The 72,089-nt window shown below is 37.6% G+C and overlaps 3 protein-coding genes and 1 long non-coding RNA gene across 9 annotated transcripts; all 4 read right to left on the bottom strand.

Annotated features, from left to right (window-relative positions):
- Positions 1-29,354: 29,354 nt before the first annotated feature.
- LOC109218496 lies at positions 29,355-45,042 on the bottom strand. 6 transcript variants are annotated; one of them, XR_002066774.1, is made up of 4 exons: positions 44,958-45,042; positions 43,428-43,548; positions 37,992-38,242; positions 29,355-29,722 (listed from the first exon to the last, which is right to left on the bottom strand). It is a non-coding gene; the product is annotated as an uncharacterized LOC109218496 (long non-coding RNA). The 6 variants fall into 6 exon arrangements; XR_002066771.1 differs by lacking the exon at positions 29,355-29,722 and adding an exon at positions 32,002-32,323; XR_002066773.1 differs by lacking the exons at positions 29,355-29,722; positions 44,958-45,042 and adding exons at positions 32,002-32,323; positions 44,814-44,895.
- Positions 45,043-46,935: 1,893 nt separating this feature from the next.
- LOC109218495 lies at positions 46,936-47,670 on the bottom strand. Its single transcript, XM_019382860.1, has 2 exons — positions 47,467-47,670; positions 46,936-47,322 (listed from the first exon to the last, which is right to left on the bottom strand). The coding sequence occupies exons 1-2, from the start codon at positions 47,668-47,670 to the stop codon at positions 46,936-46,938; spliced, it is 591 nt and encodes a 196-aa protein (XP_019238405.1).
- On the bottom strand, positions 47,671-48,450 carry LOC109218494. The gene is made up of 2 exons (XM_019382859.1): positions 48,201-48,450; positions 47,671-47,915 (listed from the first exon to the last, which is right to left on the bottom strand). The coding sequence occupies exons 1-2, from the start codon at positions 48,448-48,450 to the stop codon at positions 47,671-47,673; spliced, it is 495 nt and encodes a 164-aa protein (XP_019238404.1).
- Positions 48,451-50,648: 2,198 nt separating this feature from the next.
- On the bottom strand, positions 50,649-51,269 carry LOC109218493. The gene has a single exon (XM_019382858.1). The coding sequence runs from the start codon at positions 51,267-51,269 to the stop codon at positions 50,649-50,651; it is 621 nt and encodes a 206-aa protein (XP_019238403.1).
- Positions 51,270-72,089: the final 20,820 nt, after the last annotated feature.

The following is a 72,089-nucleotide window of genomic DNA, read 5'->3' as shown; positions in this document are numbered from 1 at the left end:
TTAGGTGAATCATTCTCTTTATTTACATTTAATGCCATTTATTGTTATTTATTACTTACTCTCATCACATCAACTATAGCCATATTTATATCATTTTGCATTTAATCTATTGCGACGTGGTCCCACATTATCCTATAAATTGATTTTATATCTAGGGATATTATCTTTAATTATGATTAATCGCTTATCCTTTTATTTTATTAGTTTAACAAAGAGCTTCATGTTTTTTTGTCAAACAATTTAGCGCCGTCTTTGAGGATTTTCTAGTTAAAATTTTAGTTTCTTCTAGATCTAAAAAAACGCAAAAAGCTCCACACTTGTGTACACAAATCTAACATGGCAGGCAATAGAGAAGAAAAAAGGAAAGCAATAGCCGACCTCACCACCAACCTCCTTCACACCATCAATGAAGTCAATGAAATGGAGGGTGAAGACATAACACCAGATACCTCTCCCAGGCGAAATAGCTCGCCCTCTCCTCACGACAGCATCACAGCCTCACATGGTAAAGGGGCCTCTACGTCCACAACGGAAGAGGCACCACCGGTAGTGAAAAAGCTACTCGAGGCGTGGTTGACAAACACGTTGACCAGCATTCTCGACAGCCCGCTCAAAGGTCGAACCGAGAAGATGCAAGAATTACCATTGTGTCAGTGCCAGACGAGCAACACGCCCCCCTCCCCCCCCCTCCCCGTAACAGGTATTGCTCACAATGTTAGTGATGCAGGTAACGGCACCCTCATAGCCATTCTGAGGAAAATGGAGGAGATGGAGAACGAGAACAAAATGCTCCGCGACCAAATGAAGAAGCATCAAGAAAGCGTAGACGGGCGCCTCAAAACTCCAACCAAAAAGGGATGCCGGTCGATTTGTTGACCAGCCATATAACGACGAAGCTGCACCACACGCAATACCCAAAAGGCCAAAACCTTCAAAATGCCGTCGTACCTGAAAATATACGACGGCACAACGGACCCCAAAGATCATGTGACTCATTACGTCACCGCAGTAAAAAGGCAACGACCTCGCAAAAGAGCAAGTATCATACATCTTGTTGAAGAAGTTCAGTGAAACCCTCACCGGGGGCACATTGACTTGGTATTTGCAGCTGCCCGCACGCTCGATTGAAACATTCGAAGAGATGTATGACAAATTCGTAACAGCCCATGCCAGAGCAAAAAAGGCAGAGGCAAGAGTAAATGACACATTTGCCATCAAACAATGACGTGGAGAGGGACTTAGGGATTTCCTTACTCGATTTAACCGAGTAAGGATGACCTTACCAAATGTATCGGAAGGTTGGCCATGGCAGCCTTCCAAAATGGGCTGAACAGGAGTGGTTCGAGGGCGACCAGAAAACTACTGAGCTGCCTCATGAAATATCCCTCGACCACTTGGAATGAAATTCACAATGCCTACTGTGCCAAAGTTCGAGCTTACGAAGATGATCTAAATGGGCTGACCCAACACCTAACCTCGGTACAAGCCGAGTCTATAAAGGACCGGAGGAACGACAACAGGAGAGATCTAGCAAGACCTTGACCTAATCGGGAAAGACATCAGCCTTACGTCAGAGGCACCCTCATGCCGCCTCCCCGCCACGACGAAGGTCCATCTAGGCTGTGAACAGGAACTCACCGAAATGAAAGAGGTATGCCCCCTTATTATCTGCTCACAATTTCTATGTTTCCCCCTCAGAAATAGTCTACGCGCTGGAGAAACTCAGCCCAAAAGTGAAGTGGCCGCAGAAGTTGAGGTCCGATATGAGCACAGAAAGTCAAATGCCCTCTGCGAATTCCACCAGGAGCGGGGTCACAAAACTGAGGACTGTATCTCCCTAAGAGAAGAGGTCGTAAATATGCTTCACCAAGGGCACTTTAAGGAATTGATGAGTGACCGAGGGAGAACCAACTTCACCTGAGGACGCGAACAGCACCAGGGACCACCCAAACCACCCTCCCCAACTCGAACCATTCAAATGATCATCGTAGGGGCGACGACACCTCAATTAACAGCGTGAAGTTCACCACCACCCACAAACTCAAACGGTCGATCACTAATGAACGGTACGACGAACTCGAAGAAAGTATCATCTTCGATAAGTCGGATACCCACGATTTGGTTTTTCCTACTTGGACGCCCTTGTTATTACTTTGTGCATCTTAGATACTGATGTAAAACGTATTATGGTAGATAACGGGAGCGTCGCGTGCGTCATCCACCCTCGAGTTCTCACACAAATGAAGCTCGAGGATAGGATAGTGTCACACTGCATCACACTAAAATGTTTTAACAATGCAGTTGAGTGAATGTCCGGAGAAATCACGCTGCCCGTCCTAGCCGGCACGTCACTTTGGAGACCACGTTCCCCATCATGGACCAATATACGGTGTACAACACTATCATAGGTCGACCATAGATACACACCATGAAAGCCATCCCCTCCAGCTTATATTAAGTCATCAAATTTCCCACCTCCTGGGGGGTATTCAAAATCCGAGGAGAACAACATACTGCACGGGAATGCAACCGCATTGCCCAAGACTGCACACACACCCAATAATTGAAGGGTAAAGCTAAAGAAGCATAGCAATCAACAGGGTCGAGGTCGAGCGAGGACGAGAAATATGTGATCAAAGATCCCGAAGTCGTGGAAGCTACAGGATCTATCGTAGAAGACCTCAACCCCGTCCAACTCAATGTAACGACCACAACAAGAAAGCTTTCATCGGCCACAAACTCCAAGAACCAGGTAAATTCCATCAATTCTTAATGTAGACCTGTTTGCTTTTTCCATGCAGACATGCCAGGTATCCCAAAGGAGATATATAGCAACACATAAGTTGAACGTCGACCCATTCCACCCCCCCCCCCCCCGGTGAGAAAAATCATGCAGAAATTCAATGCTGCCATAAATGATGCAGTTCGCGAAGAGATAGAGAAGTCGTTGGAAAATGGCTCCATCAGGGAGTCAAAATATCATCAATGGTCGCCAACGTGGTCATGGTGAAAGAGAAGAACGGGAAGTGGCAGATGTGCGTGGACTTCACAGACCTAAACAAAGCTTGCCCAAAAGTTTCATTCCCACTTCCTCATATCGACCAACTCATTGATGCAACGGTTGGGCACGAGCTACTCAGCTTCCTAGACGTGTACTCGGGCTATAATCAGATCCTCATGGAGGAGGAAGACCAGGATAAAACCACCTTCATCACTCACCAAGGAACGTACTGCTACAGAGTGATGCCTTTCGGGCTAAAAAATTGGGGACGATGTACCAGAGGTTGGTGACAAAAATGTTCAAAGACCAGCTCGGTAAAACCATGAAAGCCTACATCGATGGCTTGTTGGTCAAATCGAAAAGGAAGGAGGACCACATCGACCACTTAAAAGAGGCCTTCGACATACTCAGACAATATGGTATAAAATTAAACCCCGAGAATGTGCCTTCGGAGTAACCTCGGGAAAGTTCCTCGGCTTCTTAGTATCACAACAAGGCATCGAGGTCAACCACAACCAAATCAAAGCTATAGAAGGAATACCGGAGAACCTGACTAGTATAAAACAAGTACAAAAGCTGATCGGTCACATAGCCACCCTGTCAAGTTCATCTCACGATCCTCCGATAGATTCCATAAATTCTTTGGCGCACTCAAGAAGGATAACTTACTCCAATGGAACTCTGAGTGCGTCGAAGCCTTGGAGGAATTAAAGGCTTACTTATCTTCTCCTCCACTACTCTCCAAGGCGGAACCTAGCGAGAGTCTCCTCATCTATTTGGCCGTGTCTGACGTGGCCATGAGCGTAGTCCTAGTCCGAGAAAACAAATGTACGCAATCTCCCATTTATTATATCAGTAAAACTCTGGTTAGTGCCAAGACAAGGTATGCACACCTCGAGAAGCTGGCCCTGGTTTTGGTTGTAGCTTCACGAAAGCTTAGATCTTATTTCTAGTGCCATCCCATCTCGGTAATAACGACCTTTCCCTAAGGAGTATTCTGCACAAGCCCGAGCTGTCAGGCAGATTGGCCAAATGGGCCACAAAATTAAGCGAGCATAATATAACCTATCAGTCGCGAACGACGATAAAGTCGCAAGTGCTCACTGACTTCGGCACAAATAATGCCTAAAGTCGAAAAGAAAACCACCCATACTTCCCCTAAAATACACGATCAATGGGTGTTGTATTCAGATGGTGCCTCTAACACGTCGGGATCGAGACTGGGACTCGTGCCCGAGGTCCCAACCGACGAAGTAATTCGCTAGTCTATAAGATGCCTAGACATGACTAACAACGAGGCCGAGTACAATGCCGTGATTGCAGGTTTAAAGCTAGCACTCAAGTACGGAGCAAAGCAAGTCATCCTACGGTGCGACTCTCAGCTCGTCGTCAATCAAGTCACAAGGACTTTCCAAATCAAGGAACAAAGATTGCAAAAAAACTAGGCCGAGATCTACAAGCTATTACCCGAGTTCGATGAATGCCAACTCGACCAAATCCCTCGAGCACAAAATATCGAAGCAAACGGCCTTGCCAAACTGGCAGCGACCACCAAAAGCCTAACCAGAGAAGGAAACGTGGTCACTATCCTCCACTCGTCGATCGATCAAATCGAGGTACGAACCATAAACTTAACTTAGGACTTGCGCAACGTATTATCACATATTTGTGTCATTTGACTATTTGGAGGTCACACATGCTAGGTGACGTTCGTGTGGGCGTGCACGATTGGAGATTGTGACTTGGCCCGTCCCGTAGCAACTATAAAGTTGAACAACCTGTTGTAGCTATATGCTCCTTATGTGTTTCAGAAAGATTTACTATAAATCATGCTAGATACCAGGTCTAGGCTTTATGCCAGTAATGTTTGGACCCTTAGAGGTCGTTTCTTGCTGTCCTCTCATTGTTTTAGTTGATATCCTGTACTCAGTCATGTTCATGCATTCTTACATCATAGCTCAGTCTCTGTTATTCTATTTGATGCATCATGTCATTGTTGTTTGGGTTGATTACTGTGATTTCTGAGAGCCCGAGAGATAGAAGAGATTTATGACTGAGTGAGGTCGAGGGCCTGATTGGTGAGGACATTTAGTGGATCGGGTTGCACGCCGCAGCATGTTTTATTGATTCTTCCATGATTGGCATTGATATAGCGCTTGGGCTGAAGGAGCCCCTCCAGAGTCTATACACACCAGTGAGCGCAGGTACCTACTGAGGCGAGTGCCGAGTGCTGAGCGATTGTGAGGCATGAGTGATTGTGAGGCATGAGTGATTGTGAAGTTGGAGTGATTGGGAGGACAAGGTAATGTTTGCTTGAGGGACGGTATATGATTTCATTATTTATGCTCGTAGTTGCTTTGGGTCCTTGTTTGAGAACTGCTGAAAGATATTTTTTAATTGATTGAACTTGAACTTGATTTAAACAGGCCGATTTGACTTAAACTCTGGTTGTAAAGCATGTCGCACCTTACTGAATTTTGTGATATGAACTATACTTGCACCTAGATCGTCAATACTTCTTAGTCTTTATTTACTTCCGTTGCTTACTGAGTTGGTGTGCTCACGTTACTCCCTGCACCTTGTGTGCAGATCCAGGCATTTCTAGCCATGACAGCGGCTGTTGATAGTCCTATAGCTGATCATCGGAGATAGCGAGGTACTGCCCGGTGTTTGCAACCTTGCTTTCTTCTTCTTTATCTTTCTTATAGTTGTATTTTGGATTTTCCAGACTAAGTTAGTCTTGTTATTGTCGGACCAGTTTTAGTAGTTACTCGTCACTCAATGACACCCCGATGTTTGGGGCTTTTCTTTCCGCATTTCTATTTTTGAGTTCAACTCTTGTTTCTTTTATGAAATTCTGTTATACAAAAAGTCTTTTGAAATATCTTTGAATGAATTATTTTAGTATTGTGAAAGTCGGCTGGCCTAGTACCATCGATATGCGCCATCACGACGGGTTTGAGTTTAGGGTCGTGACACTTATGGACATTCTTAGCAGGTTTCTTGTGCGATCTCTTCTTCGTTTTAAATGTGTTTCAAAATTCTGGAAGGTGTTAGTTTCTGATCCTTACTTTAAGATAAATCATCTCATTCATGCCAAGAATGACCCAAATTCCTAAAATTTCTTAATTGCAAAAGGGGCTTTCGTAACTCATAAGGATGATATGTTTAAGTCTATTGTTATTCTTTATCGTCGCTTCAAGTGGTTGACGATGAACAAAAACTTGATTGCCCATCAAGCTGCAAGCCAGTAATTTGCAAGTTGTTTTGTTGTTGTGATGGGTTCGTTCTTCTCACAGTTAGTGATAACTTGTTGAACACGTTTTGCTGTGGAACCCCTCCATAAGAGAATCCGTAGTACTTCCCCATCCAGAATCTTCAATAAAGAATTGTATATGCGGATTGGGATATGACGCAGCTAGTGATGACTATAAGATCCTTAATATTGACCTAAATGGGAGTGGTTCTTGCAAAATATCCAGTGAAATTCTCGCGCTAAAAAGTGGTTCCCGGAGAAACAATGGTAAATATCCTATTGCATTCGCCGTGTGAATGGTTTACTGGATTGTGGTATGGATTCTTTGGCATTTATACATGGAGAATTTCACTGGCTTGGTTTGTCACTATACTATACGATCGTCTCATTTAATATTTCAAATGAAGTGTACGGAGAAATACCGTTGCTAGAGCGAATGTACAATATATTCAAACAAAATATTCTACATATAATAGGTTTGTGCCAACTTTAAGTTGTGGGTAATGAAAGACTATGGCTTCAAGAAATTTTGGACTCAATTGCTTACGATACAAGATACTAATTTTGTTTATTCAGCCAAACAGATATATTTGTCTGTGGATGGTGAAATGCTGCTACGCTTCAAATATTTGAAATGTTCAGGTTCTATATATAGGACATCTAGAGGACCATTTGTATTATGGTCTCAATGTTCTGCTATCTTTCAACAAGGAATCGTTTATACAGAGAATTGATCTCTCCAGAATTGCTTATTTAGTATTTGCGTTTGTATGATTGAGATGCTTTTTTCTTTTTCCAAGGATCATATAACAAACTCTTGTTCTGATAACTTTATTTATTGCTTGCTAATTTTTGGTTCCTAAATGTATTCACCAAAACTATCAGGTTAGTTGTTTCATGTTCTCAAAGAAGCGACATGAGCCATATTATTGAAAAAAAATGACTGAAGATCTTTTATCGCTTGTAAACAATCCTATATAGTAATTGATATGAGTAATGCACTATTTATTCTTAAGTTGTAGTTCAGTGAAATGATTCCTTGCTTGCTTGATTATAATGATCTAATTTAATTAATTCACAATTACCCTAAAGACTATGGTATTAATGAATCTTGAAATGCATTGTTAATTATAAAAGATTCGTGGATTCAAAATGTCCAACCGAAATATAGGTTTGCGGATGGTGAAATGTTTTTCTGGTGCTATCATATTCAATGGTGTGGGAATGCATTTAAGACATCTAGTGGACCATTTTCATTATGTCCTCAAGGCGGTTCTTAGAATGGAATCGCTTTTACAGAAAGCTTCTCCAAAATCACTTACTTATTAGTTAATTATGTATGATCCATGCACTTGTTTCAGTTATCATGTTACAACCTCGTATTCCTATTAGTTTATTATTGCTTACTAGTTTTTAATTTTCAACCCTGTTTTTTTGTGAGAAAAATAGGAGAGTCTCCTAATCATATTACTTCTTTACTGTGAGGAACAGAAGATAGGGGAGGTTTCTCAGCTTGTTTGAATGTGAGAAACTGAAAAGAGTGCATTAATGCTTCTAATATCATCAGGGATCAAATTTGTTCCTCCAATGTTCCCTAGTATAGTAATTGAAAAAATAATTCGAATGTATTTTATGGATTAAGTTGCTATATCTCTAATATCATTATTCCTTGTGCTCTTTTTGAGCCTTCTCAATCTCAAATTAAGCTGATAAAGTCATCTCTCTCATTGACCCCAAAACTGCTCTCTCCATCGGAGCAAACGACGACTGAAGTTGAGAAAGGACCAGCCCAATCTCTGCTTGTAGAGGTTGGGCATCAGCTTGTAGAGCAGGGGCCGATGGTTGTAGAGCGGAGGAACCAACAGTCTACAGAGAGGAGGAACCAGCCGCCTGCAGGGAGGAGGAACCAGCCTATAGAGCGGAATCATCAACCTGATCAAGGGGAGAGGACTCTTTTGCCAAAAACCTTTTCCAATCGCCATCATCTTCATTGGGTAAAACAACATCCCTAAATGAGGCTTCTAAATCAGATTCAACCTCTAGCACTTTTACACATTGCCGCAACTCATGTACATAGACCATTGGCACTACAACAAATGTGATATTTAGCTACAAAACTTTTAGCCAAGACACAAAAATCGTGTCACTTTTCGTGCCATTGTTTAATAGCATTAGCCACGAATTTTATATAATTGGTGACATATTATTTTGTCACTAATGATGTATCCAATTTGTGACAAATCATAATTTGTCTTAAAATTGGTAAAACTTTGGACACGAAAAAATTTCGTCACAAAAAATGCGTTATTACAATAGTGACAAAATAAAATTTGTAGTTAAACATGGTAAACTTTAGCTACAAAAGTTTCTAGTTTATTATGACATTAGTTTTGTCACTAATAGTCCAGACAATTAGTGACAATTATTTAATTGTCTCTGTTTAACCTACAATTTAGTCACAACAAAATTTTTGTCACGAAAAATATGATTTTTAAATGGCTACGACTTGAATTTTGTAGTTGAATAGTACAATTATTGGCGATAAAAAAGATTCATAGTAAAAAACTAAAAGATATAATTTTGCTCATATATATACAAAAAGTTACTTTAGGACTAATTAACCTTATGACTGAAGCACCCATCTTGAAAAATGATCAAGTTCGAGAAACTTGAATCCCATTTTATAAAGTTCTATTATGAAGTCCATATGACCTACAAATGAAAGAACTCAAATTAAAACCACACTCATTTTGATTCAATTGCCATATCTTCTTTAGAAAATATAAAACATAAAACCATGCTGCTACAAAATTTCATATTGTTTAGGTAGGAACATTCTATATATGGACTTATATCTATAACATAATCCGAGCATATGGAGTCCAACATAAAATAAAGGAAATGCCTAAAAACATCACGATACTCTAAATAAAAAAAAAAGTTACAAATTAAGTTGTCAAAACCATCAAGTGTCTCAACAAGCCTATAAATACTTCATCGTATACATGGCTAATAAAAGGCATCTGAGCATAAGGAGTTTACAAGATCCACTGCAACAGTTAGAGCTAATAAGAGTCATATGCCTACTTCAAAGTTGTATTCTAACAAAATAAGATAGAGAACAAGAATTTCAATAATGTTGTCTCATTTGGCAGAGAAGCCTCTTCCATCTCTTTTCTGCAAATGTCACCTTCTTTTTCTTTTTCCCTGGCTTGATAATAAATTATCATGTGGTAGACCATATTATTCACCAAAAAGAATCTCAGAGAAATAAATATCCTTACGTACAACACCACAAATAAGTGATTTAACATAAATGTAGTAATATACTTATCAAAATTTTGCGAAGATTCTTTCTAGCTAGTGATGACTGAATAAGGGTTATATAAAAAAGAAAATGAGTACGAATTATAACTTAGTAAAATATAAGTTTGATAAACACTGATTTATCTACTACGAATAAAAGCATTCTTGCTAGGTATAAGATCAAACATAAAATATGGGACGAGGAGGGAAAAAAATGTGTGGTCTTTATAGACTAATCCCTAAATAGAATGAGGATTCCCACCGAATGACAATGTAAATCCTCAACATGATGAATGATTTGAGGTCTCAAAACTGTAAATCTATTCAGGAAGTGACCATGTGGGCTAACAAACTTTCAAGGAGTTCAAGTAATGGGATCCAGATTAGATTCAGTCCTACAGGCCAATTTTGTAAGTGCCATTGAACGGATAGGGGGTGACTGTTATGGACAAATTGGACATGAAGCAATTGGTTATTTTCAAAGGTAGAGGTCATATTGACTGCAGTAGCTGTGCTCATTAGGATCATCACTGGCTTGAAGACTTTCAAGCAGCTGGAATCATCTAGTTATTTATGCTGCTGTACCCTCAACTGGATATTATACAAATGATGTAATTTCTTCTTAGAGCAAACAAAGTTTTAAAATCCAAGCTTGCAAGAAAGTGTAACACTTGAAAAATTGACTAAAGAAGCAACATGCAGATGCTAACAACACTTATTGTAATAAACTGAATGTGATGCTAGAATTGACGAGAAGAAAGTATTAGTAAAGGATTTTAAAACTATTGCCAGAGTTTTTAGTAATTAAGTTTATGAATGCTATTGATGGTAATATGAGTTCACTACAAGGATTTGTAATAGGTATTATTCCTAAATTGTAGATTCCTCCACATTTTTTTATCTTGATATGTGGCTGGATTTGTAATTTAGGAGCTAATTTAAACCATTTTATCTCTTTGCCATATGTGATTTGAATAAAAAGTGGAAGTTGAGTTATGGTTTATTGTCACAGATTGATAGAAGGTACAGACAATATTATCATCAGATGCAAATAGTGGTCTCATCATTTGATGTGGTAGCTGGAGATGGAGCAGCCAAGCCATACATAGCTCTTGCTCTCCAGACAATTTCCCGTCACTTTCGTTGCTTGCGTGATGCAATCTGCGATCAGATTCGAGTATCACGAAGAAGTCTTGGAGAGAAGAAAGTATTAGTAAAGGATAGCAGTAATTGTTCTTATTCACTTGGTGTATCACAGAGCGCGATTGTTAAAGTTGGTAAGTCTGAACAATCTATGCAAAATATGGACTTAAAATAGCTAAATAAAATATTCACAAACAGCAAAAGGGGAAAGAAAGAGTGCACCTTGCCAGTATTTTTTGGCTTCCCTAAGCATCTAAACTGGTTTGGCAACTGGGACAAAGAAAAGAGAGCACAGATCTATAAAATCAATAATTCATTAATGACCATAAACACCATCTATAAAGCAGATGTGCAGCAGAACAAATTCTTAAAATGAACTGACCTTGGCGTTCTCCAAGTGTCTTATAGCTTCTTCCAGAGAAGAAGAATTCATAAACAATTGTATGTAACAAAGCCCAGCTGCCACATGATCCTTCTTTGTCACCTCATCATTATGCAGTCTAAAAATACACAGGACGGAGACATGGCATTAGTATATACAGAAAATGGAAGCAAATCGACTAGGGCAGCCTATCAGAGAATATGATCAAATCCTGGAGTGAAGCCTGCGGAAAAACAGAAAGATTGAGTTTCTTGAGGTTTACCAAAGCACCTAAACTAAGAAACCAGGTAATAAAGTTAACATTTAAGAGAAAACAAAAGGAGAATCTGCTTTAGAAATTTAATAAAGTTAAAAAACAGAATAGAGAGACCTAGGCGGATATTACCTCAAGACATCTATAAATGGCCTAATTATTTAAAACCTCTCATTCGCCCTATCGCCAACATAATATATTAAAAAAAGATGCATACCCAGCAGGTTACTGACCTTACTATTATGAGGTTACATCAAAAACCAATGTCGTCATCATCATCATCTGTGATATCGACTTCATCGTCATTAGTACTATTGTTACCTTCATTCCCCTCATTCTCTTCATGATCAGTGATATACTCTACCATTGTGTCATCCTCTTCGTCAAAATTTTCTTCGTCATAACCAACTTCATGTTCCTCCAATTCAATTATAGTTGCATCTAGGGTAACCGAATCAACATCATCTCTATGTAGTTGACTCAACATATTATCCGTATCATTGACAATTGAATTACTTTCAACTGAAACATCTTGATATACATCATCATTTGTTTCGCCATTTCCTGTCTCTGAATTTTGCATCGCTGGCACATCATATAAGTGGCTATCTTGAAATTTTAGGACAATTCGCCAATTTTCTCCCAATTTCGGATCATCAATATAAAATACTTGCCTTGCTTGAGTAGCTAGTACAAAAGAATCATGTTCATACCAAAATCTATTAACATTTATGCTCGTAAATTTCTTATCTTTTTGCATCCCTGTCTTCTTGCGAAGATCAAACCACTTGCATTTAAATAGCAGAACTGGATTGCCATTAAGATACTCTAACTCAATCATGTAAGTTTTAATACCATAAAAATCAATCACCTCCTTTTCGTGATAGCCTTTAACAACTAGACCGCAGTTTTGACTTTTACGTAGTTCATCGCGTCTTTAAATATGGTACCTAACATCATTTACAGTACACCCATTATATGTTCTTCCACGCACATCAGGTCCTCTTGCCAAAGAATATAACTGATTGATAGACACTGACTTTTTCTTATTATATAATTGCATAATCTACAATGAAAAAATTATTACTTTTAATTAGTAAAGAGGAAAAAAAATTAGAATTTAAACACATTAAGATGATTCTTATCTTAAAAAGTTACTTACTTTTCTTTTGAACCATAAAGGAAATTGTTCTCTATGTTTCTCTTCTATATTTGCAACAACTTGCTTCATCAACTCTTCTTTATGCTCCCTGTATTCGAAATAAATTACTTATAAATTATCTAAAAGAGAAAATTAACAATAGAGAGAAAAATAACATACCGAAGAAAAGGTTCTACTTCTTCGCAATTATTCAAGACATACCACCGAGCCATATCAAAATCTTTCTTTGATATGGTATCATAGTTTCCATCTCCAAATGGTCTAACACTCTTTGAGAATATGTCCAGAACAACTTCATCTTTGTTACTAGATCCATCATCATTTCGATCTTCACGATTAAATCTAATTTCGATACCAGTAAGATACATAGAGCAAAATGTCAAACATTTATCAATAAGATAGCCTTCTGCAATAGAACCTTCTGGTCGTGCCTTGTTTCGCACATAACGCTTAAGCTTGCACAAAAATCTTTCAATTTTGTACATCCAACGATATTGTACTGGTCCCCCATACATAGCCTCTCGTGGTAAATGCACAGCCAAATGTACCATAACATCAACGAAAGCGGGTGGAAAGATCATCTCAAGCTTACACAATATTAAAATTATATCCTTTTCTAGTTGTTCTAAGTCATCTTTTCACAAAGTCTTGCAACATAATCGTTGAAAGAAATCACCTAACTCAATCAATGCTGAAGAGACATCTTTATTTACAAATCCACGAATAGCTATAGGCAACAGTCGTTGTAGCAAAACATGATGGTCATGACTTTTGAGTCCAGTTATCTTATCATCATCCTCATTTACATGCCGCGAGATATTTGACGCATAACCATCAGGAAATTTAACTGATTTTAAAAATTTATAGTACTCCTTTTTTTTCACTTTTTGACATATTATAACACGCAGCTGGCATTGTATAACTAGAACCATTATCGTATAACCATAGTTCTTTTCTTATGTTCATATCCTTAAGATCTTGTCTTGCTTTATATGTGTCCTTAGTTTTTCCTTCAATACTCAGTATTGTCCCCAAAATATTCTCGCAAATGTTCTTTTCTATGTGCACGATATCTAAATTGTGTCAACAACTTCAAGCTCTTCCAATATGGCAACTCAAATAAAATACTTCTCCTCACCCAATTCAACTCTTTAGGAAGACGTTTTCTTTTCTTATTATTTGGGTGTTTTCCTGGTCTATAAGTACTAAGAAAATCCAATTGTTGTAAGACATCATCTCCTGAGAGCTCTTTTGGTTTCAATCTTTTTTCTATCTTACCGTCAAATTTTTTGCTTCTTCTCCATGTGTGCTTAGGGTCAAGATACCGGCGATGATCCATGTAACAGATTTTACTTCTTAACTTGTGTGAAGGTGCATCTTTATTGCAAGTAGGACATGCCATGTATCCCTTAGTACTCCATCCAGATAAATTGCCTAATCCATAGGAAATAATATATGCGCACATTAGTTTATATTCCTAAACTATACAAAAATTACTTACAAATAGTATACTAGTAAAACTTATACAAAATCTTCTATTTAACAATTATTTAGACATCTTGGACAGTAAGGAGTTTAAGAACTTACCATAAGCTGGAAAATTATTTATGGTCCATATAACAGCAGCATGCATATTGAAGGACTCCCCTGATGATGCATCAAATGTATCTACACCTTCACTCCATAACTCATTCAATTCATCAACCAAAGGACGCAAATAAACATCAATATCCTTTCCTGGTGCTTGAGGACCAGGAATAAGCAATGACATTAACATAAATGGATCCTTAAAACATTTCCAAGGAAGAAGATTATAAGGAACTAGAATGACAGGCCACATACTATAAGTTGTGCTCATGTTACCAAATGGATTAAAACCATCGGTTGCAAGGCCGAGTCTAATATTCCGAGGTTCTTGGGCAAACCACTGATGATTCTTTTCAAATTCTTTCCACTCTTCAGAATCAGCAGGATGCTTAATACATTTGGCTCATCAAGACGTTTTTCTTTATGCCACCTCATGTCCTCACTTGTTTTTCTTGACATAAATAACCTTTGAAGTCTCGACTTTAATGGAAAATATCGCAAGACTTTATGAGAAATCATTTTATCCTTTCCGTTATTAATTTTCCACCTCGAAGTACCACAATGTGGACACTCTTGTCTATCTTTAAGCTCACCCCAATAAAGCACACAATCATATTTGCAAGCATGGATAGAAATGTATCCTAATCCCAAACCTTGCAGCTGATTTCTAGCATCATAATATGACTTAGGAAGTGTCTCACCATTTGGCAGTGCCTCCTCGTAGTAACTCTAGCAACATATCAAATGACTTATTACTCCAATGATTGTACACTTTCAAGTGTAGCAACTTCACAAGGAATGAAAGCTTTGAGAATTTCTAACATCCCGGGTATAATTCGTGTTCAGCTTCTTCTAACAGTTTGTCAAACTTTTTGGCTTCCTTCTCACGCATATTATCACATATATTATTACCAGTTGTTGTCTCCTCCGAAAAATTGGCAAATGATCTTCCACTGGCATCTTCTAACATAGCGTTAATTCCATCATTGTTGGCATGTTCTTCATCTTCATATTCATCCTCATCTCCATCTTCGTTGTAAATTGCTTCATCTATATCTCTCCTTTGTGATTGTTCCCCGTGGTATATCCATTGCACGTAACTTCCCATAATTCCTTTTATCAACAAGTGGTCATATTATCAACAAGTGGTCATACACTACTTCTTGTGTTTGAAAATCTATATTTAAACAGTCTTGGCATGGACATCGAACTTTAGAATTTCAATCAAAGTTTGACCGAACGAGTTGCATAAAAGATTGAACACCCTCAATATATTTTTTAGAGAACTTCCGTTCATGCATCCAACCTTTATCCATGATCAACTGCACAAACATATCGACAAAGCAAGCTAAGTCAGCCATGCAGTTACAATTGAGTTTTAACTAGTTTTAGCTCCTTCATAGTCAAATAATTGTTAGTCCTTCTCACTTCCTCCGTTAACAAAATCTCTTAATATGATATCGATTTTAAGTACCCATCTATCCACATATAAAAAATCAAACTTCAATTCATTCTTGTGACAAATCAATTCATAAATCAAAACTCAGTATTCGGGTGTTAAGAATTAAATAAAGAGGAGACGGCAGCGACGTAAATAAAAGAGGAGAATTTACCAGAGTGGTCTGATAGCGACGAAGGGAGGACCAAGAGCAACGAGATGCAGTATCAGGCGAGAGCTGCGGCGACAATTCTTTTTCTGAAAAGGACGGACGAGGCGAGATGTTTGAGGGCTTGCGGTGACAATTCCTTGTTTGACAAAAAGAGTGACCAAAAGTTTTTTTATAAAAATAGAAGAAAAATTGTAATCCAAAACCCAAACAGATTGGAACTCCAATTAAAGTTTATGGTATCAAAGTTTGAAAAAGAAAAATTAATCAATTATGCTCAAGCTCATATGCGGAAAAGTGAAAAAAATATATATATGTGAAAACACATATATCCTAATTACAATAATATTAGTTTATTCATTCATACTAAAAGAGAAGTGGAAATTTTGATTTAGATCCGAAACTCTATGTAACTTCCACGCAGTTCTTATGCATGAATGTTATATATAATGTCATAGGATTAGCATTTTCAATTCCAACTAGTCGAAACAAATAATGAAGGTTATTCCGTAACAAGGACAATATAGCACTTAGCTTACTTACTGATAAGAGAAGCAACAGTACTCAAACAAACAAGACTTTCTTTTGTAATATCAATCCTCTGCAGCAGTCCGGGACACTACTATCATTCCCTCAAATGTTGTTCTTCCTTAAATTAGCTGCTAATGAATGATAGTGCGTCCAAGTAGCAGTTTGTTAATGTAGCTTGCTGCAAAAACATTGATGCAAAGTTTCTCAGGATAGTGCAAAAATCCTTTTTTCCTTAACATTTTTGGTGTTCTGTTTCATCTTCTGCTGCTGCTAGTTGTTCTTCTGAGCCGAAGGTTTATTGAATACAGCCTCTCTATCTTTACTAGGTAGGGGTAAGGTCAGTGTACATACTACCCTCCCCAGACCTCACATGTGGGATTATACTGGATATGTTTTTGGGTATGTTGTTGTTGTTGTTCTGCTGCTAGTTGCTCGTGACTGCTTTTTTATGCTTGTAGTTATCTCATGTTCTCTATAAAAACTAATAGATATTACATCTAATGAATATACTAAAATTATATAGTATTTTTGGTAGAATTCTACAAATCAATGGCACCAGGCAGACGTGTCTCTAGACAAACCACAATTACAGGTGCTTCTACTCAAGCAAGCCGATCATCTGATCCATCAAATAGTAATAATTCTACTCCTAATACAGGTAATATGTACGTTTTATTATATTGAGTGGGAGTGTATCTATTAGTTATTGTTTGTTCTCCTTTATTCTGATGCTTATTGCTTATTGTTGTCAGTATACTCCTATTTTTTGTTGTTTATTATTATGGATCTTTTTTTTTGGCTTGTTTTGTGCATTCCATGTGGTTTTCCTATATGCAACAACTATATCCTGCACTTTCTAATTGCACTTTCTAATTCAGACTTTTGGTAGTACTTATTTTACTGAAACCTTTGATGTAAAATTGAAGTAATTTCTTATGGTTGGGTCAATTCCATTCCAATTCGAAGTTATATTGGGGATTTTCATTTCTGTAGAAGTCATTATCTGATAAAATTACATTGCGCCTATTCTTTCTTATTGGTTTTAGTAGATACTAAGGGTAGCCAAGAACTGCACACCTACTGCAAAATTATTCTTGAGTTTATCTTAATAAAACAAATGGATTGTGTTTAAAAGAGGGGATGTAAACAAATTTTCTGATTGCGCCCAATAAGAAGTTGCAATAAATTCTTTCTTTCCTAGACTGAAAAGAGCTATCTTTATATTCCAGCATCTAGGATTCTTTTGTGTTTAAGTTGGAACCCAATATATTAACATTTGGAATATTCATTAATGTTAAACTTGGAACAATAGAGTTTTCATTTGTAGCATAGCAATTAATTACTGTATATATACATAGTTACCATTTCAGAATTTTAGCAAGTATTTTGAATTGACTTTTACTTTTTAAAATCAGATGATTCAACTAGAACCAGGAAAGGTCGTGGAAGGACAATGGGAAAAGGCCTTGAGAAAATGAAGAAGTCTATGAGAAGAAAGATGGTTATAGACATCCCAGTTGGTAAAGGAAGGCCAGTTGAGGCAATTTCATCAGCGAAGCTATCAAATGAATTAGGAATTATTGCTCGCAACTTTCTTTCGCTTCCAAACAAGTGGAAGGAACTCACAAGAGAGGATAAGGATGCAGCATTAATTAGATGCCATGTAAGTATTCTTTTTTTTTTTTTGTGACATATAATTAATGTCACTTAAACCATAAGGTAGATGAAATTACACACCAAGTTTTTTGATCCAAAATATCAACCAACGAAGTAGAGGAGAACTCATGCATCTTGTTAGAACTAGCAAAAATGATGACAGAAACACGAGCATCACAAAGAACACTAATTTCCTTAGATTTTTTCAAGATCCCATTTCTTCTTTTTGAGTAAGTCGCCTGCCTGTTTCTTGAGTTCTCTATTCTTTTGATCTCTATATTTCCTCTCCCCATTTTTTCTTTTCTCTTGTTGTTGCCACGTAAGGATTCTATATTTTGGTAAATTTTATTACATTGTAAATATGTTAGATTTTAATCTTTGCCGGGCAAAGGATATTTTGATTGTTTTGTGATTGTCTTTAAAACTTCTCATTTTGCAGGAGAAGTTTGAAATTAACTTGGACGAGCATTATAACACCAAAGATAGCTGTGAGGATATTCTGAAAAATAGAAGCCGACAATGGCGCTACAAATTAAAAAAGCTATTTGAAAGTGCAAGCTCCGTGGAAGAGGCTCGTAAAATTGAAGTGCCAGAGTTGACCCCGAAAAATTGGAACAGGCTTTATGACTTTTTGGCGAATCCAGAGCATAAGGTAATTTCTATTCATATTTGTCTCGTTGTAATTTTTTCTGGCAACCAACACTTAACTTTTCTGGACAGAAGATTGTCAAGTTTACGTTTACAGTTAATAACTAGGACCTATCCAGCTAGTTTAAAATGGACAGAGACCACCCTTCTAACTAAATTAGACCTCCAAGGCTGTTAAATAACCATCATTGATGCCCTTAGTTCAGAGAAACATCAGCAAACATCATGTATATACCAGTTTTTGCCTCGCAATACATCTATCTCTAGGCCAAAACGAAAAAAGGGTGGTTGTTGCATCTATGGATACTTAACCAGGAAGAAGGAGAGGGCTCAGCAAGTCTGACTCACCAATGGATCCATCAACTTCAGCACTAGAAACAAGCACAAAAAAAAAAAGAAAAAGGAAAACAGAGGTCAAAACTATAACAATAAACCGAAGAATCAGACACATGAAAGACTGAAAATTATGTCAATAGAAACCTAGCAAAATGCACAAACTTGAACCAGAAAGCAAAAAATCCTTCATGATGTATACTGTTAACTCCTTGCTGATTTATCGAAAATTTTCATACAGCAATAGCTACATCAATTCAGAAATTTTAAATCACGTGTACTGAACACATCCAGCGACAATCAAGCAAATTTTAGTCATTCAATTGGGTAGAAATATTGCTTTATTTGTTTTCTCATCATTGTGAATCTTAGAGTAACTTTTATGTTTATCTGCATTTAAATGTATAGATAGTGAATGTTGACTAACTTTTATACTTATATTTATATATTCTTTGTAGAGACGATGCGAGATAAACAAGGTCAATCGAACAAAGCTGAAATCTAATCATTTCATGGGGTCAAGAGCTTTTGTAGCTGCTCATGCTGAAATAGTAAGTTATACTAGTTTTACTTTATTGTAACTTTTCCAATCTCTATGCTTGATAGGCGAAGTGTCACGACCCCAATCCCGATTGTGATGGCGCCCAACACAATGCTAGGCAAGCCCGACTAATTACCAATCACAATCCCTTACTATTTGAGTGTGTTACTAGTTATCTCAATTAGATACCAATTTAATATGTAGAAATCTAGATTAAAAGATTAAATGCGCGGAAACCATAACAATAGAAATCTCTACAAAACAGCCCACTGATCCGGTGTCATGAGTCTGAGCCTCTAATACAAGGTTTCAACAATCTAATACAGAAATATGTCTAACGTGCGGAATAGTAAGTAGAGATAGAGAGAGAAATCGGGTCTGCGAACGCTATGCAGCTACCTCGATAACTCCGATGAAAACTGAACAGCAGAAAACTCGCTCTATGCCTCAGGAATACCTGTACCTGCACACATGGTGCAGGGAGTAATGTGAGTACTCCGACCCAGTGAGTAATAACATTAAATAATGACTGACAGTATGAAATCACGTAAAGTCACTAAGCAGTTCTATATCAAAACAGTAAAACCATTTAAACAATAGTAAATGAGGAAATCAAGTGAAATTCCTTAAACCAGGTAAAATAGGTATAATCAGTATGAATCCGCTCCTCGAGCATTTCAGTTAATTTATTCGTTCTTATCCTCAGTTGTCAACTCATATCCATCTCACAATAACCGAATCAATAATTATATATATACCGCTGCGGCGTGCAGTCCGATCCGTGTATCGCTGTGGCGTACAGCCCGATCCATAATAATAATAATAATCAATTGCGCTCACTGGGGGTGTGCAGACTCTAGAGGGGCTCCTACAGCCCAAGCGCTATATTGCTGCGGCGCGCAGCCCGATCCATATATATATATAGTTGTTGCGGCGTGCAACCCGATCCAATATATGTATTTAATATTGCTGCGGCGTGCAGCCCGATCCATATAAGTAATTTGCTGCGGCGTGCAGCCCGGTCCAATATATGTATTTGCTGCGGCGTGCAACCCGATCCAATATATATAAAATATACATTTGTTGCGGCGCACAACCCGATCCATATCATATAAAATATCCTTACTATTGGGTCCTCAACCCCTCTCAGTCATTTAAAATCATAGCCTCTCGGGCATAATGTACGGTAGGGATCTCAGCCCTCATATTTCTTTCCATTTATGATTAACATTTCAAAAATCTGGTTCGTATCATTTTTAAACAATTAGAAACACGACTGAGGATATAATTTTTAGCAAACAAGTGAGGAAAACCAGTCAAAAATCCCCTAAGGGTTCTACAGGTCGGCACAAACCCCCAAACGTGGAAACTAGCCCAATTCACAATAATAAAATATGTCTCGGTCAAAATGTAGTAAAAATATCATTCGGGATGGACCAAGTCACATTCCCCAATAGCATTGGACCTCACGCTCGTCACACGGCGTGTATCTCAACTCAGTATAGCACTACGTTGTGCAAATACGGGGTTTCAAACCCTCAGGACATCATTTAAAATTATTACTCACCTCGAACCGGCTATTTCTTTAACTCACGGCGACTTTGCCCTTCGAATTGGCCTTCACGTGCGTTGTATCTATCCAAAATCAGAACGAATATGTCATAATAAGTTACGGGAACAAAGCACAGTCAAAACAATCAAAAAATGCCAAAATTCTCGAAATTAGCAAAAACTCGAGCCCCGGGCCCACGTCTCAAAACTCAGATGTTTTTACATCAACGGGCTCCTTATCTCCCCACGAGTCTAACCATACAAAAATAACCAATTCCCATATCGTTTCGACCCTCAAATCCTCAAATCTATCCGAGAGGGTTTCTATGTTTTTCCCGCTAAATTCACGGATTGTGACTCATCACCTGTTTCCTCATTCATTCCGTGCTTCTGAGGCCTTGAAAACCTCGCTTTTACTTGCCTCGACTTGCGTGCGCAGTCCGGGTGTTGCCGGAAGGCTTAAATATGAATTCTGTGTGAAAAATGATGAATTTTGATATTAATATGATTAAAGTTGACTTTGGTCAACATTTTGGGTAAATGGACCCGGACCCGAGATTGAACGGTCCCGGAAGGTCCGTAGAAAAATATGGGACTCGGGCATGTGCCCGGAGTCAAATTCCGAGGTCTAGAACCCGAGTAAAAGAATTTTTCTATGAAATTATTTTTCTGAAATTATTAAGGAAAATGGAAATGAAAATTGATTAAAAGACTATGGTATCGAGCTCGTATTTTTGTTCCGACGCCCGAAACAAGTCTTAAATATGTGTTAAGCACTTTCTGTAAGGTTTGGTCGAAATCGGACGTCATTTGACGTGTTTCGGACCTAAATATCAAAAATTTGAAGTTTATGAAGTTAGAATGAAAAATGAGAAATTTGAGGTTTGATTCATTGATTTTGATTTTATTTTGGCGATTTGATCGCACGGATAAGTTCGTAGGATGTTGTTGAGTTAGTGTGTGTGATTGGTTGGGAGCCCCGAGGGCTCGGGAGTGATTCGGAGGTGGTTCGGGGTGTTTTGAACTTAGTGAAAATTGCAGAAAACTCAGTTCTGGTGTTCTGGTATTTAGTTCTATGTGATCGCATAGGTTGCTTCACGATCGCATAGTGTAGCCTTCCATGTGCCCGCATTTGTTCTTTGCGATCGCATACACACTTCTGCGATCGCATAGGTTTGCCAGCTCCTTCAACGCGAACGCAATTGATACTCCGCGTTCGCACTTCGTTAAAGTCCAAACCTGGACTGCCTATGCTTTTCCTCTATGCGTTCGCATAATGACTTATGCGATCGCAATGCTTTACTCCCCATTACCCTATGAGATCGCAATGCCTTCTCCGCGATCGCATAGGGCATTTTTGCTCAGTTAATTTTAAAAGCTCAAACAGAATAGTTACGGGATTATTCCCATTTTTCATGAAACTTGTCTTCTCCAAGCTCTAGGGGCGATTTTTTGAAGCTCTTCTTCACCAAAGTCTTTGGGTAAGTGATTTCCCACCTAATTCCTTCACTCTTCTTCATTAATTACTGAAATCCTAGACCTAAATCATGAAATCAAAGTAGAAATTAGGGGTTTTGGGTAGAGTTAGGGTTTTGAGAATTTTGGGTGATTCAACCTTAATTTGGGGTCGAATCTTAAAACAAATTGCATATTTGAACTCGTGGGGTTATGGGTGATTGGGTTTTGGTCCGCGCCTCGTGTTTGGACCATGTGGGCCCGGTGTTGAATTTTGGTAATTTTGGAAGAATGCTAGGAAATTCATATCTAGGCTATGGGATGTTGCCATTGAGTTTTTATTGATACTATTGAATTAATTATGCCTAGATATCATTGTTTCGGAGTCGGATTGTAGAGGAAAGGAGGTAATTGAGGATTGATTGCTATTCTTTGGACCGAGGTAAGTGTTTGATCTAACTTTGGCTTGAGGGAATAGGATTAGAGTGTTATTAATTGGTAATTGCTAAATGATCGAGTACGGTGTATAGGCGTGGTGACGAGCATCTATACACCGGTGTCTAGCATGACCGTGGGTCCTTGTTTGTACTTATTCTGATATTTATTTGGGACTCTTCCATGCTAATTGATGAATTCTACATAATGTGAAGAGTATGAGGATTACTTATGAATTGTGAATTCTTTGGAGCGTTGGCTCGAACGATAAAAATACTATTGAGTAAGAAATGAAAGAAATGGAAAGAGATATGATTAATCCCTTGCCGGGATGATTTGAGTATATGGGGATTATCTCCCTTGCCGGGATGTGAAAGTTGTTATTGTTGCTCCCTTGCCGGGATTTAGCTGTTTAATTGTGTTTTCCCTTGCCGGGACATTTCTTATTATTTGCTTATTCCCTCGCCCGTTTGGTTGTGATTGCTGTTTGGGTGAGGAAGAGTGATAATGTACAAAGGGTCATTCCGTGCCATGTTTTGATTATATTTGCACGAAGGGTCATTCCGTGCCATGTGTTGATTATATTTGCACGAAGGGTCATTCCGTGCCATGTTTTGATTATTTATGCACGAAGGGACATTCCGTGCTCTGATTCGACTATAATTACACGAAGGATCATTCCGTGCCATGAAATGAGAGTTATGTGAGGGAAAGCACGAAGGGTGATGCCGTGCATTTTATTTGATTGCTTTTGGTGAGATTGAGAGTAAAAGCACGAAGGTTGATGCCGTGCAACTGTTGATTTTCCTGCTTTTGTTAAATATTGTTATTGCCCTGTTCCTTTCTTAAGTTGTTGAGTTTGTATCCGGATTGTACTCCCCCATAGCATGTTTTCCTCCCTTTTTAACTGTTTAATTTCGGTATTCTTTCCTTTTATTGCGCATATATATATATATATATATATATATATATATATATATATATATATATATATATATATATATATATATATATATATATTGGACTGCTCAGGTTGATTTGGTAGTCCTGTCTAGCCTCGTCACTACTTCGTCGGGGTTAGGCCAGGCACTTACCAGCACATGGGGTCGGTTGTGCTGATGCTACACTTCTGTGCTTTTTGCACAGATCACGGTACCGGAGCAGCTTTTGGACCACAGCAGTAGTATACTGATCGGGAGCTGACTTCAGTCCAGGGACTTACGAGGTAGCCTATCTGGCGTTCGCAGGCCGAAGTCCCTTTCCATATTTTCAGTTTGTTTTCATTGTACCGAGACAGACATTATGTATTTTCTATTCAGACTTGTTTGTAGCGCTCTTTAATGGTTCGTGAGGTAGCGAATCCAGTCTTGGGTAGTGAAATGTTAAACTTCCGCATTTTGGGTTTTCAGTTATTTATGTTTTAACAGGCTTTCGCTTTATTTAAAGATTCGTTATCTTATTATTGTTGTGTTGTTATCCGAATATGTTTAAATGCTTGGATTGCCTAGCTCCGGTAGTAGGCGCCATCACGATTTCCGATGGTGCGAAATCCGGGTCGTGACACGGATTTAATGCCAAAACTTGCAATAGATTCGAGTAATATAACCAAAATTGAGTTAAGAGCACTTACCCCATTGTTCTCTCCAAAAATCTCCCGAAAAATCGCCTTATCCAAGATCCAAATCGTCAAAAATGGAAAATGGGAACGAAGTCCCATTTTCAGAACTTAACATCTCTGCCCAGGCCATTTTTTCGCTTCTGCGGAAAAATTTCCGCTTCCGCGGCAAATTTCCGCTTCTGCGGTTATGACAGCAACCAGCACTTTCTCGACACGGAAATGAGCATAACTCCCTCATACGATGTCCAAATTCGACGATTCTTTTTGTTATACCTCCGAAATTATGATTCAGATCTAATGGTTCAATAAAAACTTAATTTGGAACTCATTTACTTAATATGGTACCTCGTTATGTCCAAAGATACAGCGTTGAAACATCAAATAAGAGCGCGATACAACCCGAAACACACCCGAGGCCCCCGGGACCTCAACCAAAAGCACCAACGCATCTTAAAACATTATTCAAACTTGTTCCAATCCTTAAAACACCTCAAACAACACCAAAACCATCAAATTACATCGAATTCAAGCCTAAGTTCTTCTAAAACTTCCAAAACACGCATTCGATCAAAAATCCAACAAAACCACGTCCGAATGACCTGAAATTTTGCACACATATCCCAAATCACCTAATGAAGCTACAGCAACTCTCGGAATTCCATTCCGACTCCCGGATCAAAATCTCACCTATCAACCGGAAATCACCAAAATACTAACTTCGCCAATTCAAGTCTAATTCTACACCGGACCTCCAAAATCACTCTGATCACACTCCTATGTCACAAATCACTTCCCGGAGCTAACCGAACCATCGGAATTCACATCCAAACCCTCTAACTCATAAGTCAATATCCGGTTGATTTTTCCAACTTAAGCCTTGTTAAAATAGACTAAGTGTCTCATTTCTTATCAAAACCACTCCAAACGCAACCCAATCAACTCGACCACATAAGACACGGATAACGAAGCATGTTGAAATAGAAAATAGGGAAAACGAGGCGATAACTCATGAGACGACGGGTTGGGTCGTCACACGAAGACTGAAATCTGAAGGGACATTTTTAATATTCAAAATGGTGAAAAAAAGAAAAGATCTTGCACATACTTTTAAGTATTGCTATTTTTCATTCATAATTCAAATCAAGTTAGTTTCTTGTTGCTATTGTGCAAGTTTTCTTATTGCAATTGCTGAGTATTCTAGAGCTTGTTTGGCCTATTTATTGCTGTTGAGGCTCTGTTTGTGACTCGTTATTGGATTTCTAGTTTTCTTATATGGCATTTCGTGAATCGGTTAGCTTCTTTTGCTTTGCTGGTATCTGGCTTCGTCTTGTGAGAATCATCTGCCGTGTTGGCTCTGAACTCCATATTTGCACTGGGATCAATCACTTCTTTAACCACCTGTTTCCATGTTAATGTAGTTTATGAGTGTTTTGATAACATAATTTCGCACTTAAAACTAGACATATAACTTGGTTAAATATTAGACATTTCATGCTCTTAAGTAGTAAATTACTAGAACTTGACTGTTAAGATCTTATTATGTTTTGGGGTAAACTGAAACTTGTAAATGATACTGAAATCTTGTTAGATCTCATTTCCTAATTTACAGCCCCAACGTTAGTGCTGATACTCAATAAAACTTACCTTTTCTAAGAAAAAAGAAGTAGAAAACTTGATTCTCAACAGACATTTTTTCCATCAACTATACTTTTATATTTGAAGATTAATATATCTACTGATTTAGTTACTATCTGATCTTTTCTCATACAGAAGGCATATCTTCTATGTAAAGCAGTTATTTTTATTTTATTTATGTTTGAGTTGTTCGAACTCGAAAAGCATTCTGTGTCAGTTCTTCCACTTCCTTTCTATTTGCTTTTTTTTTTTTGCTTGAGTTCTATGATCCCTGCCTACATTAGAAAGTCAGATATTTGGGATGAGAATTGCTAAAATTGGAGAAACTTATCATTTGTATAAAAAAAAGAGAACCTGCTTAATGTGTAGTACTTGAATCTTTGAAACTAACCTTGCCTCATATGTGTAAATATTTTCACAACCAGACACCAATAAGAAGTTTTAATCTGTTTGTATATGTTATACAGTCATCTAGATATCATGCCCTCCAGTTGCCCATGTAAGAAAGTCACACTTCTATTAAAGCCAACAAAGATCTGAATCACTGCTCTTTTTCCTTCTTTGTCTGATTTAAGTTGTCGACAATATAAACTGAACTAGAGAGGCTGTATTTAGGATGTTTGATTGAACTCTTTTTGTATTAAGAATAACTTAGATAGTTAGATGCATGTTTAGGGTCCCAAGGATCAAGGGGAGTCTGTCGTGAAACATTGAAGCCTATTTAGTTATTTCTAAGTTTGAGATGTAATTTATAGTGAACAAAGTCATGGTGAATTGGTAATTGAGAGGTGGGGACGTTTCTGTGCAACTTGTTTCTTTCGTATCTCTTTACTTTTCTTTAAATTTTTGTCAGCATGCTTTAGTTAAACTTTTAATTATCAAATATTAGTATCACATCTAGGACCTTAATAACAAGGAAAACCAGTTCTATGTTTGCGTCATGTATTCTACAACAACTACTAAATAGTATTTTAAGGCTCTTAAAATGTATTGAGCTTTCTGATATAAAACCTTTATTTGTGTCCTTTCTCTGAGTTTATTTTTGTATAAAAGGGCAGTCAGCATATAAAAATTCTGTCTTGTTGTTAGTTGGAAAGCCATAACTACTCTCCATTAGCTGTCTAATGTTGCCTGTCACATCAATTTCTGACTCTGCAATTCTGTCTCACAAAACTCTCAAAAATGGCTGCCTTGACAGGAGTTGGTATAGGTAAAAAGCTTTGGTCCACATACATTCATTATCTTTTGTTGAACATGTAATCTAATCATGTCAATGTGGTTGAGGTTCAATCACCCTGCACATTCGTTACTAAGATGATATTTTAGTAGTATTTCATATTATTTTCATATTGTGTAGGGTGTGAAGGAACATGAAGGAGTAGAGCCAAATAGGATTGAGTTATACAAAAGCACCCATTACTCGAGTGAAAAAGGATGGTCATCTCCAGAGGCTGAGACTAACTACGTAAGTAATATTTTAGTAACATGTCACATGTATTCATTCTATCTTATAATTATTTTAACTGATGTAATATTTTTATGTAGAACAAAATGAGAGATCTGAGAGCTCGGTCTGTTTCTGAAGAGAATCCAATGACTATTGATGAAATTGTTGATAATGTACTTGGTACAAGGTCGGGATATATTAAAGGCCTTGGCTATGGTCCAAAGCCTAGTACAACTACAGCAACAAAAAGAAGGACAGCAGAATTAGAGGATGCTCTTAGGAGGGCAAAAGAGGATGCTGCTACTGCCCAACATGGTTTACAAGAACGTTTGAATGTAGCTGAAACTGAGGTAGCAAATCAGCAAATACAGATACAAACAGTAACTTCTGAGTTGGGTACTTTAAGAGCAAGCCAAGAGGAAATATTAAACCAAATGAAGCGTCATTTTATTGGCTCATCACCATCAAAGTTAGAAGTACTACATCTTTAAATGATAAATTCAATTATAGTTCTTTTAACATCTAAGTTCGAATGTTTTTTAAATGATACAGCGAAGATTGAGCCTCACCAGTTTATCACCTTTGGGTACACTAAACTTCACACTATTTAATTTTTTTCTTATTTTTATTTATTTGCATCACAATTCAATTATTTGTTTTACCAATTAAACTCTACGTCTAATCATAATTTTTTCTCTATCTTTTATACAGGTATATGAAGATAACTATTGGATCAAGAGTAATTGCAAGTGAAGTGTCACTGCATTCCTCCACTTCTCAGTCCTAGTTTAGGAGTAATATTTTCAGTTAGACTTTTATGTTGGACATATTTACTTTAACTATGTTTCTTTTAATTTATGGAGCTTTTATTTCAATATAGTTTTAATATTAGTTTTATGATCAATGGTGAATATTTTTGTTATTACCTTTGGTTGTTTTTATTTTTATGTTATTACCTTGATTGTTTTATTATGTTATTTCAAATTCGTATAACGTCAATCTAAAACAAATACGAATATAAACGTCATCAAACATTTGTTACTAGTGACAAAAAAGTTCACTTTTGTATAGTTTTTAGGAATATCACATTTTCGTCACTAAAAAAATTAAGTTCGTCATAAATTCACTATTTTTAGTGACAAAATAATTCATGTCCCAAAATCATCTTTTTATTGACTACGAATCAATCTTGTATTTTTTGACAATTGTAATTGTCACTAATTAACTTATAGTGACAACTTTGTTTTGTCGATAAAAATATTCTTTTTAGGGACGAGAGGGTAGTTGTAACTACAAAATTATAATTGTCACTAATTATATATTTAGGGACGAAATACTTTTTTGTAGATAAAAGGTAGTCTTTAGTGACAAAATTACGGTTTTTCAACTACGAAACATACGTAGCTTTAGAGACATTTGACGTCGTCACTAATTAAACTAAATTTTTAGAGACGAGGCAGTTTCGTCGACACTAATGCACTTTTTAGTGACGAAATCATACTATTAAGTACAATTTTTTTGTACTTTTTATGACAAATAAATCCGTCATAAATATTACGTATTTGGGTACGAAAAAGAATTTTGTATTTAATATTTCATTATTTGGCGATGAAACACAAAGTTGCCTTTATATGTTATTAATGACGGTGTTTTAGAGACGAAAGATTGACAAAAAAAATTTCGTCACAAAAGATCTTTGGTGATGAAAAGTGAATCATAGGTGACAAAATAATTCATCATTGATAATAAAATTTGTTGTAATGTGGTGATATCGCAACGCGAAATACAAATGTAACCCCAATAGCATTATATGGTTTTATGTGCCCAATAGTAAAATTTGTCACTAATTAATCGCAAAGAACGGATGGTAAAAATCGATAATAAATTGATTTTACTGCAGATTTGAGGTTGTACAGTTCATAAAGAGAATTTTTCCCCGCATCTTCATCAAATGCAGAAAGCCAGGAATCTCCACTTGTATCAAACACTAGTAACTCCAACACATATTTGAAAATAAAATCTACATGCTTCTGGCATTTTTCACGTAACTTTTCAGGTTGTAGCCCCAACGCATGTTCCAAAAGGAATTTTTGTATTGCAAGTTTTACAAATACAAAGCCAAAGATTGGTCTCAACTTCCTTTACCTTGACCCGTCGTACGTTATAACATGCAGGCTAGCCAAAACAAAACAAAAAAAAACGAGTGAAATTCACACAATAAACTAATATATATATATATTGTAGTCCTACTTGAGACTAACCAAGGAAGGGGTCAGCAGTTACTTGTGACAGTGGGACTACAACATCATCTTGCTTTCAGCAAACTAACAAATCTAAGCGTAATTAGAATTAAACATATCAAAAATACCTAAATAATCGATAAAGCGATTATCAATTTTTTTAATATATTACAATTAGTACTACCTTTATCTATCACGGAGATGTTAGATTCTTACGTCCGTGAACGAAATTAGAATTTAGTACTCATAATTTCTCATAGATTTAAATACATACACAACTTTAAATTTAAATCTCTCTCTCTTTCTATATATATATATATATATATATATATATATATATATATATATATATATATATTTTAATCCATGCAGTAGATGTACACATAAATTTTAATCCATTCAAGGATGTCTTCCACGTTAGAGTCAATGTGTAGGATGTCTTCCGCGTTACATGAAGGTAGTATGTTAGCAAGGTTTTAGGGATAATTTCACATAAATACAACTCACACACCTGACTTGCAACATAATAGCCTAGATACCACTTTGCAAATCTATAGCCCAAAAAATAATAGGCTAATTCCTGAAAGACAGCTTTTTGCTCCTCTGCATACAACCAGTTGTTTTCATTCTGTTGATTTTCTTTGATTATTAAGTATTTGATAAAAAAATACAAATCAGCCACAACACAACTCAAAAATCCTGAATAATACATATTATCTGAAGGTAAGAAATTTAAACACTTTTATGTGCAATTGCTGAAGCAATCCAACAGGATAAAAGAAAAATAAAAACTTGGTAAATGAATTGTAGAATCCCTCCAACGCTCATACAACACATTACACGAAAAAGAAAAAGAGAAGGAAGTGTCAAACTTCTGTAGAGGTCTCTTACACACTAACAATGTATATACATCCTTATAAACTGAAAAAATATATAATTATACAATATTATACACAAATATATACATTTATACACAATTATACAATACTGTATAACTTTGTATAAACATGTATAATAGTCTATAAGAGGTGTTTGTATATCCATATACACAACTATACACTAGTATACAGTGTTGATACAAACTGCTACATAATTATGATTTTTATCCAAACCCAATTTCAGATTCGAGACTTCAAGGTCATAATAATAATGACCAGAACTTCAAACTTCAAAATCTTCCAACATTAGTGGTTATTTTTTGGTGCAAATCAAGTTTGAGAGCTATTTATTTTCAGATCTGTGTGTATTTTCATGTTTCTTTCAAAAATCTTCAATATTCTTATGCTTGCCACCATGGACGACGGAGTAGGAGCCCGAGCCTTCTTCGAGCCATTAATGACAGAACTGCGTGGGGGGCGGGGGGGTAGAGGAGGGGGAATAAAGCTGTTATGCTCCTCACAAATTGAAGTTGCTTCAGCTATTTACTAAGATAATCTGCGTAAAAGGGGGAGGCAGATATGTTGCAGATGCTATGTGTTTGTAAGAGAAGCATAATACATTGCTAGTGGCTAATTTTAAGAGAGGATGAGAGATTTATGTGGGTTAGAAAGAAAGAAGTGAGATGCGGTGAGAGAGAGAAGGGAATGAAGAAAGAAGAAAATAATAAAAACCCTAAAACTATATCTTTAATAGTGGGCTAAAGGCTGAAAAGTTTCTTTCAAGTTATGTACAACATGGGCTAAATAGGGTAAGAGCTTCAAATGTGGGCCATTTTTGGTTGGGCTATTAGGCCAAGTGACATGGCCTGTAATTCTTTTTTACTTTACCATAGATATCCCTAAGAGTACACTAACAAGGGAAAAGGGTTACTTATACCCCTTTACTATTGGAAATTAGTTATCACTATCTTCCGTTATACTTTTCGAAGGTATTTGCCTTCTCCATTACCTATTTGGGAAAAAAGCCAGATTTGTCCCTCTACTTTAGTAAAATATCCACGTTTATACCTAGTTCTACTATCGGTCCAAATACGTCCCTACCGTTAAGAAAGTAGATAAAAATATCCACAACCCTAACGGTTGTCCACAGTGGCAAGGGACCACCTCAATAAGAAAAGGGAAAAGGCCAGATTTGTCCCTCTACTTTAGTAAAATATCCACGTTTATAACTAGTTCTACTATCGGTCCAAAAATGCCACATAATTAAATAATCCACATAATTAACTCTAACTCTTTAGTAATTAACCAATCTACCGAAAATCTTCCTTCTCCTCTCTTTTTATTTCTTTAGTAATTTCATATTCTTTTTCTTGCCAGATTTCTCATACTTATTGTGAAACTTGTTTCCATTATCATGGTGAGCAAGGCAATTTATTTCCCTTGTTTTGGTTGGACAAAAAGGAAGATTTTTATTTATCTTTTTAAACAGGAGGAAAATAGCTGCACTCTAGGATGAATTTATTTTACAATTTTCTTTCTTTGTGAAATGAAATTACAAAATGGAAAGTAACTGAACTCCTTGCGTTCCCTTGTTTTCCACCATATTAACGTTCTTTGCTTGCCGCCATGATTAAATGAAGTTTTCCGTCTGTTACATGCTACAGAAATTTTAAACATATGAGAGACTAAATAATTCAGATTCAACTAAGTGTATTATTTTGACTCTTTGGAGTATGAATGTCAGCAAATAATATTGGATCATTTTAAAAAAATATTTAGTTATCTAGCTTGGTAGAGAGGCTACGTGTTCACATCGTCCCCATATATTTGCCAATAAATTCATCCCTGCGTAGCACTCATTTTGTTTACAAAATTGATTTACTAGTACTTCTTTTTTATAACATTAGACTTCGAACAAAGTTTTAATGGTTTGTACCTCTACTTTAGTAAAAAAGGGAAAGGGAATCAGATGGTAGGGAAAAGAAAAAGAGAAAAAGTAGTAAAATAAGAAGAATAGAGAGTTAAAGTTAATTATGTGGCATTTTTGGATCGGTAGTAGAACTAGGTATAAACGTGGATATTTTACTAAAGTAGAGGGACAAATCTGGCCTTTTCCCTTTTTTTATTGAGGTGGTCCCTTGCCACTGTGGACAACCGTTAGGGTTGGGGATATTTTTATCTACTTTCTTAACGGTAGAGACGTATTTGGACCGATAGTAGAACTAAGTATAAACGTGGATATTTTACTAAAGTAGAGGGATAAATCTGGCCTTTTTCCCTACCTATTTTAATATTTTAAACCCCTTAATCTAACGGAAACTCAGACCCAATTTCACTCAAAATTAAACAAAAAAAAAAAAAAAAAAAAAAAAAAAAAAAACTTGCCGCAGGCCGTCATATTCATCATCCCCAAATAGAACTCTAAATCCCAATAAAAAATCAGAGAATTGATTTTTAATTTTCTCAAATGCATAATTGTTGCTCTTGTTCTTCCTCTTTTATTTGTTTTCTCCCGTTCCTCGGCTTGACCGCCCCTTGTTCCTCTCCATATTCTCGTCACCTCCACTGTTCACGTTGTCGAAATGTTGGTCAACCCACATAAATTTTAACTCAGAACCTCCAAATGGGAAGATCCAATTAAATTCTACCTAAAAGTTATCGACCAAAAATGAATTTGTGCAAATTGAAATGCATTCATGAGTCTTCAATTAAGGTAACTGAAAACAGAACAAAAACTGATTTCGACTCTTACCCATTTAGATAATTGAAGATCAATTAGCTCTTGGTAGCTTGTGGCTACCTGCTGCCTGCTGTTAGTTTGAGTTTGGTTTTTGCATCATGGAGTATCACTATTTTTGAGTGATAGAATACAGAGAAAAAGAGAGATAGAGATTTTTTTATTAATTACCAAGTACAACCATTATGTGCAGAGAGAAAAGGGGAAGGCGTGGAATATGGGAAGGAAAAGATCAACCCATTTGGAAAATAGCAAAGGACGAGTGGGGGCATCGGGTCGGGGCTAAACGGGTGGGTTAAATGGGTATATAATTAGGTTGTTTAAGATTGTGTCACGTGTCTATTTAAAGGAGTTCGTCAGTTGTGGACGCAAAAATATTAAAATGAGTAACGGTAGGGATAGATAGTGAAGGAAAGTATAACGGAGGATACTTATACCTAATTTCCGATAGTAAAACGACACATTTGAACCTTTTTATTCTAATGAGAGGGACGATTTTGTCTTCGTACCAAAAATTAAACACAGGTCTTAAAGTCGTGCTGTGGATTCTTGGAATCATGTGGAAATTGAAGACGAAATTGCTAAGTTTCGACTTTATGTTTGACAACAACTTTGGGGAAAATAAAGGATTTTGAGAGAGATTTTTTATGAGGACTGTGTTTCATCGAAAATGTATTAACCTTTTCTTAAAACGAATTAATAAGTAAAATAAGGGGAGAATCCTAGTTAAAGTTAATGACTACTAGATCTGGAGATTCAGTGTGTAAATAAGATCAGACTGCGTCCAACAATATTAAATGTAAGCAAATCTTGCCTAATAATTGTCAATGAATGCAATAAAAGGTGTATAAAGTGAGTGCTTATAATAGCAATAAATGTAATAAGAAGGAATTTAACACACAAATATTAAGTGACTTGGGTGAATCTTCTATCTGACAACAACGTGGGATAATATAAAATAGGGATGAACACGAGACTCTTGGATCTTGTGAACGAAAGGTATATTGAGAACAAAGGAATCAGTGGAAAAGACAAGCTTTGTAAGTTCTTTGTAGTCAACTTTACGAGTGTGCTCTAATCAGAAAATTCCATATCCCAATTGTTCTTTATCTCTTCTTATTTATAGGATTATTTTTAGGAAACCCTAAGAAAAGTACAACTGAAGGAATATTCAAATGGAATATTCCTCCGCTCTGCCCTAAGCTTATACTACCGTTATTTTCACACGTTCTCTACTCGACCTCGGCACTAACTCTCCTAAAGATGATTCCTCGTCACTAAGCTATGGTCGGCTTAAGCTTCGACCACGTCCATTACAGTTGTTAAATCCAATCCAAATTTTGACCAATACAGATTGAGAGTTATTTAGATTTTTGCACTTACGTGGGGAGCAGGGGTATACATGGACCGAGTTGGTTCGGTTCTTATCAAAATCAAACCAAACCAATTATATTGGTTTGGATTGGTTTGGGTTTGTCGGGTGTTTCGATTTTTTGGTTTTTTTTAATTATATGAATATTGTTCCAATCTTGCTTTGTTAAAGTTATAGATAAAGTTTTGATAAGTGAATATATGTTTAGTAAATATTGAAAAAATTGACAAACATGTACAACAATAACAACAACAACCAAGTATAATCCCACTAGTGAGTTCTGGGGAGGGTAGTGTGTACGCAGATCTTACCCCTACCATGGGTAGAGAGGCTGTTTCCAAATAGTCCCTCGGCATCCTTCCCACCAAGAACTCCCTACCTTGCTCTTGGGGTGACTCGAACTCACAACCTCTTGGTTGGAAGTGGGGGTTGCTTACCATCAGAGCGTATGTTTGGTATTGAGTAAAAACATCCGAACTAAACTGACGTATATATTGACAAAATATTTTAAATTCTAATATTTATTTAAATTTGGTATATGTAGGATTGAATGAGTTAGTAGGATAGAACTTTTCGTAAAAATTGCACGGGGCGTTCTAACCTATACCCATTTTTTTAAAATATTTTAACTCGTGCCCACTTTTTAAACAACTTCAGCCCCCTTTCTCCTCCTTCTCCTCCTTCGTTTTCTTCTTCTTCTTCTTTCTTCTGTTGTTGGTGCTGCTAAAGCAACTGTACAATTTTTAAAGTTTCTTATATACAGTTGCATCTTATGCTGAAGTTTTTGAAAAAGCTTATCCAGGACAAAAAAAAGTTCAGCTTATTTAGTGCTGAAGTTTTTATAAATGAAATAAATAACTTCAGCATCTTCAGCTGAAGTTTTTGAAAAAGCTTAATGACAAAACTAATGAATCCAGGACAAAAAAAATTCAGCTTATTTAGTGCAATTACAAACAAAAACATCAGCAAATATAGAACAAAACTTCCGCTACTATGCTTAAGTTCAGCAATTACAAACAAAAACTTCAGCAAATAGAGAACAAAACTTCAGCTACTATGCTTAAGTTCAGCAATTACAAACAAAAACTTCAGCACACTTGGTTCAGTACTTCAGGCCCGTCTACTAGAATGCTGAAGTTTTGCTTGATTGCCATTGTTACTTCAGCCCCGTATGCTGAAGTTAAGCAAAAAAGTGGGTACATTTGTAATTTTTTTGCAAAGCGGGCACAAATTAAAACGTGACCCAAAAAGCGGGTATAAATGCAAATCCCCCGAACTTTTCTCTTACTAAATTAAATAAATCTTCTCATTAATTCTATTTTACTTTCTTTCTTTTTTCATATTTTTTACTATTTTATTTTCTAATTTAAAATCAAATTCTCTAAATTAGCTATTCCTTTTTTGTCACATTTCATAGATCCTGATATATGTAATCAAGTTCTTTTGTGTCTCGTTTTTATAACTAAGAAATCTCATAGACAAATATCGTAAGGTTCAAAACACGATCGATAATAGGCTCAATCCTTTTACCATTTTCATTTAATGCTATATGTTTTTATAGGGAGTTCAATACTATATGACTTAAGCCTAACCCACATATTATACGTTGTTCTCTCACCATTTTTTTTGTCTTCATATTATATGGATATTATGAAAGAAACTCAGGATCTTTTAATATATTTTAGTTTTAAGCCACCAGTTCCGTTGACTCATTAATGATCAACAATTATTTACAGATCACTGCCAATGAACGTGTTATTCAACAGCTTCATTTACATTTGGTAGCTAAATAATACATTCATTGATTGTTGTCTTATCTTAATTGAGACTATAAAATTTAATTGAGAATAGCATGGAGATGGACATGTAGCTCGATTAGAAGACTAGTAAAGCTTTAATTTAGGTCCCCAAATTTTTTTAATAATAGATTTTATGATTTTATTTCAAGTTAGACAATATTAAAGTTTGCGGAAAAAATACAATAAACCTTGGACAAAAGAAAGAAAATCTACTCTTTAACACTAAAAATATTTTAGAACTTTGAATTAAATTACTTAGATCTTCATATTAGCAAATATATTTTTTACAACAAAATCAAAGGTTACATATTGAAAATACATGTCTTATATCAAATTTATTTAAGTTACTTCTTACTAATATAATTAATAATACTACCATGTGAAGTTAAAGGTTTCATCATTTAAGTATGTTATGCTATAAATAACAAGTATGAAAAAATGGCAACCCTATCCTTTTTTTTTTTTTTTTTTTTTTGTATATGTGTATGTATATATACTAATAAAAAGGTATATACTCTCACTCATATACCACCATTCCTAGCTACTACTCTCACTCATAGAAGCAATCATACAACTTGTGACAGTCAACACAAGAACATGCATATGGTTGCTCAACAAAAACCAACAAAGCCATCACCTCTCCTTTCTTCACACTCAACTCCAGCTCCCACAAGAACTTGGGAACAGAGTATTCTACCAGGCAACCACCCTCAGATGACCCATCTCCCAGAAATAAGTCACCACAAGACTCAGTTCCCAGAACACAAAAGAACCTGGGAACAAAACAGCCTGGTGCAAACCACTCCTCCTCAGAATCACAACCTTTATTTCCCATTAAACTCCACACCCCAGAAAAGCAGTTCACAAGTTCCCACAATCCAGTCATCCAGCTATCATAACAGACAAGATCCTAATTGCAGCCCCCACAAGAACCTGCAGATAGGTGTTTGTCACGATATTGACTGGATACCCCTCTTCAGATCCCCTTCTTATTTAATTCTCTTCCCTTGTCAGTTGTCACACCCAACTCTTATGTCCAGTACCCACCAGAAACTGGAAACACTGGCATCCAACTCTTGTCTCACCTATCCATCTTCTAAGGTCCACTCACTCATTTCAATATATCAAAACAACACATCCCAAGGATTTGTCTCCAGAACTAACAAGAACCTGGACACATAGCCATTTTTGTCTAACAAGTTTGTTATTTTTTGCAGGTATAGTTCCAATATTGGGCCAGCTGGTACACTTTAAGTGTGTGGTATTAGCATGCATGTGCTCAATCTACTGGAAGGGTATCCAACTAGCCAATCCACTTATTCTGGTGATTTATCCAATCCACACACACGCAGCAAAATAATTAAAAACAAAGTTCAAAATAATTTTACAAAATATTCAAGAAAAGGGGACGAATTTACCTTAGCCAACCAAGATACTCCTCAATCCAGAAACGAACTCCATCAGCGCCCAATCTGGTCTCAATCTCTACAATTTTTGTCTTAAGGTTCTTCAATCCAAAGTGCTGGTACAAAATTTGAAAATTACTAAGTTCTGATTGCGAGAAATAAGTACTAAGGACGCAGCCTTTGCAAAAACGGTGATCGCCAACATAGTTGCAAGGACCACAACCAGAATCAGGTGGCATATTGTGATCGTCCATGGTGGAATCCTGTAGGAAGAAGAGAAAAATGAGTGCGGAAGATAATCAGAGAAAGAGGAGAAGAAGAAAGAAATTCGAAGACAAGGAAATGAATTCATTACTCCCCGCTCCTTCAGTGGTTTATTAAAGGAATTTTTACATTCCTATACCACATAGGAAACCTTTTTACCCTACATGTTTAAGGTTTGAGTAAATTATACTAAGAGTTTCATCGAGCTGAATTCAAATTGTAGAATTCAAAATTTTCGAATTTCAACAACTCAAAGTTGAAAAAAATCTGCTCTTCGTCATTGCTTCTATCAAATTATCGATCAGATATATCTCTTCTTCATCTTTTCTTCTTTCAATCTAGAAATCCAAAAAAACATCAACATCAACAACAAATCATGTCCAAAATCGCAATCATGCTACAATTTAATGGGGCTTGGGATAATTATGGCAGATTTAAAGATTTTGAAGTTGATGCCATTGTGGTAGATGAGAATGCAAGCTACAGTATCCTGATTTCTACAATTGCAGAACAAGTATCAATTGATACTACAGAAAAAATTGTAGAAATCAAATACATCGTGAAATCAAATAGTAGATTGTAGATAATTTGTAGACAAATTGTAGTTAATTTGTAGATTGTAGATAATTTGTAGATATAATTGTAGATACGTTGTAGATAAATTGTAGATAAACTATTTTATGAATGTAAATATTTTTATTGCTGTTTGTTATGTAATTCTAGGTGAGGGCTTCAACAGATCATATCCATACTGTGATAGATGGTGTGAAGCGGTACATGAATCCTACATTATAACTACTATTAACTACAAAAACTCTACAATTATGTATAAAACCAGTTCTACAATTCAAACAAATTTACCTACGGTTTACCTACAGTGAATGTACAAATTACCTACAGTTTAAGTACCTAATATAAGAATAACTACAATTTACGTACAGTTACAGGGCAAACAGGAAACACATCATCCACAATCATGTCTACATTATATCTACATTTTAGACTACAATTAATCTTGGAATGTTCTACATAAACTACAAACTAACTACAATTACACTACAAACAGTAAATCTAGATGAGGGCTTCAACAGATCATATCCATTACACTAAATCTACAATTACACTGCAATTACACTACAAATACACGACAAACAGTAAATCTAGGTGAGGGCTTCAACATCAGTATTTCTAAGTCGATTGGAGAAGTTGTCGGTAACTTTTCATATTAGTCTCTTTACCAATAAATTTCTCATTTTTGACTTTTCTTGAAGAGGGAATTTTGTTTGGTACCCAAAAAAAAAAAAATACTAAAGTGTATCTGTTTTCATTGTTTTGCTAGTTCTTGGCGTATTAAAATGTTTGTTTCAACTTTTGATTTCTTGTAGACTTTCAGAAAATCATATCACATGCCACAATTGTTGGAGAGGAAATTGGCACGACATTCAAATATAATGAGATTTCGCTTGCTAATGCATCTCAAGGACATCTTTCGTTGATTGATCTTGCAATCGTGGATGAAGAACAAGATAAAATGTGGGGTATGGGTAAAAACGTGGGTGAGGGGGTGAGGGGTAAGGAGAGAGAAACGTGAGATATATGGATACCTTTAATTAAGGAGTAAAAACTGCCCATTAATTAGATAGGGATACCTTTAATTAAGGAGTAAAAACAGCCCATTAATTAGACCCTTAATTAAGTATGGTTAGGATTGGTAATTTGGTTTACTAAGTGTAATTTACTCAAACCTTAAACATGTAGGGTAAAAAGGTTTCCTATGTGGTATAGGCATGTAAAAATTCCTTAATCAGCCTCATGTAACGGTCCAACTAACTAACTCATCTGGGCCTTTTATTTATTATTGCTATTTTTAAACTGCACCGTCCAAACTCCAGTTTTATAAGGCGAGGGCGTGAGGCGGGGAGTTTTACCTCTGATGAGGCGAGGCGTAAGCCTTGAGACATGGGGCGTAAGTCCTACGGATCTTTAAATTTTACTAATTTCAAGAATTTTAAGATAGTATAAATAAAAATTAATTATAAAATTACATTAAAGTCGCAAAATTATAACAAATAATCTATTTAAAATATTTATATTATAATTCAACTAGAAATAATACGAAAAGTTTGGCATATATCATATCTAGATGGCACGTGCCCGTGCCCGCACGAGCAAATGCCCGACAATATTGTTTGTGTTATTTGCACATCTACAAGATCAATGAAAAAGTGCAACACGGAAAAATATGTTAATACCTATATCAAACTTTTGACATCACCCCAAAAAAAGGGAAGCACTACTGTTAAATTATTAAATCTTTACTAACATATCAACACTTAATAAAAAATTTATGCATTAAGAGAGTAACCTTTGCAGATAAAAAGCAATTTCTTTAAAAGTGAAGAAAAAGATAACCCAAGAAACACATATTGTTCGAGTGTTTACACCAACAGAGCAAAGGCCCTGATATATGACAAAGTTCAACCGAGTTGACTAATAATCTACTCCCAGGAAAGGTATTACGGTAGACTTAGAATCTGACAAAAAGAATCAAAGAAATAGTAATAGCTAACTAAAGCATACTGAGTGACAAAACCAATATCCTCTCTAACAATCTTTTGGTTGCAGTGCTGACAGGAAGAGGGAGGTTTGAGAGTCTTTACTAACAACTTCTGTTGCAGCAAAAACTACAGTGGAAGCAACCGGTTTCACCAAAAGGATCCAAATTTTATCCCTTTATGTTTGAAAATTGTTTAAATTTACCATCCACTTTCAATTAAGAGGTTGTGAGTTTGAGTCACCCAAGAGCAAGGTGGGGAGTTCTTGGAGGGAAGGATGCCGAGGGTCTATTGGAAACAGCCTCTCTACCCCTAGGGTAGGTAGGGATGGCAATGGGGCGGTGCGGGTGCGGGGCGGGGCGGTTTTAAACACATGTGGGGCGGTATGGGTTTAAACACATGCGGGTGCGGTGCGGGTGCGGGGCGGGTCGAAATAAAAAAAAAAATAAAAAGTGTGCAGGTGCGGTGCGGGTGCGGGTTTAAAAAATTCATTAAAGAAGGAAACTCAATTTTCTACCATAATGAAGATGAAACCCATACCGATGGAAATTGGGTCTAAGCTAAGTAAACTTCTAACATAATAAATTCGGTATCTCCAAATCAGTAGTAAAATAAAGCGAATAAATAGAAAAATTATGTGGAGAAAGAATGAATAATTCGTTTACTAGTACCCAAAAGGAAGTTACAGTAAGTCTGACACTTCTAAGATTAACAAAATCTGCAACTCTTTGAAATTAATAAAAGTACGAGTAGATATAATAAATGTACAAAAAAAAATCCAGCCAAAAGATTAAAAAATAAATAAACTAACAAAATAAAGGGAAAAAAAGTTAAGCGGGTACGGGGCGGGGCGGGTGGCGCGGGTGTGGATGCGGAGCGGGTGAACGCGGGTGCATTTGCTAAGCGGGGCGGGACGGGGCGGGTTGAAATTTTGCGGGTTAAGAGAAAACCCGCACCGCCCCGCACCACTTGCCATCCCTAAGGGTAGGGGTAAGGTCTGCATACACACTACCCTCCCCAGACCCCACCTGTGGTATACTGGGTTGTTGTTGTTGTTATTCTTCAAAGGCAGCTTCATTAGGGGTCAAGAGAAAATTTGAGAGTTTTTCATAACAGCTGGATAAGATTAGACTCAAAGTGTAATATAGCGAAAAGGCGCACAATTATGGATAGTTCAAGAGCAATCTTGACCATTTTCCCTTCCAATAATGGTTCACAAGTCAAAATAAACATGAGGCCTTCAATTACAGGTATATAGTACACACACGACTGAATTTCACTATAAAGGCTACATTCTTCCTATTCCTGGATAACTGGTCATGTTCAGATTAGGTCGTATGCCTACATCAAGCATGGAAGAAAAAAGTTTAAAAAGGACCCCGAATAAACTGGCACGAACTTCCAGAAAATTACTTACGAGAGAAAAAGGAAAGAAATAAGGAAAGATTAATGCCCAATTCAAAAAAAGTATGGGGAAGACGCAAAGTGAAAATAAACATAAAAAGGGGAGATGAAAATTTTCATATCACAAGATTATGCAAGTGAAATCAACTAAAAAGTATAAAGCATTTTTTCTGGTAAAAGAACATATCTAAGAAACAAGAACATACAGGCATGAAGGCATCAAATTGAGGGGCTTGGAACATTTCCAAGCCAGAAAACTTCCTTATCAATAGAATTTTTATAGGTCTTGCATGATGAAAGCAATGACTTTGCATACTCTGCTTCCGATGGCGCCATTTTCACCTAGCTGGTACTATTTACTCTCTTTTGGGTGTTTGTGTTGTCATTCTTGTGCTCTCTAATGGGCTTTGGAATGATGAACTTCGGATGCATTAATATCAGTAGCAAAGTCATGGAAATGAATTGCACTGTTGTTATTTTGTCTACTAAAAATGGCATTTTGACTGTAAAAAAATTGTCTTCCGTCTTTAACTTTCAAAGTTGCATAAAATGAATTAAGCTCAAAGGAAAAGAAGAAAAATACAACATCTAATAAACAACAAGTATTATCTAAGTCTGCATGAGGACAAAGTCCTTCAGGTCGCCAGTTCGAGCCCCTGCAGGGCCACTGGAGGCATTACAAACCGGCCGCGTCTCCAGGGCCCCGTGGAACTAACCGTGCACCCGCATTGAAACAGCGGGACCCGGTGGGTACAACTAGTCGGGTTCGCAAAGCGATGCCCGGAAACCACGGCTATATGAAAAAAAGTATTATCTAAGTCTTTAAATCTACTATATATATATATATATCAATGAATTCCTATTCTAGGAATGCTAAAGCTAAAGCTTTTCTCTAAGTATAGGCAGCATTATTTCTAATGAGATAAAACTGGTGCAACATACATACTTAATACTACATCAAAAGAATTGAATGAATAGTATAGACCTGATAGAAGCACTAATACAGAGAGAAGTTTGAACGTCGTTTTTTATGTCATTGTAATGAGACGAAAGTAAAAGAAGTAAAAAGGATAGACAATGTATGTCAAGAAAATAAGTAAGATGCTGGTAACAACAAAATCTGTCTAGCACACTTCCATTTATAGCTTGATAAGTACTTTAAAGAGGATTACTTGAATCCTTGAGAAATTAGGTAGAGAAAACTATCAAAAAGGAGGAACCATACCTGTATGTAAGCTAAAGAAGCAGTTTATTCTACCAAGGGATCCTACTAAATTGAAGTATAGCCGGACATATGCCAGTTGCTAATACTTTTCAGCGAGGCTTCAAATGGGACAAGTATGAATCTGCAAAAAATTATTTCTGAACTCAAACATTGTAAAAGTGAAGTCGATACTTTAGTCATGAAAAAGAAAGGGGGAACCTATAAACAACCTGGCTCTAAGCCATACGAAATCGACTTTTAATGCCGTAGCCAGTTATTGTATGCAGCAAAAAGAATTATCTTTAAACAGTGGAAAACTCTGACCTTACATCTGTGTTTGGAAAATTGAGTTGATTTACTCTTCTCCTAGAAACTACAAATGTATGTTCTGACAGTATGAAAGGTATGATTAATTAGTACTTTAATTAGAAGATTTGAGTGACTAAGGTTATTTGCTATTTTTATCAGCACCTCTGTGCCAGCCACAATAACTATGAACCCTTATTTTCCAGATGCGCACACTTCATTTTCATCGGACCACTTAATAACAAATCTGGAAATACTAATCTAATGCGATAAAATCTTATGCACCTTGGTAACTTATTAATTCCTTTATCATCTCTGGTCTGTCTTTTCTTGAAAGAAGATTTTCCATTGAAAAACTTCAAATCTAATGGAAAAGGATGTGGTGAAAATTTGTATTGGTTTACCAGAAATTTTTTTTTACTGCAGTATCCTATATTCTGAATTAGACTGTAATGCTTCATTATTTATTAATTCCATGCTCAATTCCCGAATTTAGAACCCAGCTCAAAATTATAAAACAACAAAAAATATAATCAAAATTACCAGTTCAAAATAAAAGCAAATAGATTTGACTAACAAAATGCATTAGACAAAACTAATTTCTTGCATCAAAAACTTGCCAGAGATTCCACAAAGTGAACCATACTTTTTTTGGTTATGGAGATTAAAATAGAATTATAACAGGGAGCTATTTATCAAAAGAAAATAAATATAAATAATATACATAATCAGCTAAAAATAAATAAAAGAACATATCAAATGAATTAACAATTAGTTTAAATGCAAGACAATGATTATTTCATTGATATAACGGAACATAATGATTTAATTAAAAGACCCTAAAATATCGAAAAACTACATGGCAAAAGAATGAAGAAAAAAGTTAGCTTATTTATGACATTCAGTTCATCTCAAACTGAATGTCATAAAAATGAAAAATTATAAAAATTCACTAACGCATGGTTCATAAGATTGTTGTAATCACGCCCTTTTGTGTTCAAACTATTCATTTTCATAAAGTTCAACGGTGTAGAAAAATCAGAAAATTGCAAAAAAGAAAACCTAGTAAAATGAAATTAGAAGAGAAGAACAAGAAATTACCAGATAATAAGTTAATAACCCAAGGGAGAAAGCAGGGAAGGAATAGAGCAATCAGATTATTACTAATATTACTAATCAAAAGGCTGCGAATGTATCTCTTATATAAGGAGTAATGGAAATTAGAAGAGAAGAACAACAACTTACCAGATAATAACCCAAGCGAGAAAGAATGGAGCAATCAGATTATTACTAATACTACTTATCAGAAGTCTGCGAATGTATGTTTGCCTTTTTACCCTATATCAGATTATTACTAATATTACTTATCAAAAGTGTGCGAATCTATATCTATCTATACTTTATTAAAAGACGAAGGCGCTTAGCGAAATAGTGTTTATCTTTTATATTGGATAAAATAGTAATTTAATTATTTTTTAATATTTAGGAATGGTAATTTAACTCATTCCCTAAAATTTAGGACTTCAAAATCAATTAAAGATTGTGTACCAAATCCTTCCTTATTTAAGCTATGTAATATAACATATTTGGAAAAAAAATTGTACGTTTCGTTAACATGTAAAAATCTTTGGATGGAACACTTTCAATTCCTAAAGTCATATATAGGAGTATTACGAAACGTATCACCACTTTGGAATCATTTTAGCTATAGGAGTACTCTCTCTTTTTTTAAACATAAAACACTAACCGATTATATTTCTATAAATATTTTATGCAAAAGTTTCGTTAAGTATTCTTATATTTTTAGGTTATAGTCCATTATTTTCAATCCTTTTACTTAGGAGTTTTATTAATATACGTTTGGCTAAAGGAAAGGGAGGACGAGGGTGTGAATCGGAAAAAGAAAAAAAACATATACCAAATAATTTCTCTTAGGTAAAAACAAAAATAAATAAATATATATATATATATATAATTATTATTTATTTCTATTACATTACATGGCCAGAAAATAGTAAATGTCGTTCGCCTTTTACCCTTAAAAAGTAACTTTTATAATGGACAAATTTGTAACATCGGTTAGTTTCCTAATATTTAGGACTTTGAAATTAATTAAAATTATGCATATTAAATCTTTCCTTATTAAAATAGGTAGAAAGTACTAATACTTAGGAGTTTAAAATTAATAAATAGTTTACCTTATGTAAATTGTACTAATTGACAATACATTCTTTGTGCAATACATATAAAATCAAGATGACAACAATGGCGACTTCAATTAATTTCTAATTAAAAATTAAAAAATTGAGATATAAAATCACATACATTAAATTAAAATTATTTAGTACAATAATGTCTAACTAAAATTATTTCAATGCATAATAATTAAATATGTATTTTAAGTATTCCTATTTAATCATATAAAGTAATTAATTCATGTTCAATTAAGCACCTAAATTATTATTTAATATCATATTTAATTATAACAAATTATACAAGCCTATTATCTATATTTATGTGTATCTATTTATCTATCTATACTATATTAAAAGCACGATGGCCATTAGCGAAATGTCATTCGTCTTTTCTACCCTTTTAAAATAGAGTTTATATTGTACAAAATAGTCATTTGATTATTTCCGTAATATTTAAGAATAGTCTTTATTAAAATATAAATAGTCTTTATTTTTAATATAAAGATTTCTTTGCATATTAATTATACACAAGATTTTACTTACATAAATCATTCCTTATTTATTAATATAACACAATTCCTTCCATATTGTTTTACCTAATTCTATATCCATCTATCTATCTATACTATACTACTATATTAAAAGCACGAAGTTTCTTAGCTAAATATCATTCGTTTTTTTTACCCTTTTAAAATAAAGTTCACACCAGACAAAATAGTCTTTTATTATTACCTTAATATCTAAGAATAGTCATTTAATAATTTCCTAATAAGAAATCTTTCCTTATTTGAAGTAGATTCTAAAAATTGATCTTTGAATACCACATAAATTCTCGCTTGGACAAAAATCACCCCTCTTTAGCGTGATTCTACTTTATTTTTTTTTGATAAAGTTTAATCATTATTTCCTGGGAAAAAACCAATACATGCACTAATCTTTACAAAGAACCCTCTCTATATAGTTGGATATGCAGCCCTAACCTATATAAACTGCTTCACTAAACAAATCATCTACACATCAAACTCTGTCTAAGGATAGAAATTCAGTGTTTGTAGCTTCTTCTCCAAATTTATCCACTTTGAGCCTCTGCAATGTATGTCTTGGACTATCATTCTCACCAATTCTTCAGCTTTTCTTTTATTCTTCCTGAAAATTCTCCAATTCCTCTCCTGCCATAAGTAGTATACAGCTCCAGCTAGAATCATTCTATATATAGTTGCATCTGATATTCTCCCCGTTGCATATGCACTGGCCCAGCTTATTTCTTCCGACCATATCTTGGCTTTCCTTCCTGTTCCAGCCCAATACATTACTTTCTCCCACACATTGCTTGAGTATTTGCACGTAAAGAACAGATGATCATGGCTTTCATCAGCTGCTTCACATAACACACATTCTGCACTCGTAATATTACCCTATTTCATCAATCTTTCCTTTGTATATAGCCTGTTTTGGATAGCTATGTACATAATGAATAGCCACCTTGGACTACTACAATTGTTGCATATTAATCTCCTCCAAGTGACCTTTGTGAATTCACCCCTCATCTTGTTATATACCTCTCTGATTGAGTATTCCTTCCCAGTCATTACTTCTTCAATATTAATTCTTGCTTCTGTCAGGTATTTTCCAGCTTTTAAAATCTTCTGAGTTGTCCATGCTGCTTGGTTAGCCTTCACATTCCATGTTTTCACTTTCTTTATATAGTAGGTATGCATCCACTTGAACCATAATCTGTCCTTCTTATTGCATAGGTTCCACATCTACTTCAGGATTGCTGCTTTATTCCAAGTAACTATATCTGTTATGTTCAAGCATCCTGCAGTTTTTGGCCAGTAAAGTTGTGTCCATGCGACCAAAGCTTTCTTGCTCCCCTCTGCCTCCCCTGTCCATAGAAACTTTTTGCAAATGCTTTCAATCTTCAGTAGGATCTTTTTTGGCAAAGGAAACACTTGCGACCAGAATGATTGGATAGATAGTAACACACTTTTAATCATTTGTAGTCTCCCTGCATAATATAAAAATCTTGCAGTCCAGCTTTGCACTTTTGCTAAAATTTTGTCCAGAAGGGTTGACATTGGTTAACTGACAATCTTTTAGCGCTAAGTGGTACTCCGAGGTATCTGAAGGATAAAGTAACCAAAGAGAATCCCAAATTAGTCAATATTTGCTGCTACTCATGTCCTGGTATACCTCCAAAGTATATACAACACTTTTCTTGGTTTTCAACTAATCCTGATGAGGAGGAGAACTGTTGAAAGTAGTCATTACATCTATGCTGATTTGAGATCACCTCTACAGAAGACTAGAAGATCATCTGCAAAACTTAGTTGCAGAATATTGAGTTTCTCACATTTCGGATGAAAATTAAAGTCTGGTTTGTGCTGCAAATTCTTCAACAACCTTGTAAAGTATTCCATAGCTAAAACAAATAGGTAAGGGGACATAGGGTCCCCTTGTCTCACCCCACGCTTGGCATCAAAAGAAGTAGTTGGCTTATCATTTATCACTATTGAATAAGTGACTGTAGAAACACAAGCCATTATCTATTTTATAAATTGGTCTGGTATGTTCATTGCTGCCAGTACTTGCTCTAAGAAGACCCACTCCAATGAATCATATGCCTTCTGCATATCTATCTTGATCATACACCTTGGGGATATGCCTTTCCGACCATAACCTTTCACCAATTCATGTCCTAGTAAGATGTTGTCATTTAGGATTCTCCCTGGTACAAAGGCTGCTTGGCTTCCATCCACCAGATAATCCATTACCTTCTGCAATCGACTAGTAATCATCTTAGAAATAATCTTATACAGGACATTACAACATGATATGGGTCTATACTGTTTGATGGACTCTGGGTTTTTGACTTTTGGGATAAGAGTGACAAGGGTGTTGTTGAGTGGTTTATGCATTTTACTGTTTTTGAAGAATTCCAGAACAGCTTCTGTGATCTCATGTCCAATTATCTTCCAAGCCTTCTTGAAGAAATAAGCATTCAATCCATCATCCCCTGGTGCTTTTGAATCATCAATCCCCTTCAAAGCTTCATAGACTTCCTCCCTTGTAAATTGCTTTATTAGTTCCAGCTGGTGCTTCCTTGTAAGTACAGGTCCTCCCTTCATAATAGTGATGTTAATGGCAGGTAGTCTTCTAGTTGATTCCCCCAAAAGCCTCTTATAAAAACCAATAACTTCCTGCTCCACTCCATCTTCATTAGTTATCCAGTTTCCTCCCTCATCTTTTATCATTTTGATTTGATTTTGAGCTGCTCTCCCTTTCATATTTGCAAAGAAGAATGCTGTATTTGAATCACCTAATTTGAGCCATTGTACCCTTGACTTTTGCTTATATATTCCTTCCTCAATCATACTCTATTTTTCCAGTTCTTTTCTAGCTTTCTTCCCTGCTTCAAACATATCCCCGCTCTGATTATTCTGCCTCATTTGAGCTTGCACATTTGCCAGTTCTTCTCTCTTCTGTTGTACCTTCTTTGTTATCCCTGTATATTCCTGCATGTTTAAATTCTTCAGGCCATATTTTACCTTCTTTATATTCTATATTATACCTTCCATCTTACTGCCTTTATATTTCCAACCATTCTGCACTACCTTTTCAAACTCTTCATGTTCAGCTAGACAATTGTAGAATTTGAATGGTCTCCTTCTGCTATCATTTTCCTGCCCCGATTCAATTCTCAAAGGTGAGTGATATAAGAACTGAGAATCTAGAACTTGCACTTGTATTGGTGCCATTTCTAGCATCCATTTGGCATTCACTATCCCTCTATCTATTTTACTATATACATGGTTATTTGTCCATGTAAACCCCCTTCCCACTGTAACTAGTTCTGTCATTTGGCATTCCATCATAAATTCTCTGAAGTCCTTTATTTCATTCATCTATACTTCAGTACCATTCATTCTATCCTCCATATCCTTAATTGCATTGAAATCACCCATGAGAAGCCAAGGTATTGTCATTTGTTCTTCCAGCTCTCTCAAGTTGTTCCACAAATCACTTCTATTAGCTATTGTATGTAGCCCATATACAACTGTAAATGCAAACTGGACAGTGTCATTCCCATTCTTTACTATTCCATGTATGAATTGTTGGTGAACCTTCAGCTGTGAAAATATTATCTTGTTAGGATCCCACATCAACCACATTCTACTTTTACCATTCACTGAGCTATTTGCACACCATTTCCATCCAACAGCTATTTTTGTAATCGTATTTTCAATCAAGTCATCTTTTATTCTGTGCTCTATTATTGCAATCATAGTTACTTTATTCACCTTTATAAACTCCTTCATCTCTTTTTGTTTACACACTTTGTTGAAGCCCCTAACATTCCACGTGACTATCTTCATGTTGTTATGATTTTTTGAGGTTCCTGCCCTATATTCTCCTGCATCCTCTCCTGCTCATCAACTTTATCTGCCCAACTGTTTTGCTCCAGCATTGGATCCCCCCTCAAAGGAGTAAATCCATTTGTAATTTTTAGAGCAACTTGTTGTTGATTGATCTGCTTGTTATGAGAACTTCTTCCACTTGCTTTTTGCCATGCTTATTTATCCTTTTCCTCTTTATCATTCTGCTCATGTTTCCTTTGATTCCCTTTTTCCTCCTTATTTTGTTTACTTTGTTCCTTTGCTAACCACTGTACTACAGGCTTCTGCACCTTAGCTTGTTGTATTTGTCCTCCCTTCTTTTGTGTTGTTCTTTGCTGCTTTTGTTATTCGTACCCCTGAGTTCTGTCTTGTGTTTCCCTGTGTCCCTTCATATTGCTACAATCATGTCCAACCATACAACATTTTTGGCAGTAGGTTGGAACCCAGTCATATTCAACTTTCTGCTCAAAATTCTTCCCCGTTGGATCCAGTACCACAACACTCGTAGGAAGTTCTTTAGATATGTCCATCTCTATAAGCACCCTAGCATATAAAATTCTAGCTGCACTAGAGGTGCATTCATCAGCATAGATTGGACATCCTAAAATACTTGCTATCCTACTTAGTGTGATCTTCCCCAAGCAATTCAATGGCAAATTTGGAAAGCTCACCCATAATGGAATTTCTTTCAACACTTCATCATAGAAGTTAAAATCAGCAGTCCATGATTTAAGTATAATAGGTTTATTACCTATTGTGTGTGGTCCTGTGTACAAGACTTCATTCTTGTCCTCAATTGTATTGAACAACACCACAAAATAGCCCTCATTGTGATAGTATACTCTAGGTTTAGCAGCAAAATTCCAATTCGAGGCTATGAATCTCTCCATGGTTCCAATTGATGGTGCCACTCCAATGACATACATCACCACTGCCTTTTTCCACTTCTCATTCTCCTCTTCCATTTTAAATATGTTTTCGAACCTTCTCTTTAAAATTCAAAGTGGATATTCCTGCGCGAATCTCAGCAATTACTTGTTCTGATTCTACATATTGATCGTTTTGAACTAAAAGCAAACTTTTGGGTGGAATATTCACATTATGTAGAATATCTTCACTCTCAATAGTTACATACAAGTCTATAGAACATAGAAAGGCGGGATGCCCATGACGTGTACGTGTCGGATGAACCAAATCCTCATTGAATTTGATTTTTCCATTAGATGGGGCTCGCACATGTTCTGCAGTACCCCCCGTGAATACTCCTCCGGTATGAAAAGTTCTTAATGTTAATTGAGTACCNTTCTGCTCAAAATTCTTCCCCGTTGGATCCAGTACCACAACACTCGTAGGAAGTTCTTTAGATATGTCCATCTCTATAAGCACCCTAGCATATAAAATTCTAGCTGCACTAGAGGTGCATTCATCAGCATAGATTGGACATCCTAAAATACTTGCTATCCTACTTAGTGTGATCTTCCCCAAGCAATTCAATGGCAAATTTGGAAAGCTCACCCATAATGGAATTTCTTTCAACACTTCATCATAGAAGTTAAAATCAGCAGTCCATGATTTAAGTATAATAGGTTTATTACCTATTGTGTGTGGTCCTGTGTACAAGACTTCATTCTTGTCCTCAATTGTATTGAACAACACCACAAAATAGCCCTCATTGTGATAGTATACTCTAGGTTTAGCAGCAAAATTCCAATTCGAGGCTATGAATCTCTCCATGGTTCCAATTGATGGTGCCACTCCAATGACATACATCACCACTGCCTTTTTCCACTTCTCATTCTCCTCTTCCATTTCTTCCTGCTGTAATTGGGCCTTTTTTATCCCATCCTGAATCATTGGAGGGATAAACATAAGGTCCATTCCTCTTTCCGCCAACCTATTCCCTGCAAAAAGCTTTGCCCATGGCTTCTCTAATTTCCTTTCAGTTTTCTCATTTTTCCCCTGCTCTTTTTGTTCTTCAGCTCCTTGTCTACTCGTACTAGCTTTTTCTTTTGCTGATACTTGCTCTGCGACCTCCTTCTTAGCAGTTGCGTCAACAGTATTCAGTGTAACAGTGTTCAATGGAATAATACTTGTGGATCCAAACATCCCAATTGTTGTTGTAGGCGTCGAATTTGGATAGCTCCTGTTGTTACTACTCAAATTCACCGGTGTTATCGACGTGATTGCTTCACTTCCAGCTAGATCTGCTTGAATCAAACTTTTTCCTTTGTCATTGCTTGGGGTTTCCTTTGTAGAATTACTTTTTCCTTGACCATTGTTACTGCTTCCTTGACCTACAAATTCCGCTAATTGCATCTTCGTCGTGTTCTTCTTTGGTCGTCCTCGTTCCATTTCCGGTCAGTGTATTTTAGCATTCACGCTTAAAATGCGCCGAGAGAAGGAGAGTACTGCTATGAACTTTTTGTAATATTCTTAACAAAAATTTGTATTCTAGCGTGATTCTATTATTAACTTTAATATATCGCTAATCTCTAATCTCTCACCTTAACAAAGGCACTAAAATAAAGTCATAATTCAATAGGAATTTTATATTCATAGGAATCTTAATATATTAAATCTAGGTTATATTCCACAATAAAGTCGCCAAAGTGATCCTTGGAACAAATTAGAATGTAAAATTAAATATCAAAAAACGATAGAAAATAGACATTAACTATTATATTAAGAGGCTTTTAGAAGTTTTGAATTAAAAATTAAAATAGAAAATAGAAAAATTAAAATGGAAGGGTTTATAGATAAGCCTTTACAACTGAAACTATATATATTTTAAGAATAAATATAACATGTGTTGTATAGCTATTAATATAATATAAAATAACATGGAACGGTTTATAATACAAGCATATTATATTTAATAGTAAATTATACGATTTTCTGAGAAGTTATCGACTTAGTTACACGCGCAACGCACGTACCTTAAGACTAGTCACTTATATAAGCAGTAACGTTGAAAGAATTTTGATGTTATAATTTGATACTTTTTTAAACACTCCTTTTATTTAATATTATTTGAAAGAGAATTTATATAAAAATATTATTCACAATTCAAATATGATTCTCTAGCATCACTTATATTTTTAAGTTTCAACAAGTTAATAAAGTGACACATAATTCACCATACTATATCATGATAACTAATTGTTTGTGAATAGTTATTATCTAATATTGGGCTACTAAATTAATAAGTATTGTATCTCGTAAATATGAAAAAATTAATATTTAGAAAATTAATTATAAAAAAATTATGGACTATTATATAAAGGCATAACAAAAGTTAACAAATAAATACTTTTAAATAAAGAGTTATTTAAAATTTACCATCATAGCAGTCTTAGTGGATAACATGCGATAAATTTTTTAATTATGACATAAAATACTCTCAACTTAATGATTAATGATTAAGACAAAACTAATTTTAAATATCAACAATTTATTAAAAATATAGGAGGGTTTACAAGATTAGTTACACACAACTGCATAAAAGTTCTATTAGGCAAGTCCAATACGTTGGGCGTGTCCGGGGCGTAAGCCCCGACGGCCCAGGCGTAAGTCTCACGGAACTAAGCCTCACACATAAGCCCAAGGGCGTTTTGCGAGTGCTCCATCCAGGGGCGAGCCCCGGGCGAGTCCCAATTCTGCCTTTTAAAACAGAGGTCCAAACAAATAAGAGAAGTCTCATCTCCTTCTGCCAAGTCGACTCTTCACTAATGCCCTCTAAATTCCCAATTTAGCAATACGGTTTTCAATTCCAGCTGAGTTCCGACATAACAATACCCTCCTGTTCGGAATGACCTTGTCCTCAAGGTCTGAGTTGGCTAATAAAGTCCAGAAATTGACTTTTAATGTACCCCCAATCCTCCCATGTAGCTTCCTCCGGGATCAAATTAGACCAGTGTACTAAAACCTTCACAGACACTCCATTATTGACCTTCACCATGCGTCTCCTTAAGATAGCCACTGGCTGCACTCTCACACGACCATCATCGTTACAGAGGGGAGGCTGATGTTGAGCATTGATGTCAGGACCAACCCTCTTCTTCAGTTGCGAGACGTGGAATACAGGGTGGATCTGGGATCCTGCTGGAAGCTCTAGTCGGTAAGCCACTGCTCATATCTTCTCAATAATCTTGTAAGGGCCATAGTATTTAGCACTCAACTTGAGATTCTTTCTAACTGCTACTGATGCTTGCTTGTAGGGCTTTAGTTTTAGGTAGACCCATTCTCCTTCCTTTAATACTCTCTCCGATCTGTTTTTGTCTGCATAAAATTTCATACGGACTTGGGCCACTTGTAAATTCTCCTTGAATTGTTGCAGTATATGTTGTCTTTGAGCCATGCATGCGCCCACTTGAGTGTTTGTAGAAAAAGGTAGGGATCCCAATGGTACTTGTGAAGGGGGGAACCCATATAAGGCTTGAAATGGTATAGTCTTGAGGGTTGTATGATCATGTGTTGTACCACCATTCAGCCATTGGAAGCCATTTCAACCAATGCTTAGGATTAGGAAATACCATAGACCTCAAATAAGTTTCTAGACACTTATTTAGCCTCTCCGTTTGGCCATCCGTTTGGGGATGGTAGGAAGTGGACATAGTGATCTTGGTCCCCATAGCCTTGAACAACTGTTGCCAAAGCTGGCTAGTGAAAATAGGATCGATGTCTATGAAAATATATCTGGGCAACCCATGTAGCCTAGTGTCACGACCCCAGTTCGCCCTCCGTGAACTATCGTGATGGCACCTAGTCCCTATGACTAGGTAAGCCTAACAATGCAGAACGCAAATAAAATTTTTGCGGAAGAAATAGTTAAAAGTCAAATAACCAAATGGAACAATATATAAATGCTGCTTGGCATATACACACAACTTCTCAATTCTGATACACTATCCCAAAACCCGGAAACTCGTGGATCCATAAGCTCAGAAAGTACTACATAGATCTAATCTCCAAAATGTCTAACAAGAACATAAAGTACAGAAGGGCTAAATACTAAATACAAGAATAGAAAGAGACTCCTCGGTCTGCGGACGAGGCAGATATACCTTGAAGTCCCATAGAATCGACTCGCCTCAAGAATAATAAGCCTGAGTAGAGGTGCCTGGATCTCCACATGAAAAACATACACAGGAAAGGGATGAGTACAACACAACGACACTCAGTAAGTGCCAAGCCTAACCTCGGTTGGGTAGTGACGAGGAAGGTGAGGGCCCTACTGAGATAAAATACAAGATATAATCCAATAGTGTGGAAATGAGCAGTATAAGTAAGTGCGAACAACAGTAACATAACACAGTGTAAAGAGAACAGCAACAAATTCACAAAACAACGCAAATACAATGTAAACACTAAAGGAAATACAATTCAGTACCAATAATACCAACCAGGGATCTCCAAGATACCATCCCGAGTCCCATTTTCTTTTCATCTGTCCTGTGGATCTCACGGGATATCGTCTCGTAGTCCAACTATCAATGTACAGGGGGATCTCCCGGGAATCTAACCTGTAGTCCTAAATATAAATATGCAGGGGGATCTCCCGGGAATCTAACCCGTAGTCCCAAATATAAATATGCAGGGGGATCTCCCGGGAATCTAACCCGTAGTCCCAAATATAAATACCCAGTGCTGGGGGAATCTACCGGGTGCATTTCCATAGTTCCATATAACTGTGCAGGGGGATCTCCCGGGAATCTAATCCGTAGTCCCAAATATAAATGTGCAGGGGGATCTCTCGGGAATCTAACCCGTAGTCCCAAATATAAATGTGCGGGGGGATCTCCCGGGTATCTAACATCCATAGTCCCAATGTAAATACACAACAACAATCAGAGAAAATACTCAGAAAATATCAACTTCACAATAGGGCAAACAAATAGTCTAGCCTAGCCTGCTGCACAGAATCCAAATAAGGCATTTTGAGCAAGTAAATCAATTACGTCAATTAGACATGCTTCCCTAGATTAACAGCAGACTTAAATTTCAAGTAGTATAAACAAGAAAGGAAAAATACAATTTAAGGATATTTTTAATGAAAATAGGATTTTCAACAATTAGCACAAGTACGCGCTCGTCACCTCACGTACAGGGCATTTCAATTACCACAATATCAATCCTAAGGGGAGAGTCCACCACACAAGGTTAGACAAGCCACTTACCTCGAATAAGTGCAAGTCAAACCGAAACCACGCTTTTGCCACGAGTATCCGACTCCAAATGGCCCAAATCTAGTCAATTCAATTGCATATGGTAAATAAGACCTCAAGTAACTGATTCCACAATTAAATTCTAAGATAATACACAAAATTAGGAAAATTGCCCGTCGGGCCCACATCTCGGAATCGGGTAAAATTTACATTTTCAGAATCCTCATACCCTCACGAGCCTAACCATACCAAAATTATCCAATTCCGATACCATTTGGTCCTTCAAATCATCATTTTACATTTTTGAAATATTTCACAAATTTTCTTCCCAAATTCCATCTAGAATTACGAATGAAATGATGAATTCAATGATAGATTATGTACTCTAGCCAAATCTGAGTTAGAATCACTTACCCCGCTGAATTTCTTGAAAACCCTTCGAAAAATCACCAAAATCCGAGCTCTCTAGGTCAAAATATCAAATAAATCCCAAAACCCCGTATTTATAGAGTACCCCCCGGATTTCCACCTCCGCGGCCGCACAAAAATGACCGCGTCCGCACAGGTTTTGACTGCAGTGACAGGCTTTAGTATTTTGGCCATAACTTTCGCTATTGATGTCCAAATTGAGATACCTTGATCTTTCTGGAAACTAGACACAAAGGGCTACAAATTTCGTTTTTGAATCATCTCCAAATTCCTTGTAGATCAAAAGATATGAGCTTCCGAAGTAGGACTAGTGAAATGTTCTTCACCGCGGCCGCACTGCATTTTGTGCGGTCCGCACAGAACCTACTGCGGCCGCACTTCATTTTGTGCGGTCCACACAGCACTCACCGCGGACGCACTTCATTTTGTGCGGCCCACGCTGGTGAGTTCTGAGGTCTGCAACCCTTTTGGACCTTATACAACTATGATTTTCGGCTTGAAACATCCCGGAACCTACCCGGAACCCCCGAAACTTCAAACCAATTATACCAACACATCCCATGACATCGTTCAAACTTGTTCAAAACTTCGGAACGCTCAAAACAACATCAAATCACTAATTTAACATAGGATTCGAGCCTTAGAACTCCAAGAACTCTTAAATTATGCTTTTGATCAAAAAAGTCTATCAAATATCGTCCGAATGACCTGAAATTTTGCAAGCACGTCACATTCAACGCTATAGAGTTACTCCAACTTTAGGAATTCCATTCCGACCCTTAGATCAAAATCTCACTATCGGACCAGAAACTTCAAAAATTCAACTTTCGGCATTTCAAGCCTAAATTAGCTACGGGCCTCCAAAACACAATCCGAACACACCCCTAAGCCCGAATCACCTAACGGAGTTAACGGAACCATCAAATTTCCATTCCGGGATCGTCTTCACATTGTTTCGACTATGGTCAACTTTCCTACAATTAAGCTCTCATCCCAGAACTAAGTGTCCCAAAACTCTCTGAAACTCAAAACCGAAAATCCCGGCAAATCAAAATAGCAGAAATAAACTTGGGGAAAGCAGTTAATAGGGGATCGGGGCGTTAATTCTTAAGACGACCGGCCGTGTTGTCACATCCTCCTACACTTAAACATTCGCTCGTCCTCGAACGAGCATAGAGACATACCTGAAGTAGTGAAAATATGAGGGTAGCGGCTGCGCATATCCTGCTCGGTCTCCCAGGTCGCCTCCTCGACCGGTTGACCACGCCACCGAACCTTCACTAATGCAATGTTCTTTGACCTCAGCTTTCTGACATGGCTGTCCAATATTGCTACTGGCTCCTCAACATAAGATAGGTCCTTGTCCAGCTGGATTGGACTGAAATCCAACACGTGCGACGGGTCACCGTGATACCTCCAGAGCATCTAAACATGAAATCGTGTGAACTCCCGTCAAGTTGGGAGGTAAGGCAAGCTCATAAGCAACCTCCCCAACTCGTCTCAATATCTTAAAAGGGCCAATAAATCTCGGACTCAACTTCCCCTTCTTCCCAAATCTCATAATGCCCTTCATAGGCGAAACACGAGGCAGAACCTGCTCTCCAACTAAATAGGATACATCACGAACCTTCTGGTCCGCATAGCTCTTCTGTCTAGACTGGGTTGTACGGAGTCTATCCTGAATCACCTTAACCTTCTCCAAGGCATCCTAAACCAAGTTTATGCCCAGTAATCTAGCTTCACCCGGCTCGAACCAACCCACCGGAGATCTGCACCGCCTACCATATAAAGCCTGATACGGTGCCATCTGAATATTGGACTAATAGATGTTGTATGCAAACTCCACCAACTACTCCGAAGAATAGGCAGTACACACAGGGATAAAATGAGCGGACTTGGGCAACCGATCCACAATCACTCAAATAGCATCGAACTTTCACAAAGTCCGTGGGAGCCCAACTACAAAGTCCATGGTGACCCGTTCACACTTCCACTCCGGAATCTCTATCTATTGAAGCGATCCACCCGGTCTCTGGTGCAAATTAAGATCCTTATGCCTGAACAAATTGTCACGACCCCAAACCCCGCACTATTCGTATGGCGCCTCTCGTGAAGACGAGGCCAGCCAACTAACCCAACTCGTCTTTTCAAAAATAGTTAAACATGAATACCCAACTTAAATATGAGTTAATAATATTAATTAGCGGAAATACAACCCAACACAGCCCAAACCGAGGTGTCACAAGTCACGAGCATCTATAAGAGTGTAATTACATCTACCAAGTCTAAGGATACACTGAACAAGAATAATGAACAATAGAGAGAGAAAACGGTGCTGCGAACGGTGGGAGTCACCTCGCTAACTCCTACAGCTCTGCCTCCAATCAGCAAAAACCCGCTACCGGGTGAATAAATACCTGCATCTGCACACGAGGTGTAGGGAGTAAAGTGACTACTCCAACTCAGTGAGTAATAAGGGTAAATAACAACTGAGCAGTAAGAAATCACGTAAAGCAAACCATCATGCTATATAGGAGCAGTGTAACCCTTTGAGAAAAACAGTGAAGCTGTGAAATCTTTAGAAATACCTTAGTTCAGTTTAAAACCTCTTTTGAAAATGACTTTTTCAACAGTTATGCAAATGAATGCCAAACATGTAGTGCAGATAAGCACATAAGTCTGACCCTCGGGCATCACACTCAATTAACAGATAATATCAGGCAATCCGATATATATCACATGAAGTAGCACAAACAACAGGTAATGACTGATAAATGAAATAAAGTGAACACACAAAACAGTACTAGTACCGCTGCAGCGTGCAGCCCGCTCCACATATCGTTGCGGCATGCAGCCTGCTCCGTTTATCATCGACGACGCTCACTGGGGGTGTGCAACTCCGGGAGGGGCCCCTTACGACCCAAGCGCAATAACAAGCCATCTCGTGGCATCAATCTAGGCCCTCGGCCTCATATCAATATTAGTACAACACTGCTACGACGTGCAGCCCGATCCATAAGTATCCTCATAATACAGGCCCCCGGCCTTACTCAATCAACAAAATCACATAAGCCACTCGGGCGACAACACAACATGATGCCCAGCCCAAAATATTTTTAGAAATATCATTTCGAGTGTTTAAGGCATAATATACTTTGCTAAGTTTTAAAACAGGGAAAATACATGACTGAGTTCAAATATATAATTGAATCAGTGAGGAATTTTCTACAACAATCCCCGAAGGGTTCAATTAGTTGGCACGAAGCCCAAATATGGCAATCAACCCAAATTATGATGATAACAAGTAATTTCAGTCAAATACGCAGTAAATTCATCAACCAGGACGAACCAAGTCACAATCCCTAACAGTGCTCTACTCCACGCTCGCTATCCGGCGTGCAAGTCACCTCAATATAGAACTACGATGTGCAAATCCGGGGTTTCAAACCCTCAGGATGTCATTTACAATTATTACTCACCTCGAACCGGCGAAATCTCTAGCTCGCGACGCCTTTGCCCCTTAAACCGGCCTCCACGCGCGTCGAATCTATCCAAAATCAGAGCGAATACATCACAATATGCTAAGGGAACAAAGCCCAAGCGAAAACAATCAATTACGGGCACAAATCCCGAAATTACCAAAACCCGAGCCCCAATCCCACTTCTCAAAACTCAGAAATTTTTACATCAACAAGTTCCTCATCTCGCCACGAGTCTATGCATATAAAGAACACTATAATCGGAGTCCAAATGACCCCTCAAATCCCAATTTAAAATCTCAAAATCCCAAGCCCTAGTTCTTCCAATTTTAGGCTTAATTTCCATAAATTTCTAGGTGGATTTCACCATAAAAACGAGTATTGAGTGCAAAAATCTTACCTCCAGGTGTTATCTCTTGAATCCCTCTTCAATTCCCGTCCAAAAGCTCTCAAGGATGCTCAAAAATGGTAGAAAAATAGCTTAGCTCGCGGAACAAAAAATGGAACTTAAAACCCTTTTGCCTAACACCTTACCACATTTGCGGTGCATTTTCCGCTCCTGCGACAACCGCTTCTGCGGAAATCCTCCGCTTCTGCGGAGTTTCATTAATTGCTAAAGACCGCTTATGCGGTCACTATCTGCATCTGCAGACTCCGCTCCTGCGAAAAGTCATCTGCTTCTGCGGAATTTCACACATGTCCATAATCCGCATCTGCGATACCATCGCCGCATCTGCGATACCGCAGATGCGGCTCCTCCTCCGCAGCTACAGAAACTAGCCTTCCCATCAAAACTCGCACCTGCGACCCCTTACCCGCATCTGCGAGACCGCATCTGCGGTCCTTATTCCGCAGATGCGGGAATAACAGAACCAACAATTCCTGAAACAACACAAGTCCGAAATTCATCCCGATAGCCATCCGAAATCACCCCAAGGCCCTTGGGACCTCAACCAAGAGTGCCAACCCATCCTAAAACATCAATAAAACTTGCTCCAATCATCAAAATGCCTCAAACAACACTAAAATCATCTATTCTCATCGAATTCAAGCCTAAGTTTTTCAAAAACTTCCGAAATACACTTTCGATCAAAAACCCGACCAAACGACGTCCGAATGACCTGAAATTTTGCACACACCTCACAAATCATATAACGAAACTACATAAACTCTCGGAATTCCATTCTGACCCTCGGATCAAAATATCACCTATCAACCGGAATTCGCCAAAATACTAACTTCACCAAAACAAACTAATTTCTACACCGGACTTCCAAAACCAATTTCGATCACGCTCCTAAGTCACAAATCATCTAACGAAGCTAACCAAATCATAAAAACTCTGATCCGAGCTCATATACTAATAAGTCAACTCTTGGTCAAACCTTTCAAATTCAAAGCTTTCAACTGAGACTGTTCTTTCAAATTCATTCCGATTTTCCTGAAAACCAAAACCAACGATCTGCATCAGTCATAATACATAACACGGGGCAAGTGATGCCCGAGAACTGGCGATCAAAGTGCAAAAGCTCAAAACGACCGGTCGGGTCGTTACATCCTCCCCCACTTAAACACATGTTTGTCCTCGAACGTACCCAGAGTTGTTCTAAAGCCAACCAATAGCTGAATACCTTACCAGACATATACCCGGGGGTGATCCCACGTCACCCTATCTCACATAGGTCCGATAACACAACATAGCTGAAACTTCACAATCCATCCTAGTCCATAAACCATAGAACCACATTTTCACTTCTGAAACCATCAATACGATCAAACCTCACACCTATACTCCGAATAGTCCCGAACCAGCTGTAATAACTCATGCCTGCAACCTCAGGTGCAATTATATGATATATCTCATAACTCAACACATGCAACGATAACTTCCATTCACAGCAGCTACCCACAACAACCAAATACCGATAGAAAACCTCTTATTAGCTAACGTCTCATTCCAACACTTTCATGTACTGCCAACGATAAATGAAACACGCAATAAACCATAACCATTTCTCAGATCAACCATTCATCAGGCCATTTCTCCTCTGGTAATTACCATAGCAAATTTTTGAACTGAACCTCGATATTTACCCATCAAACATGCTAAAATCGAATTCATTTGTATTCATTAATGATCCCAACAATCTCTTCTGACCAAACACACCACCCTGGTGACATGACACTTCAATACAGGCCTAAGCCGCAACTTGCGCAATACGAGCACCAATAAGAAACGGTCCGAGCATACTCAAATCATGGAAATCACTCAACGAAAGAGCTGTACCGCAAGCTCACCAGTATCGCCCCACATAATGCTGAGAACCCGCCACACGTCATAGAACCAGAACATACGAATCTAACCCAAAGGGTCATACCTACACATAACTTTGTTGCATTACGCGACCCCATCCAAACACTGGTCTCCATGAGACACCACAAGTCACTATGTTCCAAATCGACAACCATGCGCAATATGATTTCTGAAACCAAAGCATTCATCATAACCACCATGAAGCAAATAACATACGCCACACAACTCGAAAGGTCATAACCGATACACCATTCACGGAGCAACACCCAATTACTCTTCCCGCTCGAATTCCACTATGAACTCCCAATAGAATCGCACCACATGTGCCCATCACCAACAAATAATAACCTCTCACAACACAGAAAACAATTCATAGATCTCCCCAGATCACTAACAAGCTCAATAACGATCGAATCAACCTATCTCTCAACAATACAATTCGGGGCCAACCAAGCCGACTCAAGCTAGAACACGCATCCACATTGGCCTGCCAACGAACTCATTATCAAGGAAGACTGAAGTTGCTCCTGCCACTACTACAACTCCTACCGAAGCCATACGATACGGTGCTCGACACCAAATCAATACCGAAATCCACAATCTCACCGGGCAACATGCCCGGCCACAAGAAACGCATCCCAAAAATCCCTCAATACCGGAACTGAATCAATGGTAGAAACCTCTGCACTGACATCCATCATGAAGGCCCAATTAAGGAAAACAATCCTTCCCAGCCGTCCGTCGAGTCTTTGAAATATAAACCACTCTGCTAGAACATAATCCAACGCACCTCGCCACTTAACCCGTGGCATTTCCGGCATATCCCATAGCACAATAGTTCAGAATCACCCAACACTAAGAAAACCAGTCTGAATTCCAACATCACATCCAAAATCTAACATACCAGCAAATAAAGAGCCACTCGAGCCTCCAAATCCCGATAGCCGCTAAATGATGCCGATACACACGATCCACGACCATAACATAGCCTACACATGAGAACTTCCAGTCTCCAACTCCATATAGCACACGAATCATCGTACCTGATCCCAATTTTACCGTCCGAAAGCATACCACACCTTAAATAACCCGTCATTCCATGATAGATACTTTAAAATTTCCCTGTGCCACCAAGAAAACCCGAATACCACCAGTTGATCCAACAAGTAAACACCGCAATACTACCAAAGTATCATCAGTTTAATCACATTACCTTTTTCTGAGACATATACTCTCGTCAAATCACTTCCAGTTAGCAGTATCATTTCCTTGATTATCTGAGGCTACCCATTGCCTAGGAGTTTTATGAACTTCCTTTCAAAACTGAACTGTAACCTAGCACACGCCAGTCTCGGTCCTCCACAACATACCGTATATACCATACCATCCAAGGATAACATTAAAACTTTTACCTCCCTTCCGAGCCACAGAAATCTATGCACTCAACTAGTCAAGAACTTCCATTGATCCCATCTAGAAGAAGATCATTATACATCTTGTCTCTCACATTCATAGAAATGCACTTCTCCAACCATGGTAGAAATCAACAAGAACTCTCCCAATTCCGTTTGCACAAATTAAACTTCCAGGACTGAATCCTTCTAACTAGACCACGCTAAGCAAGCCATCAAAACCCAAGAGCATTGCTGCAAAATCCCTGTAAGCACCCATTACCTCGAACACATACAAAGAATTAACCATATCCTTACCACACCGGTCCGGTCTAGTACCGAATTACCCTTCTATCTAAATTCCCTTCTGGTTCATCTTCAACTTGATATTTCCTCTTGCTGTAGCACTACAATTCCTCAACCCAGGCTCACTACACGAGACCCAAGCACAAGACCACACTGTCTAAGACCCATAAGCCACTGAATACTCTCTCAAATGTTCCCAGAAACACCACGTTCCAGAATACTTTACTCTGAAGAACTTCCTGCGAATCTAAATTCGTTACCTTTACTTTCCAGATACTGATACATAGGAACCCGTAATTAACATAAAAATACCACAAGTCTCGACCTTTTCCAATGAGAAAACAGTCTCTAGCCACCTACACAACCTTAAGAACCCGATTGTTTTCTTTAGAATCTTGAACACATTAGAACCATTCTCGAAAGTCATTCACTCTTATTCAAACTACAAATTACCTGACTAACGAACAGGACCACCCGTGCCTTATTGGCACTCCGATACCGCAAAATGAAATCCTCATCCCAATACAACCAAGCAACTTCCTACTCTATGCACCAAGCATTCTTTACCAATAACAACTCTAGACATTCCATAAATCCTCATACCCTATGAAGAATATTATAACCCCTGTCAAAATTTTCCTTTACTCTAGCCATAGCTAATTCACTCGCATGCCCCAAACTGGAACCAACATAGCACCTAACCGTGCAGTCAACTGCTCCCAGCCGACTCCCCCACTTGGATCGAAGCCATAGATCAAGATACGCTCAATAACTCATAACACTTTTACTCTATTGATGCCACAATACCATAGTGAGATTAAACTCAAATCATTTATAAGTTATGAAAGCACAAATCATCTAGTTCTGTAAATCTTCTACAAATCTCGCATTCATCCCTGCAACAGTTAAGCCCACCCTCTAAAGCGACCCAAAATTTCAAATTTTAACACGTACCCTTCAATTACACATGAGATCTTCTAACATACACATAAGGATCGCGCCACCTCAACACACTTCGCGGGAGATAACCCACCTGCTTTGCCTCAATATAACATTTCCATATACCTTCCACCGCCATACACATTATACAGCTACTTAGCCTTCTTGAGTCTGAACTCGTACCGCAACATAAAATTTACTTCGCTCTCGATTGGAAACATGAAAAGATTCTTCACGCACCCATAACTCGGGGCTATACCTCGAATCACAATGGAATTCAAACACCTAATAGTTCTTTTTCATCCAATAGACCTTCCTCATCACTTCCAAGTCACATAGATATATCTCGCAGCACTAACATATTCACCACGTAGCTAACCAGTCGTCACTCCCACTAATAGGGGCAATACCGAACATATAAGTTCGAAACACTTGCTCACACAATCAGCACCTCGGTGCTCAAGCAATAGGGAAAGGTCCGGCCTCATGTCCTCCAGACTGGCCCAACATAAACTCACAGAGATTACATCTCGCCCCTCGATCGGGGAATCACAAGCCATCAAGGCACATCTGATACTGAGCGCTCATGCGGGGATACGAACACATAGAAGGAAATTCAAGAGTTACTTTTCTAGTTGAATCAAGGGACGTACGATAAGAATTCAAGAATGCGAAGTTTTTTTCCTAAAGGTTCTGCATCCTCTCGAGGATAAATATAGACGTCTCCGTACCGATCCGCGAGACTCTACTAAACCTACTCATGACTCGTGAGACCTAGTAACCTAGGCTTTGATACCAACTTGTCACGACCCCAAACCCCGCACTGGTCGTGATGGTGCCTCTCGTGAAGACGAGAGCAGCCAACTAACCCAACTCGTCTTTTCAAAAATAGTTAACCATGAATACCCAACTTAAATATGACTTAATAATATTAATTAGCAGAAATACAACCCAACACAGCCCAAATCGAGGCGTCATAAGTCAAGAGCATCTATAAGAGTGTAATTACATCTACCAAGTCTAAGGATACACTGAACAAGAATAATGAACAACAGAGAGAGAAAACGGTGTTGCGAACGCTGGTAGTCACCTCGCTAACTCCTACAGCTCTACCTCCAATCAGCCAAAACTCGCTACCGGGTGAATAAATACCTGCATCTGCACACGAGGTACAGGGAGTAAAGTGAGTACTCCAACTCAGTGAGTAATAAGGGTAAATAACAACTGAGCAGTAAGAAATCACGTAAAGCAAACCATCATGCTATATAGGAGCAGTGTAACCCTTTGAGAAAAATAGTGAAGCTGTGAGATCTTTAGAAATACCTTAGTTCAGTTTAAAACCTCTTTTGAAAATGACTTTTTCAACAGTTATGCAAATGAATGCCAAACAAGTAGTGCATATAAGCACAGAAGTCCGCCCCTCGGGCATCACACTCAATTAACAGATAATATCAGGCAATCCAGTAGATATCACATGAAGTAGCACAAACAACAGGTAATGACAGACAAATGAAATAAAGTGAACACACAAAACAGTACTAGTACCACTGCGGCGTGCAGCCCGCTCCACATATCGTTGCGGCGTGCAGCTCGCTCCGTTTATCGTCGACGGCGCTCACTGGGGGTGTGCAGACTACGGGAGGGGCCCCTTACGACCCAAGCGCAATAACAAGCCATCTCGTGGCATCAATCTAGGACCTCGGCCTCATATCAATATTAGTGCAACACTGCTGCGGCGTGCAGCCCGATCCATAAGTATCCTCACAATACAGGCCCTCGGCCTTACTCAATCAACAAATCACATAAGCCACTCAGGCAACAATACAGCATGATGCTCAGCCCAAAATATTTTTAGAAATATCATTTCGAGTGTTTAAGGCATAATATTCTTGGCTGAGTTTTAAAACAGGGAAAATACATGACTGAGTTCAAATATATAATTAAATCAGTGAGGAATTTTCAACAACAATCCCCGAAGGGTTCAATTAGTTGGCACGAAGCCCAAATATGGCAATCAACCCAAATTATGATGATAACAAGTAATTTCAGTTAAATACGCAGTAAATTTATCAACCGGGACGGACCAAGTCACAATCCCCAACGGTGCTCTACCCCATGCTCACTATCCGGCATGAAAGTCACCTTAATATAGCACTACGATGTGCAAATCCGGGGTTTCAAACCCTCAGGATGTCATTTACAATTATTACTCACCTCGAACCGGCAAAATCTCTAGCTCGCAACGCCTTTGCCCCTCAAATCAGCGTCACGCGCGTCGAATCTATCCAAAATCAGAGCGAATACATCACAATATGCTAAGGGAACAAAGCCCAAGCGAAAACAATCAATTACGGGCACAAATCCCGAAATTACCAAAACCCGAGGCCCGATCCCACTTCTCAAAACTCAGAAATTTTTACATCAATAGGTTGCTCATCTCGCCACGAGTCTATGCATATAAAGAACACTATAATCGGAGTCCAAATGACCCCTCAAATCCCAATTTAAAATCTCAAAATCCCAAGCCCTAGTTCTTCCAATTTTAGGCTTAATTTTCATAAATTTCTAGGTGGATTTCACCATAAAAACGAGTACTGAGTGTAAAAATCTTACCTCCAGGTATTATCTCTTGAATCCCTTTTCAATTCCCGTCCAAAAGCTCTCAAGGATGCTCAAAAATGATGGAAAAATATCTTAGCTCGCAGAACAAAAAATGGAACTTAAAACCCTTCTACCCAGCACCTTACCGCATCCGCGGTACATTTTCCGCTCTTGTGACATCCGCTTCTGCAGAAATCCTCCACTTCTGCGGAGTTTCATTAATTGCCCAGGACCGCTTCTGCGGTCACTATCCGCATCCGCGAACTCTGCTCCTGCGGAAAGCCATCCGCTTCTGCAGAATTTCTCACATGTCCATAATCCGCATCTGCGATGCCATCACCGCATCTGCGATATCGCAGATGCGGCTCCTACCCCGTATCTGCGAAAACTAGCCTTCCCAGCAAAACTCGCACCTGCGACCCCTTACCCGCATCTGCGAGACCGCATCTGCGGTCCTTATTCCGCAGATGCGGAAATACCAGAACCAGCAATTCCTGAAACAACACAAGTCCAAAATTCATCCCGATAGCCATCCAAAATCACCCCGAGGCCCCCGGGACCTCTACCAAAAGTGCCAACCCATCCTAAAACATCATTCAAACTTGCTCCAATCATCAAAACTCCTCAAACAACACTAAAATCATCGATTCTCATCGAATTCAAGACTAAGTTCTTCAAAAACTTCCGAAATACACTTTCGATCAAAAATCCGACCAAACGACGTTCGAATGACCTGAAATTTTAAACACACATCACAAATCACATAACGAAACAACAAAAACTCTCGGAATTCCATTCCGACCCTCGGATCAAAATCTCACCAATCAACCGGAATTCGCCAAAATACTAACTTCACCAAAACAAGCTAATTTCTACACCGAACTTCCAAAACCAATTCCGATCACGCTCCTAAGTCACAAATCATCTAACGAAGCTGACCAAATCATAGAAACTCCGATCCAAGATCATATACTAATAAGTCAACTCTTGGTCAAATCTTTTAAATTCAAAGCTTTTAACTGAGACTGTTCTTTCAAATTCATTTCGATTTTCCTGAAAACCAAAACCAACGATCTGCATCAATCATAATACATAACACGGGGCAAGTCATGCCCGAGAACTGGAGATCAAAGTGCAAAAGCTCAAAATGACCGGTCGGGTCGTTACACAGATGCTGCAAACTTTGGTTTTCAATATAAATCTCACACGGCACATTGTACAAATAATGACGCCAAACCTTCAAGGCGTGAACAATAGCAGCTAACTCAAGGTCGTGGACATGATAATTCTTCCCATGTACCTTCAACTATCTGGACGTGTAGGCAATCACCCTACCATTCTGCATCAATACCGTTCCAAGGCCAATCCTCAAGGCATCACAATAGAAAGTATAAGACCTTGAACTTGTAAGCAATACCAAAACTGGGGTTGTAGTCAGAGATGTCATGAGCTTCTGAAAGCTTGCCTCACACTCTTCCGTCCATTGGAACGGAGCACCCTTCTGGGTCAATCTAGTCATAGGGGCTCAATCGATGAAAATCCCTCCACAAAATGTCAGTAGAAATCTGCCGAGCCAAGGAAACTGCGGTCTCTGTAGCTGAGGATGGTTTGGGCCAACCCTGCACAGCCTTTATTTTCTTCGGATCCACCTGAATACCCTCACCAGGTGGCCTAATAATGCCACTGAATCCAACCAAGACTCACATTTTGAGAACTTAGCATATAACTTCTTCGCTCTCAGAGTCTAAAGCACAGTCTTCAGATGCCGCTCATGATCTTTCCGACAATGACAAATGAGTCAAGATATGGCTGGAATACACTATGCACCAAATGCATAAAGGTTTTTGGGGCATTGGTTAGCCCATATGACATAACAAGGAACTCGTAATGACATAACAAGGAACTCGTAATGACCATACCAAGTCCTGGAAGTAGTCTTTGGGATATCTGGCTCCCGAATCTTCAACTGATGGTAACCTGAGCGCAAGTCAATCTTAGAAAACACTTGTGCGCCCTGAAGCTGGTCAAACATATCATTAGTACGAGGCAAATGATATTGGTTCTTCACTGTAACATTGTTTTGGCTATAATCAATACACAATACACAAAACCATCATTTTTTTTCTTCACAAACAAGGCAGGAGCACCCCAAAGTGATACACCTGGCCGAATAAAACCTTTATCAGGAAAAATTCCTATAACTGATCCTTCAACTTAACTGAAGGTCTCTCCTCATCCTTAGGACATGACCCAAACTTCAACATCTGACATTCGTCATAGGACCCAAATACCACATCATCACACCGCATTAGTCTTATTTCAACACACTTCAACTTTTAATAGCGCTTAAATACTTCGAAATTATTTATCCGGGATGTTACATTCTCCCCCACTTAGGGTCATCCATCCTCAAATACACAATGTATCTTTCTCTTTCTTCGCACATCTTAATGTCTCAAGTTATTTTCTAACTCCCAAATTTTTCAGAAATTTTGCCAGAGCCTCCCCTGTAATTGGGTCTATCCACCTGCTAGAGTAACACCAAAACAACTCCTAACAACACATCCACAACCCAATGAAACACCACAATGTATATATCAATAACACTAATCTCAGCATTACAAGCATCGCATTATCATACAGATATCTGGACATGAAATATATCATCTGTATGCCCATAACCATGTCTCTGCCATAATAGTTGTTCATAAATCACAACATTGCCAATTAACCTTATGTTAACAAACATCTCATTTCAGACCTCCACTTTACTCACAGCGAGGCATGGAGATCTTATAATTACTTACCTGAAATTAACGAGTCACATTTAACGCCACCTGGGCGCCCATCTCGTAGGCTAAAACTCAACGTTTACAACACAAAAATGGCCGAATATGAATGGAAAATATACAAGAATTGTCAAATAAGCCTAACAGGCATGGCTCATATTAAAAATATAGTACACAATTTTGATTTCATAAAAGGAGAATTTTAAACACATAAACTTTTCACCACCAGGACCTCGTCCTTATATAACATCCACCGCAACTTGTAGTCCGGTTTAAAATATTTCACATTATATAAAAAATGTGAGGATCTCGTCGTCAACTCTGAATCACAAGTATTTGCACATTGTGCCAACTGAAATTTTTCATTTTCTTTCTTTCTTCTTTTAAATAATTTCCGTCAAACAAATCACAACATATAATGAACCCTCATACTGATAGGGCATATAATTCACAATTGAAATTAATTATCCTGAAATCACATCAAAATCCACTGTAGTAAGTAATAGAAAGTCACTTTTAGCCTCAAAGCTATTCTTAGTGACCAACACATAATGATAGAAATAGCTATCTCCATATAATAGCCCAACGTGAGTATTCACATAAGTAGATTTCAGGATTACGAAGCTCACTCATGAGTGGAGCATATTAAGGGGACTCGCCTAAATTTTCAGAACCAAATCAAATTAAGGAAAAATATCCTTTTTATAACAATCGGAATTGTACCTGTAATGACACCATCTGGTGTAGTGGCCTCAGCCACACCATAGCAATTATATCAATGGGTCGGGCCTCCACCTCTTAGGCTTCATCCACCCCCTCGTACTCCATATCTAACTTGTAGTGTATGTGGATTAGTAACTATAATGGAGTGTGTAGACGGAGCGTTCTGATGAAATAGATTTCTCCCAAGTCTGGGATAATTGTTTCCATGATGTTTCTAGTATCACCTTATTCATAACAATCCATCTGCAGTTCGACTGCTCATACTGAGTCTGTGCCGAATAACTAGAGTAACCATTGAAGGAATCCCACGCTAGTGGTGCATTAAAAGATGACTGCCCCATGAGAGTGCCCTGATCTACTGGAGTACTACGAGTATTCTAAAATTGTTTCCATGTCCCTACTGATACTGAAATGTAGAATTATTATGGACACAGGGCTACACCAGTGGTAGCGGTGACATCCCTTTTTGCTTTTTGGGTCGTGGTATTTTCTGTGTTTTTAGGGAAATTCTCGAAGATGTTGGAGACAAGTTGGGCGCACGAGCACTAGCAAAGGAGAGCAACCTGGACAACCGTCAGCAAAGGACGATGGGAAGCGATGCATGAGCATACAACTACGTCTAGTACTGCAGATCAACACATGTTTGGTTC

The sequence above is a fragment of the Nicotiana attenuata genome, unplaced genomic scaffold (assembly GCF_001879085.1).
Source record: "Nicotiana attenuata strain UT unplaced genomic scaffold, NIATTr2, whole genome shotgun sequence".
NCBI lineage: Eukaryota > Viridiplantae > Streptophyta > Magnoliopsida > Solanales > Solanaceae > Nicotiana > Nicotiana attenuata.
The sequence above is the reverse complement of the archived record's forward strand: the minus strand, read 5'-3'. Positions and strand labels throughout refer to the sequence as shown.

Coding starts and splice junctions, on each gene's coding strand:
- LOC109218495 (XM_019382860.1), bottom strand. CDS start 47,670: ATGTGGAACCTATGCAATAAGAAGGACAGATTATGGTTCAAGTGGATG. Junction 47,323..47,466: donor AGGAATACTCAATCAGAGAG/GTATATAACAAG, acceptor TTGATGAAATAG/GGTAATATTACGAGTGCAGA.
- LOC109218494 (XM_019382859.1), bottom strand. CDS start 48,450: ATGGCTTGTGTTTCTACAGTCACTTATTCAATAGTGATAAATGATAAG. Junction 47,916..48,200: donor TCTTCTAGTCTTCTGTAGAG/GTGATCTCAAAT, acceptor TATATTATGCAG/GGAGACTACAAATGATTAAA.
- LOC109218493 (XM_019382858.1), bottom strand. CDS start 51,269: ATGGAAGAGGAGAATGAGAAGTGGAAAAAGGCAGTGGTGATGTATGTC.